Source organism: Miscanthus floridulus, chromosome 1, assembly GCF_019320115.1.
Source record: "Miscanthus floridulus cultivar M001 chromosome 1, ASM1932011v1, whole genome shotgun sequence".
Classification (NCBI taxonomy): domain Eukaryota; kingdom Viridiplantae; phylum Streptophyta; class Magnoliopsida; order Poales; family Poaceae; genus Miscanthus; species Miscanthus floridulus.
Genome location: NC_089580.1, coordinates 198,104,556 through 198,171,746, shown reverse-complemented (window position 1 = coordinate 198,171,746; position 67,191 = coordinate 198,104,556). Strand labels below are relative to the sequence as shown.

Below are 67,191 nucleotides of genomic sequence, written 5' to 3'. Positions count from 1 at the left end.
GTTAATCTATTTAGCATGATCGTTGAAGCACGAATAAAACCACGAAAGAGATAAGGCCGAACAATATCAATCTAGATTGGGCAGAAGTGTGTTACAAATATATGAAAGGTTTAAAACATACAACACTAGATAACTTAATGAATCTATTTAGATTTGCCATATCTAATATAGAGCCGATAACTATCTCGCTTTCACTAAGCATATTGAGCAAACGCCTGCCGCACGGTATTTACTCATAAACAAAGCATAAGCGAAGACTTCTTGATTGTCAAGCAAAGATCCGCCGCACGACCATTGAAAACAAACAAGACTACTTACATCATGTCTAAATCCACCGCATGATACTAAACATGATAACAAGGTTGTCGGAACTTACGGAGGTCGACGGATCGATGATTCCTCTCGAAGAACTTGACGACACGACAAAAGGACTCGAAAGTTGGCACGGGGCCGGTTGTATTGATTTGGTTGTGAACCCTTATTACAATGGTCGAGGGTCAATATTTATACCCTAGACAAAATGTGAGTCCTAAAGGACTACGATTTACAAAGGAACTTCTAAACAAACTTGGAAACTTACGATTCCTTACCCTAAACTTATAGATTCCTTTATTAATACAACTCTCATCTTTCCGATCGGTCTTGCCTGCCATCTTCTATTTTCCCGAATGGAGTTACCGCCTTCCAGAGTAACCGACCGCACAAGCATTTAGCCGACCGCTTGTGTTGTTTGCCGAACATCCTTCTTCCTGCATGTGGGTCTACCTGTCATCTTCCAGAATCGACCAAAATCCAGTGTTAACAACTTGCTACACTAAAGAGCTCCACTAGATGAACTTAAATAACAAATTAAGCTCTCAATTCTAATTACACTAAAGAGCTTGCCACAACTAGTTTGTAAGAATATAAAAGAGTGAGTAGGGTGATTATATCGCCGTGTAGAGCGATGAACCAATCACAAGATGAAGATGAAATCAATCACCGAGAGAATCCCAAATGGCAAGAGACAACTGATTTTCTCCTGAGGTTCACGTGCTTATCAACACGCTATGTCCCCGTTGTGTCGACCAACACTTGATGGTTCAGCGGCTAAGAGGTGTTGCACAAACCTCATCCACACGATTGGACACCATAAGAACCTACCCGCAAGTGAGGTAACTCAATGACACGAGCAATCCACTAGGGTTATCTTTCGGCTCTCCGCCGGGGAAGGTACAAATCCCCTCACAATCACCAGAGATGGCCATGAACAATCACCAACTCGTGCCAATCCTCCACTGCTGCACCAAGCCGTCTTGGTGGTGGCAACCACCAAGAGCAACAAGCGAAATCCGCAGCAAAACACAAATACCAAGTGCCTCTAGATGCAATCACTCAAGCAATGCACTTGGATTCTCTCCCAATCTCACAATGATGATGAATCAATGATGGAGATGAGTGGGAGGACTTTGGCTAAGCTCACAAGGTTGTTATGTCAATGCAAAAGGCCAAGAGAGTGAGCTTGAGCTGGCCATGGGGCTGAAATAGAAGCCCCCATGAAATAGAGCCGTTGGGCTCCTCACTGCACTGAACATGGGCCGATCGGACGCTCTGGTCAGATTGACCGGACGCTGGACCTCAGCGTCCGGTCGTGCGATGTACGCCACGTGTCATTGGCTTCAAACGTCGATCGCCCGATTTCAATAGTCAAGTGATGATCGGACGCGTCAGTTAGAAAGTGACCGTACGCTGGATCTCAGCATCCGATCATTTCTAGTAAGGTTCCAAACACGACATTTCATGATCGGACGCGTCCGGTCATGCCCGACCGGACACACCCAGCGTTCGGTCACTCAACATCTCTTATGTACACCCCATGTCAGCGTACGTCAACACTAACCAGACACACCCTGCCAGCGTCCGGTCACTTTTAGCGCTAGCGTCCGGTCGAAGACCAAAACACGTGCCCTCTGCTGCCACTGATTGGATGTGCTGGTCCAACTGAGACCAGCATCCAGTCACTTTTAGTGACCTCTGTCTTTTCTATAAGGAGCGCTGGTGGCACCGTCGGACTGTCTGCACTCTACGGGCAGACACTCTGCCAGTGAAGTTTCTAACCCTTGCTCAAATGTACCAACCACCAAGTGTATCACCTTGTGCACATGTGTTAGCATATTTTCACAAACATTTTCAAGGGTGTTAGCACTCCACTAGATCCTAAATGCATATGCAATGAGTTAGAGTATCTAGTGGCACTTTGATAACCGCATTTCGATACAAGTTTCACCCTTCTTAATAGTATGGCTATCGATCCTAAATGTGATCACACTCGCTAAGTGTCTTGATCACTAAAACAAAATGGCTCCTACAATTTTTACCTTTGCCTTGAGCCTTTTGTTTTTCTCTTTCTTCTTTTCCAAGTTTAAGCATTTGATCATCACCATGACATCACCATCTTCATGATTTTCGCCATTGCTTCATCACTTGGAGTAGTGCTACCTATCTCATAATCACTTTGATAAACTAGGTTAGCACTTAGTGTTTCATCAATTAACCAAAACCAAACTAGAGCTTTCAATCTCTCCCTTTTTGGTAATTGATGACAACCCTTTCACAAAGATATGAATTGAGATTTAATTGAATCTACGTTGCTTGCCCAAGCATATTTACCATATGTAAAAGAATATGGACAAGTTTCATGAACTTCAAATGGTAGTAATTGCTCCTCCTACATATGTGCTAAGAGTTTGGATTGTAGCTTGCACATATGCTTAGATAGGAAATATATGAGACAATTTCTACCATATGATGCTAAGGTATAAGAGATGGACCTTTGAAGCATAATACCAATCGAAGTACACCAATATACCATCCTTAGCACCATTAGTAACTAGACATGCACAAAAACTAGAATATCCCGTGAGATCAACATTAGAAGCAAGGGTCTAGTTTTCATAATATGAGCATGAGTCTAGTTACTTAGCCTATGCATGCTAGTTTTTCATTTTATCGTTCAAACCTATAACTAGCATACACCACACAAGCATGGATATTGAAATTTAGAACTTATGCTATGCAAGCAAATATATGAAATGCACATCTAAATGCAACATACAAGTTTATGAGCTTGCTCCCCCTACTTGTGTGCATTTTTGATTGATCCCCTTATAATATCATTTCATTTGTTTGCTCCCCCTATCTATCTTATCTTACTATCTTTGTGCATTTTTCTCCCCCTTTGTCAACAATTGCCATAAAAAGAGGGCTCAGATTTTAGATAGGTTGGGGTGAAACCATGTGAAGTGAGGATCATTTTCCCAAATTGGTTCAATCTAGATTACTTGTAAAAGTTATTTAACTCGGTTTGATCCAAGGACAAGCTTCTTCACTCCTCTAAATAAGGGTTATCTTATACCATGTTGAGTTAAACACTTATAGCTCATTTTATAGATTAAACACTAGGTTTACAAGCCCACAAACATGTCATATGCTACCACTAGATCATTTCAAACATACAAGCAATAGTGGTACCATACAAGCATCAAATTCATTTGATTTTCATGAATTAGCCTATTCAAATATGAAATATGTCTAGATGCACTAATCATGTCCTTAGCAAGAATGTATGCCATGCCAATCAACTTTTACCTTGAATTGCTCGAAGGAGAGGCATGTCATATAATTAGGGGTGTATCAACACATATTGGAGAAGTCAAGTATGTTCAATTCATTCCTTAGCTTGCAAAACCTCTTCTCATCAAGTGGCTTGGTGAAGATATCGGCAAGTTGATCTTCGGTGCCTACACTCTCAATGCAAATGTTCGCTTTTTGTTGGTGATCTCTTATAAAATGATGGCGGACATCAATATGCTTTGTTCTTGAATGTTGAACCGGGTTGTTGGTGAGCTTTATGACACTCTCATTGTCACATAGCAATGGCACTTGCTTGAATTTAATTCCAAAGTCACTCAAAGTTAAGGATGGCAACGGGTCAGGTTTGGATCGGGTGGAGTCTCCGTGCACCCAAAACCGAAACCCAAAATTGAAACCCGAATCCGCCCTGAAAATCGATTCGAGTGGAAATCCATCACCAAAACCAAACCCGCGGATACCCAAAACCCGAACGGAAACCCAAAACCTGAATGGATACCCGAAACCCACGGATATATATACACATATTCACATGTATAAACAAGAGGCAACAAATAATAAATATTTTCATGAGTCAACTTTAAATAAATTTAATAATCTAAGTAAACAAATTATTATTAGTATATTATAAAATAGGAGTTTTAATTCTAAATGATTTATTTTGGATATCCATTGGATATCCACGGGTGGAAAACCAAACCCGAAACCGAACCCGATTGGTTTCGGGGCCCCGAACCCGAAAACCGTGGGTGAAAAACCATCCCCAAACCCGAACCCGCAGAACCCAAAACCCGTGGATATCCGCCCTAAACCCGATCCATTGCCATCCTTACTCAAAGTAGCCTTCATCCAAAGTAATTGAGCACAACAACTACCGGCCGAAATGTACTCCGCTTCGGCGGTTGAAAGTGCTACACTATTTTGCTTCTTTGATGACTGAGACACAAGTGATCTTTCCAATAGTTGACATGTGCCTGATGTGCTCTTTTTCTCAACTTTGTATCCCGCATAATCAGAGTTCAAATATCCAATCAACTCAAATCTTGCTCCTTTGGAATACCACAATCCAACACTTTGTGTATGCTTCAAGTACCTCAATATTCTCTTTGTTGCTTTCAAATGACTTTCTCTTGGTGAGGCTTGGAATCTAGCACACATGCATACACTAAACATCACATTCGGCCTTGATGCAGTCACATAGAGTAGGCTTCCAATCATAGACCAATACATCTTTTGATCCACTATATTGCCACTAGCATCACTATCCAAGCTTCCACTTGTCCCCATTGATGTACTTATAGCTTTACTATCATTCATTCCAAACTTCTTGAGCATGTCCTTGATATACTTGTCTTGACTCACAAATGTGCCATTCTTCATTTGCTTAATTTGAAGACTAAGGAAGTAACTAAGCTCTCCAATCATAGACATCTTAAACTCACTTGCCATCATCTTGCCAAACTCCTCACAAAAATCTTGATTTGTTGACCCAAATATGATATCATCAATATAGATTTGTATTACAAATAAATCATTTCCAAGCTTCTTGGTGAAGAGAGTGGTGTCAACCTTTCCCATTTTAAATCCCTTAGAGAGTAGGAAATTCCTCAATCTCTCATACCATGCTCTTGGTGCTTGTTTCAATCCATACAAAGCCTTTCTCAACTTGTAAACATAGTTGTGTTTCTTTTCATCTTCAAAACCAGGAGGTTGCTCAACATACACAAGCTCATTGATGTATCCATGGAGAAATGTACTCTTCACATCCATTTGGTACAACTTGATGTTACGGGCATAAGCATAGGCTAACAAGATTCTAATTACTTCCAATCTTGCAACTGGGGCATATGTTTCTCCAAAGTCAAGACCTTCAACTTGAGTGTAACCTTGAGCCACTAATCTTGCTTTGTTCTTTATTACTATCCCATCTTGATCTTGTTTGTTCCGAAAGACTCACTTGGTTTCAATCACATTATGATCCTTAGGCCTCTCAACTAACTCCCATACTTAGTTTCTTGTAAAGTTGTTTAGCTCTTCATGCATAGCATTTACCCAATCAACATCCTTCAAAGCTTCATCTATCTTCTTAGGTTCAATGGATGACACAAATGAGAAATGCTCACAAAATAAAGCCAATCTTGATCTAGTTTGCACACCTCTTGAAATATCACCAATAATAGTGTCCAAGGGATGATCTCTTGCAACATTGGTTAGTTGAAGCACTTGCACTTGATTGCTTGCATTTGATAGATCACTTGGTTGAGATGATGAACTAGCCACTTATTGTTGATTTTGTACTTTGTCATCACTAGTTCTTGCTTAAACTTGATCATGAGAACCACTAGCTTGCACATTTGAGTTAGAGAGCACTTGATTCTTGTCATCTCCAACATCAATCACCTCTCTAGACCTTATATCACCAATGTCTATGTTCTTCATTGCATCGATCAATTGAGTGCCTCTTACATCATCTAGATTCTCATCTTCCTCTTGGGAACTATTTGTTTCATCAAACTCCACATCATGAACTTCCTCAAGAGTACCACTAGCCAAATTCTAAACTCTATAAGCCTTGCTAGTAGTGGAGTAACCAAGCAAGAAACCTTTATCACATTTCTTTTCAAATTTACTCAATCTAGTGCCTTTCTTCAATATGTAGCATTTATAACCAAAAACCCGAAAGTATACTATGTTGGGCTTTCTTCCATTCAATAGCTCATAAGGTGTCTTCTCCATCATGGGGTGACAATAAAGTCGGTTGCTATAATAGCAAGCAGTGTTGATTACTTCGGCCCAAAATGAATGACTCACATTATACTCACTCAACATTGATCTTGCCATGTCAATCAAAGTTCTATTCTTTCTTTCAACTAAGCCATTTAATTGAGAAGTTTACTTGGCTAAAAATTGATGTCTAATTCCAAATTCATCATACAACTCATCAATTCTAGTGTTCTTGAATTCACTACTATTGTCACTTCTAACTTTCTTGATGGTTGTTTCAAACTCATTGTGAATGCCATTGACAAATGATTTAAATGTTGCAAACACATCACTCTTGTCAACAAGAAAGAATACCCATGTGTATCTAGTGAAATCATTCACAATCACAAATCCATATTTGTTTCCACCAATGCTTGTGTATGTGGTTGGTCCAAACAAGTCCATGTGCATTAACTCAAATGCCTTAGATGTGCTCATCATGCTCTTCTTAGGATGTGTGTTACCAACTTGTTTTCTGGCTTGACATGCACTACATAGCTTATCATTCTTAAATGTGACATCTTTCAAGCATCTAACTAAGTCATACTTAATCAATTTGTTCCATTGTTTCATTCCAACATGACCACGCCTTCTATGCCATAACCAACCCATGCTAGACTTAGTGATCAAACATGTTGTCAATTGAGCTTCTCTAGCATTGAAATCAACTAAGTATAGATTCTCATATCTAAATCCTTTAAATATCAAGTTAGAGCCATCTACACTTATAATCTCTACATCATCCACACCAAATATGCACTTAAAACCAAGATCACATAATTGAGCTACCGACAATAGGTTAAAGTTCAAGCTCTCTGCTAGTAACACATTGGAAATGCTCAAGTCATTAGATATTGCAATCTTACCAAGCCCTTTGACCTTGCCTTTGCCATTATCACCAAATATGATACTATCAATCCCATTGCTCTTGTTTTCATTGATTGAATTGAACATTCTTAGATCATCAGTCATGTGTTGTGTGCATCTACTATCAAGCACCCAATGCCTTCCTCCGGCTTTATAATTGACCTACAAAAGAAGATCAATTCTTTTTAGGTACCCAAACTTGCTTGGGTTCTTGAAGGTTAGTTATCAAGGTCTTTGGTACCCAAATGACCTTCTTCTTTGGACCTACAATTGGTGTACCAATAAACTTAGCCTTCACACTATTGGCACCCTTAAAAAGCATGTAACAAGAATCAAATTTAGTGGAGGATACATTAGGTAGCTTGTTCTTGTTAATCTTGCAATTTTGCTCTATATGTCCAACTTGCTTGCATCTATTGTAAAACTGACCATTACCCTTCACAAAGCTAGCTTTGGGAGTGACAAAGGCCGCCTTGCCTTTCTTAGGGGTATAGCCTAATCCCTCTTTGTTGAGAGAAAACCTTTGGCTACCCAAGCACTTTAGCAAGCGGGCATCTCCACCATAGGCATTGCCTAAGGCACGAGTGAGCTCATTCACCTCTTTCTTGAGGGTCTCATTTTCCACCATTAGTGAGGCATCATAAGAGAGACCATCACTCAAAGGTAAAGTGGAAGTGGTAGTGCTACAAGAAGAGTTAGTGGGAGCAACTACAATGGGCTTATAAAAAGATTCATCAATAAGATCACAAGTTAGTCCCACATCACATGATACGATCACTTGCTTCTTCTTGGCTTCCTCCACTTTGACTTGCTCAATGAGAGAGGAGTGAGCCTTTTCAAGATTAGAGTGAGCTTTGCCAAGCTTCTCATGGGCTTCCATTAGCCTCTCATGAGTGGCATTGAGCTTATCAAGAGATTGCTCAAGAAATTTGACTTTCTTATTTAATTCTTTGCACTCCTTTCTCTTCATCTCAAAGCAAGTGTGCACTTGCTCACACATGTCCATGAGCTCCTCCTTGGAGTACTCTTCATCATCATCATCACTCCTATAAGCATCACTTTTACATTTATCATCATCACTCACATCATATTTTACCTTGGTAGGCTTTGCCATGAGGCATGTCAATAGAGTGTCGAAAATGGAGGGCTTGTTGTTGATGGCGATGCTTGCTAGTGCTTTCATGATAGATTTCTTGTCATCATCACTAGAGTCATCACTATCCAAAGAGCCATCACTATCCCAAGTGACCACATAGCCTCCACCCTTCTTCTTCTTTTGGAAGGTCATTCTCTTCTCCTTCTTCTCCTTTTCTTTCTTATTCTTCTTGTACTTCTTCTTCTTATCCTCATCATTGTCACTATTGTAGGGACAATTTGCTACCACATGATCGGGGCTCTTGCAATTGTAGCATCTTCTCACATATTTTTTGCTTTTAGTGTGATCTCTTCTCTTTCTTGCACCATAGTCCTTCTTCTTCATGAATTTTCCTATCTTGTGGACAAAGAGGGCCATAGCTTCATCATCAATATCACTAACATCATCATCATCACTTGATTCTTTCTTAGACTTGCCCTTGTTCTTGGATGATGATGAGCTAGCCTTGAATGCTATACTCTTCTTCTTCTTATCTTCTTCTTTTTTCTTGTCATCCTTGTCATCCCCCTCCCTTTCCACATGGTATGTCTCTTAGGTCATGACATCACCTAGTACTTGGTTGGGGGTAATCTCCTTTAATCCTCCTCTTATGATGAGCAATCTCAACATCTTAAATCTTGGAGGTAAGCACATCAAGAATCGATGAGAGACATCATCATCCTTGATCTTCTCTCCCAATGCCTTCAAATCATTGATAATCACTTACAGATGATGGAACATCTCTAGAATGCTCTCATCTTCCTTCATCTTGAAGCTTGTCAATTTATCCTTGAGGATATACAACTTGGCACTCTTCACTACCGGTGTGCTCTTATATGTTTCCTCCAATCTCTTCCACACCTCATTTGCTCTTTCACAATCCTTGATTTGCTCAAACACCTTGGAATCAATGGCATTGTATATGGTGTTGAGAGCCATTATATTGCATTGCTTGTTGATCTTATCTTGGTTTGTGGGATCATCAGGATCAATGATAGCATAGTCATTTTCGGTCACTTCCCATACTTGATCATTGATTGAACCAAGATATATCCTCATCTTTCTCATCCAATAATCATAGCATGTGCCATCAAAGAACGGTGGTTTGCTCCCCACATGGTTGAACACAACTTGAGCCATAATTTGACGCCGAGGTTGTTAAGCCTTTAATCAAACGGTGACCATGGCTTCAATACCACTTGAAAGGTCCTAATATGGCTAGAGGGAGGTGAATAGCCTATTTAAAATTCTATAAATCAACTAGAGCAATTTGATTAGTAAGACAAATAGCGTAATACAAACTTTCTCTAGCTCTGCGAGGGTTGCAAGCCACCTATCCAACAATTCTAGTTACAATGATTACTAGACACACAACTTGCTATGATACTACTCACTAAGAGCTCTCAAACTTGCTACACTAAAGAGCTCCACTAGATGAACTTAAATAACAAATCAAGCTCTCAATTCTAATTACACTAAAGAGCTTGCCACAACTAGTTTGCAAGAATACAAAAGAATGAGTAGGGTGATTATACCGCCGTATAGAGGGATGAACCAATCACAAGATGAAGATGAAATCAATCACCGAGAGAATCCCAAATGGCAAGAGACAACCGATTTTCTCCCGAGGTTCACATACTTGCCAACACGCTACGTCCCCATTGTGTCGACCAACACTTGGTGGTTTAGTGGCTAAGAGGTGTTGCACAAACCTCGTCCACACGATTGGACACCGCAAGAACCTACCTACAAGTGAGGTAACTCAATGACATGAGCAATCCATTAGGGTTACCTTTTGGCGCTCCACCGGGGAAGGTACAAATCCCCTTACAATCACCGAAGATGACCATAAATAATCACCAACTTGTGCCAATCCTCCACCGCTGCACCAAGCCATCTAGGTGGTGGCAACCACCAAGAGCAACAAGCAAAATCCGTAGCAAAACATGAATACCAAGTGCCTCTAGATGCAATCACTCAAGCAATGCACTTAGATTCTCTCCCAATCTCACAATGATGATGAATCAATGATGGAGATGAGTGGGAGGACTCTGGCTAAGCTCACAAGGTTGCTATGTTAATACAAATGGCCAAGAGAGTGAGCTTGAGCCGGCTATAGGGCTTAAATAGAAGCCCCCACGAAATAGAGCCATTGGGCTCCTCACTGCACTGAACACAGGCCGACCGGACGCTTCGGTCAGATTGACCAGACGCTGGACCTCAGTGTCTGGTCATGCGATGTGCGCCATGTGTCATCGGCTTCAAATGCCGATCGCCTGATTTCAACAGTCAAGTGATGACCGGACACGTCAGTTAGAAAGTGATGACCGGACGCTGGATCTCAGCGTCCAGCCGCTTCTAGTAAGGTTCCAAACACGACATTTCATGACCGGACGCGTCCGGTCTTGCCCGACCGGACTCACCCAGCGTCCGGTCACTCAACGTCTCTTCTGTACGCCCCACGTCAGTGTATGTCAACACTGACCGGATGCACCCTGCTAACGCCCGGTCACTTTTAGCGCTAGCGTCCAGTCAAAGACCGAAACACGCGCCCACTGCTGCCACTGACCAGACGCGTCGATCCAACCGAGACTAGCGTCCGGTCACTTTTAGTGACCTCCGTCTTTTCTGTAAGGAGCACCGGTGGCACCGTCGGACTATCCACACTTTATGGGTGGACACTCCACCGGTGAAGTTTCTAACCCTTGCTCAAATATGCCAACCACCAAGTGTATCACCGTGTGCACATGTGTTAGCATATTTTCACAAACATTTTCAAGGGTGTTAGCACTCCACTAGATCCTAAATGCATATGCAATGAGTTAGAGCATCTAGTGGCACTTTGATAACCGCATTTCGATACGAGTTTCACCCCTCTTAATAGTATGGCTATCGATCCTAAATATGATCACACTCGCTAAGTGTCTCGATCACTAAAACAAAATGGCTCCTACAATTTTTACCTTTGCCTTGAGCCTTTTGTTTTTCTCTTTCTTCTTTTCCAAGTTTAAGCATTTGATCATCACCATGCCATCACCATCTTCATGATCTTTGCCATTTCTTCATCACTTGGAGTAGTGCTACCTATCTCATAATCACTTTGATAAACTAGGTTAGCACTTAGGGTTTCATCAATTAACCAAAACCAAACTAGAGCTTTCAGTCTCTTGTGACTAACTTCGATGGACCCAACATAGTTTGGGTACCAAGTTGTGCTTGATGAGTGTTGTAGGTACTTGAAGGTGGTATGAAGCTTTAGGGTTCTTGAGCAAGTTAATTGAAAATATCATCTCAAGCTATCAATCTTATTCATATTGTCTATTTTCTCAAGATTGACCCAATGACAACTTGATGGATATATTTATAACTTCATACTCACCTTGTTAACTAGTACCTAACCCTTCCTAGCTAGCCACTTGACTTGTGTAGTCTCTAGTAGTTCACAAATATGTGTGTGTTTGTGAATTGTTAAGAATGGCTAGAGTATTTCAAGTTTAATGAATCTTTTGTCATATGATGCTTTTAATAGCTCTCTAGTAGAGCAAGATCTTATTCATGTTGTAGGTATGAGAAACCACCTTATGAGGCAATCAAGCAAATATCCATCGGTAATATAAGACTATAAGAAGTATAAGCTATATAGGTGGAGACTCCTCATGTCATAGTTGATCTGCAACCTACTACTGAAATACGAGCAGCAGTGCCGCTCACACAAGCAGTAGTGTCGCGCAGAGGAGCAGCACTACCGCACCCATGTAGACAGCAACAGCTGACATCAGTCCAATTCATGGACAAAACCTACAACCCATCTTTGAGCAAGAAGAAGATGAAACTCAAATGGAAAGTCAACTCAAGACCAATCTCTAGTGCCACAACCAAGAGCTCACCAAAACAATGGAAAGGAGTGGTAATCTCTAAAATCATAAGTGCATGATATTTTCAAATTTTACTCCTTTATGTCTTGTGTATCCACTTAGAAAAATAAAGCACTTGAGGATATACATTGGTTGTTGGTCATTCTAGAAGAAAAGTATGATTGAAATTGAATTGATCATCCACACCAAGCAACATACATGACTTGGGTGTTCTTTGTGGATTTCAAACTAAGAATTTCAAGAAAACCAAGAATAAAGAATCAAGCTCAAGTAGAGGCACTTATCACTCACACTTCAAGAACTCTCTGCTTGATGGAATCTTGTCTTATGGTAGATTGCCAAATTCTCATTCTTATCTTATGGCCATTTACATGTTCTAATGGTTGTAAGTATTTCTTGGCATATTTCAATTTAAATATTCTATTGTTACCATGACCTAGACGTAGAGTGAAATCCCAAGTTCTTAAGTGAATAAAGTGCTATGTGAGAAATTCAAATACTTAGAGCACTTATCAAAAGAGAATTTACTCTATAACTAGTGTTGTGAGACTAATCTTTCTCTCTAAGTGATTTGTGTAGTCTTACTAAATGAGAATGTGTTTCTCAAATGGAATGTGCTATCATAGGAATATCATCAATCCAAAACTACGTGATGTGCTCTCTCTAGTTATTTGGAATTGATTCATCTATTTTAGCCACTCACCATAATATGGCTTAAATCTACCCTTTTGGGTTTAATTGACCAACCATGCACATTTACATTTTCATTCCACTCAAAAGAATGTGCATGAGGGTTTAAGGGAGATTTAGTCCATGTTATGAGGTTTCTCTATTTTAGTAACCCATTTGTCTTCCACACATAAAAGGTTACTAAATGAGAAACTAGTGCTTGTGTTACTAATGCTCTCTTGTGTTGAGCTTATTTATAGAAAATCAAGAAGAGGTTGTGCTTGTTTAACTAAATAAATCACAAGCCCATGGTTACTCTTCACCTAAAGAAAGATGAGGTTGCTAGAGGCCAAAGAGACCAAATTCTCAGTTTGGATAAAATCAAGTTTGAGGTTGAGTTGGATAAGCTATATTGGAAGAATTCACAAGACTACAAGTATCAATAAGAGAACTAAATGGAAATAACATCTTGTGAGTATTCTCAACCAAATTCACCTCAAGATTGGACAAGAAGAAGAGAAGAATTGAGAATTATCAAATCTGCCCAGAAAATTGAAATTCTGAATTGGCTGCTTTCAAGCATGGATTTGGAAGTTCAAATACTGATGAATTGGCCTAAAACTTTGTGAACATGCTATACACATATAGTACTTGTTGTTGTACAGTTGGCATAAAGATTGGTTTAGAAGAAAGTCAGTTTTGAGTTGAATTATGTCAGCTTCAGCACTGTAGTTTCAGACCTTAGCAGTTTTGGTAGAAAATTGATTTGACTGAGCAAATGGAGTCTAAATGAGCTGAAATTTTCACAGCAGTTAGAGGATTCATGGGTGCACATCTCAGCCAAATTTTATGCATATTGGACTAGTGGTCTGAGGGATATGAATTTTTCTCCAAGGAAGACAGAATATGAAAACTCACTGTGTTGAATTGGATTGCATTGTAACAACAAGATTATGTTGGCTCTCAAGTTGGTCATGAAAAATCAGTAAAAATAATAAGCATCAGTTTGGCCTAAAGGAGTTGTAATGAAAGAGAAAGACTCACACAAGGGTCCAAAGAGTTGCAATCAAAATACAAGAAGCAGCAAGTAATTGCAACCGATTGGAACTAGAAGAAATCAACATGCTTTTAGAAACAGTAGCTGAGATCAATTGAAACAAGATGAAACTAGTTGACTTATATAGTTACAAGTAGCAGCAATGGGCTACAATTAGTTGGAACTCTTTGAAATCAATTGAAAACAACTGAAACCAGCTGAAACTAATTGGATTGCATGCAGCTTGAATGAGTTTGAGATTAGTTGGAATATAGTGTAAACTTCTCCCGTAAACTTATGTTATTGATGTGCATGAAGGTGCTTTGTGTACCCTTATATGCACAAATTGAGGGAGAGTTTAGTCTATATCTTGTGGGACTAATGGTTTCTCTCAAGTGTATGTTATGTAGTCCCACACATGAGAAAAAGGAGGATGGATGGTTCCTTTGGATTTCTAGGCGTTTCACAATTATTCTAGGAGTTCTTGGTCTTTATAAACCAAGCGCTCCTGGTTTATTATTGAATGCCCCAATCCTTTAGTGGAACTAGATTTGAATGAGTTGAAGAAAAGAATTGAAGAGTGGGTTTTCATTGCTATTTTTCCTCTCTAGAGCTCATCAAATACACATGATCTATCCCATTGATCACCAAGGATCTTGTCAACAAAGAGTGGTAACTCCTAGTTCACAAAATGCAAATTTCATGAATTTTACCCTTTGCCCTCTGTGTGAGTTGCTTTAGGTAAAGAAAGAACTAGGAACCTAATATGGATCTTGAATGATCACAAGAGCTCAATTTCACCACCTTTCATCAAGTGGTAACTATGGTCATCCAAATCATTAAAGTCTCACTTATGATGGTCATATCGATGAAAATTTGTGTGGTGATCTATCTACCTTGGTGGTGGTATGTTTCCTTGGCATAATTGCAACTGTTGCAAATTTATCATGCCTTGACCAAGATATAGGATGAACTCCTCTTGACTCTTAAATTGATTCAAGTGCACTTCACAAGTAATTTGAGTACTTGATGCACATATTAAGGGGAGCCCATTCTATGTCTTGTCTTTTGAGACTAATCTTTTCTTCTAGTGAATTTATATAGTCTTTTGGTGAGAACGAGTTTCTCATGGGTATGCTACATTGACTCAATCCAAATTGGTAAAGTTATGTCTCATATTTATTTGGATTGCAATTTTATCTCTTGTGTAGCTACTCTCCATAATATAGCTTAAATTCCCTTGTTTGAACTTAATTGACCAAAAGTGCATATGTTATTGCCTTCCACATATATATGTATGCACTATCAAAAAGGGGGAATTTAGTCTATGTTATGAGGTTTTGCATGCCTTCCACATCCAAAATGATCACTAGTTGTGAAACTCTAGCTTGTGCAATTTAATGCTATCTCTTGTCTTTATGAGCATTCCCTAGGTGACATTATGAGATACAAGAATCAATTCCAATTGGCATCAACTTGTGAAGACTCTCCTTCAAGTGGTGTCAAAACTGTGAAGATCATATTTCAATTGGTATTAGTGGATAATCTTTTAATTAGGTATATCAAAAAATATGTCTTCAGTTGGTATCTCAAAATGACAAGAAGAGCTAGCAATGGACTTTCAATTGAGATCAAGCACAAGTTTGTGAAATCTTCATGAAGGTCATGATTAAAAGAGATGGGCACAAATGAAATCTTTTTGCATTATGCCAAGCCCATCAAAGCACTAAATTCAAAATATCATGATCACAGTGGAGATTATGAGGCTTAGAACAAAGGTATTTCACTCCATGAACTCTTGTACTACCTTTGTGCATCTAGGCCCTTACATGCTAGTGTGTGCATGTGTATGCAATATTTTGAGTCACACCATGAGTTTGTTCTTATGGTGACGATTAGAGAATTATTTAGATATTTGGTTAATATCTCTTGTGGTGATGGCATGAGTCAGTCTCATGTTAAAAGTGTCATCTAAGTGAGGTATGAGCCAAATATGCTAACTTCTCAAGAATCTTGACTTAACATGTTGCATATTTTGTTGGGTAGAAAACTCAGGAGAGAAATCCTATATGTTGAACTTTTACCTACCTCTTGCCCTCACTTGTCTACCATTATTTCCTCCTTTTGGTGGAGAGATTCTTTTTGGAGATTAATGCCAAAGGGGGAGAAATATTGGGAGAGAGTGTAAGGAAAAGAGATTGATATGAGGATTTAAAGCGGTAAAAGGGAGGAATATAAGATTTTTCAATTTTTATTGTGTGGTGTGTGCAAAGATAGTTTAAATTGATGCTCTTGATAAGGACCACATATGCTAGTGTGTGATGTTCATGCCTTGAATGATGTGTTGTTTATCTTCTCTGACTGCCACTGTGCGACAGTGCCGTGCTCACTCACAGAAGTGTTGCACATGACAGCTTCAGAAACTTCTTGAGTGCATGAACTGCCATGAGCATCACATTTATCATGATGACACCTTGCACCCCATGGATGCTAAGATATAGGAGAGTTCCCACACTTTATCTTGAATATGTGCATTTGGCATTTGAGGCCAAAATTTGAATTCTTTTCAATGCACATATTTAGCGGGAGCTCGCTATATCATAGGATTCAAAATCTTATTATTTATCAATCTCTTGTAAGCTTTAATTGTGTTTTCATCAATCATCAAAAAGGGGGAGATTGTAAGTGCATCTAGCCCTTTAGTGGGTTTTGGTGAACTGAATGACAACACCATTAAAGGTCTAACAAATTTACTAAGTGTTGAACAGGAAATTAAGTTTATTGCATATACTTGTGGATTGTGGAATAAGAAGTGTATATAGGTTCAATAAGAAGACAAACTTGATGATATGCCATATAGTGTTGTAACGAAGGCCAAATTTTATATTGTTGTATTGAAAGATTATGGAAACAATCTAGTTCAAGCAAAAGACAACAATGCAAATGGAATCAATAAAATGGCTTTTATGTTGTGGAATATCATAGCATCACGTGAAAGCAAGCATATTTGGCAAATAGCAAATGAGACATGAGTTGATGATTTTGGATTTGTCTCTATAATGGCTTGCTTTGTATGAACAAGAAGAGTTGAATAGTAGACTAGCTTTGATCAAGGATTGAAGAATGGTTAAAGTCACATGCTCAAGGTGTGTTTGCTCGAATACATTAGATAAAGATGATTGCAACCTGTTGGTGTTTCGGACCAGCGGGCCCTCAACCAACTAGTAAATTTATACTGCGTGTTCCCAATCCCGGATAGTGATGCAAAGAGACACAAGGTTTATACTGGTTTGGGTGATGAGTACCCTATGTCCAGTTTGAGAGATCGATCCTGTATTCCTTACACCAAAATGCTCGTAGTAGGGGGTTACAAGCAGGGCGAGAGAGGGAGCTAGTCCCAGGTCTCTACGTGGAGCGGCGTGGATTGCTTGAGATGTTGATCTCAGGCAGCGAGGAAGCTCGAGCGTTCGTCTATGCATTTATGTGTGAGTTCGTTGCATGGGCATAGGCCTAATCATCCCTGTTTGATCCTAGAAATGGCCCTGGTCCCTCCCTTTTATAGTTAAAGGGGTGACAAGGATGATACATGTGCTAGCTACATGGCGTCGTGCGAACGGAGGCGGCATGTCTGAGCCCTATAGCATGTTACTGTGGCGGCATGGGCGATGGAGTGGTCTCATCCTTAAAGTACTAGGGCGACGCGCCGGTCACATCCGATCCTGTGCGTCATGGGAGCTCTAGTGTTACCTCGAAGCGGGCGCGGCGGTCGACGTGTGGATCACTACGTGTTGACTGCGCGAGAAGCCGAGGCTCAGTTGGTGCCGAGACTGAACCATCGTGGGAGGCTCGGTAGGCGTGAATCCTAGGGTTGTCGAGCCCCTGAAGTAGATTGCCGAGGCTTGGAGGGAGTAGTTGGTCTCATACGCTGATTCTGAGGCTATGGTGATCCGGACTTGACTCCCCATGCCGCATTGTCTATGAGGCGAGGGTTAGGTGGCACAGTGTAGTGCAGGCACTGATCGTGGGCATAGCACCAGAGCACAGTGGCCGGTAATCCTCGCCGCGCCCTGTCCAGGTCGGTATGGCGCTGATGCAACTTCTTGTCTCATCGGCCACTCTACAGTGTCGAGCCGTCGTTTGGCTGATATCGTGGGAGTAGTTGGCGCATTAATGGGATGCGACGCGCTATCAGGGAGACTAGTCAAGGCAGAAACGACGGGTTGTTGCCGAGCCAGCTTCGAGCGAGATGGAGAATTGACATCTCGTCCGAGGCTTTACGTGCGGGGCCTCAGGCGAGACAGAGAATTGATTCCCCGTCGAGGCCCCCTGTGCGAGGCCTCACACGAGGTGGAGGTTTGGTAGGCCGCCGAGTCCTCCCGTGTGAGGCCAGGAGCGAGGCGAAGAGCCGATGGGCTCGGACGAGGCCGGGGTTTAACAAATGGCTTACCCTTTGACTTTGTTTTTTATGGGGTTTAAGTGATTCTTTTGGTATACGCTCGGGGTACCCTATTTTATGGTACCCGACACAACCCCTTATAAAGTGATATTGAGAAAAAATGACATATGAAGACATTAAAGACTCAAGTGGTTAAAATGGTTATATTCTCTTGATCTTGAGTATATGTATGTCATACTATCAAGGGGGTGCAATATGAATCATAGACAAGTCTCAAGTGCTCAAACTAACCAAACCTAAGTGCTAACATGAGAGAAACACATTAGCACAACACTTGCACTTCTTGTTCTTGGGGCTTGTTCTCTGCTGAATTGGAAAGACTTCGAAACAAGTTTTTTGGAAAGTCCAAGATCACTAAAAACAGAGTTCAGAATAAAAAGTTATAGCGTTTTCTGTGAGGTGACCTGTGCTATTTCTGGGAGCTGCGACAGTGCCGCACCTGTACAGGTCATAATGGCTAGTTTTTGAATTGCAACGGCTAGCTTGTGTGGGGTGGCTATAAATACCCATCCCACGCCTCTTGGTGTTGCTGCTGATGCTCCAACTATTTCAAACCCTTTCCAAGCCATTTGTGAGCTCTCTCTAACCGCTCTCTTTGTGAGAGTGAGTGATTAGCGATTGATTAAGTGTTAGAGAGCAATTAGGAGCAAGCCAATCCTTGAGCACTTGTCGGGCTTCATTAATTTTTGTTGCGCATTTATTACTCTTGGAGGTGAAGCCTCCTAGACGGCTAGGTGTCGCTCGGCAAGCTCCCGTGCTTGTGGTGAGCCGCGGGACAGTTTGTTATTCACCCCATTGATCTAGTGGAAATCCATCATCTCAAGAGTTCACTCTCTTGTCTTGAGAACAAGGATAAGGGTTGCAAAGCCTAAGCCTTAGTGGCTTCCTCAACAACATGAACATAGGCAAGCCTTTGTGGTGAGATGAACCACGGGATAAATCTTGTGTCTTGTCTTCTTTATGTTTTGAATTGCATTATCCGTGTTCCAATAAATCTACTTGGTTGTGCATGTTTATAAGTGCAGATACTTAGGTCATGTTCGCTTCTCTTATAATCCGTACTTTTCAACTTCTTTTTTTAGCCGGAGCAATGTTTTTCTCTCACAACAAATCAGTCGGAACAGTGTTTTTGCTTATTTTTTCAGCAAAGTGAACGGGGCCCCGTTCACTTCGCTGAAAAAATAAGCAAAAACACTGTTCCGACTGATTTGTTGTGAGAGAAAAACATTGCTCCGGCTGAAAAAAGAAGTTGAAAAGTATGGATTATAAGAGAAGCGAACATGACCTAAGTATCTGCACTTATAAACATGCACAACCAAGTACATTTATTGGAACACGGATAATGCAATTCAAAACATAAAGAAGACAAGACACAAGATTTATCCCGTGGTTCATCTCGCCACAAAGGCTTGCCTATGTTCATGTTGTTGAGGAAGCCACTAAGGCTTAGGCTTTGCAACCCTTATCCTTGTTCTCAAGACAAGAGAGTGAACTCTTGAGATGATGGATTTCCACTAGATCAATGGGGTGAATAACAAACTGTCCCGCGGCTCACCACAAGCACAGGAGCTTGCCGAGCGACACCTAGCCGTCTAGGAGGCTTCACCTCCAAGAGTAACAAATGCGCAACAAAAATTAATGAAGCCCGACAAGTGCTCAAGGATTGGCTTGCTCCTAATTGCTCTCTAACACTTAATCAATCGCTAATCACTCACTCTCACAAAGAGAGCGGTTAGAGAGAGCTCACAAATGGCTTGGAAAGGGTTTGAAATAGTTGGAGCATCAGCGGCAACACCAAGAGGTGTGGGATGGGTATTTATAGCCACCCCACACAAGCTAGCCGTTGCAATTCAAAAACTAGCCATTATGACCTGTACAGGTGCGGCACTGTCGCAGCTCCCAGAAATAGCACAGGTCACCTCACAGAAAACGCTATAACTTTTTATTCTGAACTCTGTTTTTAGTGATCTTGGACTTTCCAAAAAACTTGTTTCGAAGTCTTTCCAATTCAGCAGAGAACAAGCCCCAAGAACAATAAGTGCAAGTGTTGTGCTAATGTGTTTCTCTCATGTTAGCACTTAGGTTTGGTTAGTTTGAGCACTTGAGACTTGTCTATGATTCATATTGCACCCCCTTGATAGTATGACATACATATACTCAAGATCAAGAGAATATAACCATTTTAACCACTTGAGTCTTTAATGTCTTCATATGTCATTTTTTCTCAATATCACTTTATAAGGGGTTGTGTCGGGTACCATAAAACAGGGTACCCCGAGCGTATACCAAAAGAATCACTTAAACCCCATCAAAAACAAAGTCAAAGGGTAAGCCATTTGTTAAACCCCGGCCTCGTCCGAGCCCATCGGCTCTTTGCCTCACTCCTAGCCTCACACGGGAGGACTCGGCGGCCTACCAAACCTCTACCTCGTGCGAGGCCTCGCACAGGGGGCCTCGACGGGGAATCAATTCTCCGTCTCACCCGAGGCCCCGCACATAAAGCCTCGGACGAGATGTCGATTCTCCATCTCGCTCGAAGCTGGCTTGGCAACAACCCGTCGTTTCTGCCTTGACTAGTCTCCCCGATAGCGCGTCGCGTCCCATTAATGCGCCAACTACTCCCACGATATCAGCCAAACGACGGCTCGACACTGTAGAGTGGCCGATGAGACAAGAAGTTGCATCAGCGCCATACCGACCTGGACAGGGCGCGGCGGGGATTACCGGCCACTGTGCTCTGGTGCTATGCCCACAATCAGTGCCTGCACTACACTGTGCCACCTAACCCCCGCCTCATAGACAACGTGGCATGGGGAGTCAAGTCCGGATCACCATAGCCTCAGAATCAGTGTATGAGACCAACTACTCCCTCCAAGCCTCGGCAATCTACTTCAGGGGCTCGACAACCCTAGGATTCACGCCTGCCGAGCCTCCCACGATGGTTCGGTCTCGGCACCAACTGAGCCTCGGCTTCTCGCGCAGTCAACACGTAGTGATCCACACGTCGACCGCCGCGCCCGCTTCGAGGTAACACTAGAGCTCCCATGACGCACAGGATCGGATGTGACCGGCGCGTCGCCCTAGTACTTTAAGGATGAGACCACTCCATCACCCATGCCGCCACAGTAACATGCTATAGGGCTCGGACATGCCGCCTCCGTTCGCACGACACCATGTAGCTAGCACATGTATCATCCTTGTCACCCCTTTAACTATAAAAGGGAGGGACCAGGGCCATTTCTAGGATCAAACAGGGATGATTAGGCCTATGCCCATGCAACGAACTCACGCATAAATGCATAGACGAACGCTCGAGCTTCCTCGCTGTCTGAGATCAACATCTCAAGCAATCCACGCCGCTCCACGTAGAGACCTGGGACTAGCTCCCTCTCTCGCCCTGCTTGTAACCCCCTACTACGAGCATTTTGGTGTAAGGAATACAGGATCGATCTCTCAAACTGGACGTAGGGTACTCATCACCCAAACCAGTATAAACCTTGTGTCTCTTTGCATCACCATCCGGGATTGGGAACACACAGTATAAATTTACTAGTTGGTTGAGGGCCCGCTGGTCCGAAACACCAACAGGTTGCAATCATCTTTATCTAATGTATTCGAGCAAACACACCTTGAGCATGTGACTTTAACCATTCTTCAATCCTTGATCAAAGCTAGTCTACTATTCAACTCTTCTTGTTCATACAAAGCAAGCCATTATAGAGACAAATCCAAAATCATCAACTCATGTCTCATTTGCTATTTGCCAAATATGCTTGCTTTCACGTGATGCTATGATATTCCACAACATAGAAGCCATTTTATTGATTCCATTTGCATTGTTGTCTTTTGCTTGAACTAGATTGTTTCCATAATCTTTCAATACAACAATATAAAATTTGGCCTTCGTTACAACACTATATGGCATATCATCAAGTTTGTCTTCTTATTGAACCTATATACACTTCTTATTCCACAATCCACAAGTGTATGCAATAAACTTAATTTCCTGTTCAACACTTAGTAAATTTGTTAGACCTTTAATGGTGTTGTCATTCAGTTCACCAAAACCTACTAAAGGGCTAGATGCACTTACAATCTCCCCCTTTTTGATGATTGATGAAAACACAATTAAAGCTTACAAGAGATTGATAAATAATAAGATTTTGAATCCTATGATATAGCGAGCTCCCGCTAAATATGTGCATTGAAAAGAATTCAAATTTTGGCCTCAAATGCCAAATGCACATATTCAAGATAAAGTGTGGGAACTCTCCTATATCTTAGCATCCATGGGGTGCAAGGTGTCATCATGATAAATGTGATGCTCATGGCAGTTCATGCACTCAAGAAGTTTCTAAAGCTGTCATGTGCAACACTTCTGTGAGTGAGCGCGGCACTGTCGCACAGTGGCAGTCAGAGAAGATAAACAACACATCATTCAAGGCATGAACATCACACACTAGCATATGTGGTCCTTATCAAGAGCATCAATTTAAACTATCTTTGCACACACCACACAATAAAAATTGAAAAATCTTATATTCCTCCCTTTTACCGCTTTAAATCCTCATATCAATCTCTTTTCCTTACACTCTCTCCCAATATTTCTCCCCCTTTGGCATTAATCTCCAAAAAGAATCTCTCCACCAAAAGGAGGAAATAATGGTAGACAAGTGAGGGCAAGAGGTAGGTAAAAGTTCAACATATAGGATTTCTCTCCTGAGTTTTCTACCCAACAAAATATGCAACATGTTAAGTCAAGATTCTTGAGAAGTCAGCATATTTGGCTCATACCTCACTTAGATGACACTTTTAACATGAGACTGACTCATGCCATCACCACAAGAGATATTAACCAAATATCAAAATAATTCTCTAATCGTCACCACAAGAACAAACTCATGGTGTGACTCAAAATATTGCATACACATGCACACACTAGCATGTAAGGGCCTAGATGCACAAAGGTAGTACAAGAGTTCATGGAGTGAAATACCTTTGTTCTAAGCCTCATAATCTCCACTGTGATCATGATATTTTGAATTTAGTGCTTTGATGGGCTTGGCATAATGCAAAAAGATTTCATTTGTGCCCATCTCTTTTAATCATGACCTTCATGAAGATTTCACAAACTTGTGCTTGATCTCAATTGAAAGTCCATTGCTAGCTCTTCTTGTCATTTTGAGATACCAACTGAAGACATATTTTTTGATATACCTAATTAAAAGATTATCCACTAATACCAATTGAAATATGATCTTCACAGTTTTGACACCACTTGAAGGAGAGTCTTCACAAGTTGATGCCAATTGGAATTGATTCTTGTATCTCATAATGTCACCTAGGGAATGCTCATAAAGACAAGAGATAGCATTAAATTGCACAAGCTAGAGTTTCACAACTAGTGATCATTTTGGATGTGGAAGGCATGCAAAACCTCATAACATAGACTAAATTCCCCCTTTTTGATAGTGCATACATATATATGTGGAAGGCAATAACATATGCACTTTTGGTCAATTAAGTTCAAACAAGGGAATTTAAGCTATATTATGGAGAGTAGCTACACAAGAGATAAAATTGCAATCCAAATAAATATGAGACATAACTTTACCAATTTGGATTGAGTCAATGTAGCATACCCATGAGAAACTCGTTCTCACCAAAAGACTATATAAATTCACTAGAAGAAAAGATTAGTCTCAAAAGACAAGACATAGAATGGGCTCCCCTTAATATGTGCATCAAGTACTCAAATTACTTGTGAAGTGCACTTGAATCAATTTAAGAGTCAAGAGGAGTTCATCCTATATCTTGGTCAAGGCATGATAAATTTGCAACAGTTGCAATTATGCCAAGGAAACATACCACCACCAAGGTAGATAGATCACCACACAAATTTTCATCGATATGACCATCATAAGTGAGACTTTAATGATTTGGATGACCATAGTTACCACTTGATGAAAGGTGGTGAAATTGAGCTCTTGTGATCATTCAAGATCCATATTAGGTTCCTAGTTCTTTCTTTACCTAAAGCAACTCACACAGAGGGCAAAGGGTAAAATTCATGAAATTTGCATTTTGTGAACTAGGAGTTACCACTCTTTGTTGACAAGATCCTTGGTGATCAATGGGATAGATCATGTGTATTTGATGAGCTCTAGAGAGGAAAAATAGCAATGAAAACCCACTCTTCAATTCTTTTCTTCAACTCATTCAAATCTAGTTCCACTAAAGGATTGGGGCATTCAATAATAAACCAGGAGCGCTTGGTTTATAAAGACCAAGAACTCCTAGAATAATTGTGAAACGCCTAGAAATCCAAAGGAACCATCCATCCTCCTTTTTCTCATGTGTGGGACTACATAACATACACTTGAGAGAAACCATTAGTCCCACAAGATATAGACTAAACTCTCCCTCAATTTGTGCATATAAGGGTACACAAAGCACCTTCATGCACATCAATAACATAAGTTTACGGGAGAAGTTTACACTATATTCCAACTAATCTCAAACTCATTCAAGCTGCATGCAATCCAATTAGTTTCAGCTGGTTTCAGTTGTTTTCAATTGATTTCAAAGAGTTCCAACTAATTGTAGCCCATTGCTGCTACTTGTAACTATATAAGTCAACTAGTTTCATCTTGTTTCAATTGATCTCAGCTACTGTTTCTAAAAGCATGTTGATTTCTTCTAGTTCCAATCGGTTGCAATTACTTGCTGCTTCTTGTATTTTGATTGCAACTCTTTGGACCCTTGTGTGAGTCTTTCTCTTTCATTACAACTCCTTTAGGCCAAACTGATGCTTATTATTTTTACTGATTTTTCATGACCAACTTGAGAGCCAACATAATCTTGTTGTTACAATGCAATCCAATTCAACACAGTGAGTTTTCATATTCTGTCTTCCTTGGAGAAAAATTCATATCCCTCAGACCACTAGTCCAATATGCATAAAATTTGGCTGAGATGTGCACCCATGAATCCTCTAACTGCTGTGAAAATTTCAGCTCATTTAGACTCCATTTGCTCAGTCAAATCAATTTTCTACCAAAACTGCTAAGGTCTGAAACTGCAGTGCTGAAGCTGACATAATTCAACTCAAAACTGACTTTCTTCTAAACCAATCTTTATGCCAACTGTACAACAACAAGTACTATATGTGTATAGCATGTTCACAAAGTTTTAGGCCAATTCATCAGTATTTGAACTTCCAAATCCATGCTTGAAGGCAGCCAATTCAGAATTTCAATTTTCTGGGCAGATTTGATAATTCTCAATTCTTCTCTTCTTCTTGTCCAATCTTGAGGTGAATTTGGTTGAGAATACTCACAAGATGTTATTTCCATTTAGTTCTCTTATTGATACTTGTAGTCTTGTGAATTCTTCTAATATAGCTTATCCAACTCAACCTCAAACTTGATTTTATCCAAACTGAGAATTTGGTCTCTTTGGCCTCTAGCAACCTCATCTTTCTTTAGGTGAAGAGTAACCATGGGCTTGTGATTTATTTAGTTAAACAAGCACAACCTCTTCTTGATTTTCTATAAATAAGCTCAACACAAGAGAGCATTAGTAACACAAGCACTAGTTTCTCATTTAGTAACCTTTTATGTGTGGAAGACAAATGGGTTACTAAAATAGAGAAACCTCATAACATGGACTAAATCTCCCTTAAACCCTCATGCACATTCTTTTGAGTGGAATGAAAATGTAAATGTGCATGGTTGGTCAATTAAACCCAAAAGGGTAGATTTAAGCCATATTATGGTGAGTGGCTAAAATAGATGAATCAATTCCAAATAACTAGAGAGAGCACATCACGTAGTTTTGGATTGATGATATTCCTATGATAGCACATTCCATTTGAGAAACACATTCTCATTTAGTAAGACTACACAAATCACTTAGAGAGAAAGATTAGTCTCACAACACTAGTTATAGAGTAAATTCTCTTTTGATAAGTGCTCTAAGTATTTGAATTTCTCACATAGCACTTTATTCACTTAAGAACTTGGGATTTCACTCTACGTCTAGGTCATGGTAACAATAGAATATTTAAATTGAAATATGCCAAGAAATACTTACAACCATTAGAACATGTAAATGGCCATAAGATAAGAATGAGAATTTGGCAATCTACCATAAGACAAGATTCCATCAAGCAGAGAGTTCTTGAAGTGTGAGTGATAAGTGCCTCTACTTGAGCTTGATTCTTTATTCTTGGTTTTCTTGAAATTCTTAGTTTGAAATCCACAAAGAACACCCAAGTCATGTATGTTGCTTGGTGTGGATGATCAATTCAATTTCAATCATACTTTTCTTCCAGAATGACCAACAACCAATGTATATCCTCAAGTGCTTTATTTTTCTAAGTGGCTACACAAGACATAAAGGAGTAAAATTTGAAAATATCATGCACTTATGATTTTAGAGATTACCACTCCTTTCCATTGTTTTGGTGAGCTCTTGGTTGTGGCACTAGAGATTGGTCTTGAGTTGACTTTCCATTTGAGTTTCATCTTCTTCTTGCTCAAAGATGGGTTGTAGGTTTTGTCCATGAATTGGACTGATGTCAGCTGTTGCTGTCTACATGGGTGCGGTAGTGCTGCTCCTCTACGCGACACTACTGCTTGTGTGAGCGGCACTGCTGCTCGTATTTCAGTAGTAGGTTACAGATCAACTATGACATGAGGAGTCTCCACCTATATAGCTTATACTTCTTATAGTCTTATATTACCGATGGATATTTGCTTAATTGCCTCATAAGGTGGTTTCTCATACCTACAACATGAATAAGATCTTGCTCTACTAGAGAGCTATTAAAAGCATCATATGACAAAAGATTCATTAAACTTGAAATACTCTAGCCATTCTTAACAATTCACAAACACACACATATTTGTGAACTACTAGAGACTACACAAGTCAAGTGGCTAGCTAGAAAGGGTTAGGTACTAGTTAACAAGGTGAGTATGAAGTTATAAATATATCCATCAAGTTGTCATTGGGTCAATCTTGAGAAAATAGACAATATGAATAAGATTGATAGCTTGAGATGATATTTTCAATTAACTTGCTCAAACACCCTAAAGCTTCATACCACCTTCAAGTACCTACAACACTCATCAAGCACAACTTGGTACCCAAACTATGTTGGGTCCATCGAAGTTAGTCACAAGAGACTGAAAGCTCTAGTTTGGTTTTGGTTAATTGATGAAACCCTAAGTGCTAACCTAGTTTATCAAAGTGATTATGAGATAGGTAGCACTACTCCAAGTGATGAAGAAATGGCAAAGATCATGAAGATGGTGATGGCATGGTGATGATCAAATGCTTAAACTTGGAAAAGAAGAAAGAGAAAAACAAAAGGCTCAAGGCAAAGGTAAAAATTGTAGGAGCCATTTTGTTTTAGTGATCGAGACACTTAGCGAGTGTGATCATATTTAGGATCGATAGCCATACTATTAAGAGGGGTGAAACTCGTATCGAAATGCGGTTATCAAAGTGCCACTAGATGCTCTAACTCATTGCATATGCATTTAGGATCTAGTGGAGTGCTAACACCCTTGAAAATGTTTATGAAAATATGCTAACACATGTGCATAAGGTGATACACTTGGTGGTTGGCATATTTGAGCAAGGGTTAGAAACTTCACCGGTGGAGTGTCCACCCGTAAAGTGTGGACAGTCCAACGGTGCCACCGGTGCTCCTTGCAGAAAAGATGGAGGTCACTAAAAGTGACCGGACGCTAGTCTCGGTTGGATCGACGCATCCGGTCAGTGGCAGCAGTGGGCGCGTGTTTCGGTCTTTGACTGGACGCTAGCGCTAAAAGTGACCGGGCGTTAGCAGGGTGCGTCCGGTCAGTGTTGACATACGCTGACGTGGGGCGTACAGAAGAGACGTTGAGTGACCAGACGCTGGGTGAGTCCGGTCGGGCATGACCGGACGCGTCCGGTCGTGAAATGTCGCGTTTGGAACCTTACTAGAAGCGACTGGACGCTGAGATCCAGCGTCCGGTCATCACTTTCTAACTGACGTGTCCGGTCATCACTTGACTGTTGAAATCGGGCGATCGGCGTTTGAAGCCGATGACACATGGTGCACATCGCATGACCGGACACTGAGGTCCAGCGTCCGATCAATCTGACCGGAGCGTCTGGTCGGCCTGTGTTCAGTGCAGTGAGGAGCCCAATGGCTCTATTTCGTGGAGGCTTCTATTTAAGCCCTATAGCTGGCTCAAGCTCACTCTCTTGGCCATTTGCATTGACATAGCAACCTTGTGAGCTTAGCCAGAGTCCTCCCACTCATCTCCATCATTGATTTATCATCATTGTGAGATTGGGAGAGAATCTAAGTGCATTGCTTGAGTGATTGCATCTAGAGACACTTGGTATTCGTGTTTTGCTACGGATTTTGCTTGTTGCTCTTGGTGGTTGCCACCACCTAGATGGCTTGGTGCAGCGGTGGAGGATTGGCACGAGTTGGTGATTATTTATGGCCATCTTCGGTGATTGTAAGGGGATTTGTACCTTCTCCGGTGGAGCGCCAAAAGGTAACCCTAATGGATTGCTCGTGTCATTGAGTTACCTCACTTGTAGGTAGGTTCTTGCGGTGTCCAATCGTGTGGATGAGGTTTGTGCAATACCTCTTAGCCACTGAACCACCAAGTGTTGGTCGACACAATGGGGACGTAGCGTGTTGGCAAGTACGTGAACCTCGGAAGAAAATCGGTTGTCTCTTGCCATTTGGGATTCTCTCGGTGATTGATTTCATCTTCATCTTGTGATTGGTTCATCCCTCTATACGTCGGTATAATCACCCTACTCATTCTTTTGTATTCTTGCAAACTACTTATGGCAAGCTCTTTAGTGTAATTAGAATTGAGAGCTTGATTTGTTATTTAAGTTCATCTAGTAAAGCTCTTTAGTGTATCAAGTTTGAGAGCTCTTAGTGAGTAGTATCATAGCAAGTTGTGTGTCTAGTAATCATTGTAACTAGAATTGTTGGATATGTGGCTTGCAACCCTCGCAGAGCTAGAGAAAGTTTGTATTACGCTATTTGTCTTACTAATCAAATTGCTCTAGTTGATTTATAGAATTTTAAATAGGCTATTTACCTCCCTCTAGCCATATTAGGACCTTTCAAGTGGTATCGAAGCCATGGTCACCGTTTGATTAAAGGCTTAACAATCTTGGCGTCAAATTATGGCTCAAGTTGTGTTCAACCATGTGGGGAGCAAACTACCGTTCTTTGATGGCACATGCTATGATTATTGGATGAGAAAGATGAGGATATATCTTGGTTCAATCAATGATCAAATATGGAAAGTGACCGAAAATAACTATGCTATCATTGATCCTGATGATCCCACCAACCAAGATAAGATCAACAAGCAATGCAATATAATGGCTCTCAATACCATATACAATGCCATTGATTCCAAGGTGTTTGAGCAAATCAAGGATTGTGAAAGAGCAAATGAGGTGTAAAAGAGATTGGAGGAAACATATAAGGGCACACCGGTAGTGAAGAGTGCCAAGTTGTATATCCTCAAGGATAAATTGACAAGCTTCAAGATGAAGGAAGATGAGAACATTCTAGAGATGTTCCATCATTTACAAGTGATTATCAATGATTTGAAGGCATTGGGAGAGAAGATCAAGGATGATGATGTCTCTCATCGGTTCTTGATGTGCTTACCTCCAAGATTTAAGATGTTGAGATTGCTCATCATAAGAGGAGGATTAAAGGAGATTACCCCCAACTAGGGATGAAAACGGTCGAAAACGGTCAGAAAATCTCTCAACCGTTTTCTACTTCTACATTTGAATACGAAAACGAAAACGAAAGCGGTAAAGCCGAACACGAAAACGAACACGAACTTACGGAATATCAAAAATTTCGAAAACGAACTAATTCGAGTGAAATTATATCGAACACGGTCGGTATACGAAAAATTAATACGGAATATTGACCCGTAGGACCAAGTGCATAACAATTAATAAGTACATAATAATTAACAAGTCCTACAACTTTCTTAAAAAAGTATCTCCATTCGACACGATGTAAGAAAGATATGATTTTTTTAAGGCAACAAGCGCTTGTACGCGATTAATATATCGCTGACTTTGTTTAATTTTTTTGAACATCTTCAAGACATCAAATGAAAAAAACTAAGAACTAAAAAGTTGTAGATCTCGTCGAGAGCTACAATTTTCATATAAAAATCATCTTTATTCGAGATTGTATGAAAAAGATATGATTTTTCTAAGGTTGGACTTGTAGTGGGCCAAATTTGGTTCAAACCGAATTTCGAAACCGAATTTCGAATTCGGGATATTCCGAATTAAAAGTAGAAAAGTAGAAAACGGTCGAAAAAATATCTAAACCGTTTTCGTTCCGATTTCGAATTTAATATTCCGAATTTTAAACCAAATTCGAATTTGTCCGAAAATACGAATTCGATCAGATTAAATATAGAAAACAATACGGTTCGGGATATTTCCACCTGGCTGCGCCGCCGCCCGAGCCTCCTCCCGCGACCGCCGACGCCTGCCGCCGGCCGGGTCCCTCCGGCCTTAATTTACTGCTTCGCCAGTGAGCCGGGCTCGGGCCTCGGGGTTCCCAGCCGCCTCTCGTCGTGCCCCCAGCCCGGCAACTCCCCATCGGCTGTCTGCCTTTCTCTACCTCGATCTAGGGTTTGGGCACCCTCCGCTTGCTCACGGCGCCGACCCCTCACCCTGCGCCTCCATCCCCCAAAGCGGAATCTAGGGCCCGCGTCGTCGTCTCTCTTCGGGCGCCATGGCGGCGACGGGGCACGAGGAGGATGACATCGACCACTACGAGGTGCTCTGCCTCCCGTCGGGGGAGGAAGGCGTGGCGCTGACCATCGAGCAGATCGAGAAGGCGTACCGGACGCAGTCGCGGCTGCGCCACCCCGACAAACGCCCCGACGACCCCAACGCCACCGCCGACTTCCAGCTCCTCTCGAGCTCCTACAAGCTCCTCCGCGACGAGTCCCTCCGCCGCCAGTTCGACGCGCGCCTCCGCGGACGCCGCGAGGCCGCCGCCCGCGTCGCTGCCGCGGGCGTCAAGCGCCGGAAGGCCGTCTCCGACCTCGAGGAGCGCGAGCGCGCCGCCGCCGCGGGCCATCCCGCCGACCCCGAGGAGCTCGCCAAGCGCGAGGCCAAGCGGATGGCTGCCGACATTGAGCGTGAGCTCGCAGCGTTCCGCGCCGCCAAGCAGGCTTCTGCATCAGGTGCCGCATCGACTTCGGTAAGTATCTCGAACGATTTCTCCTTCGTATTTTCCGTGCTCTGGAAAACTGTTCAGTTAGTTTGTTGAATGAATTGGTCAGGATGCATAGCGTCTTGCCATGCTAGATTAGAGGGGAAATTGGTTGTAGTTGTACTTGTACCTATCTGGTCCATGCTAAGATGTGCAAGAGGCTGGGAATTGGATAGAATGCAGTCTTGCCATGCTATTGTTTTTCCATTTCATTGGATTAGAAATTAATATGTTCTGGATCCTGGGTGTCGGGAAAATTCCTGAATTGTGACTCATTTACATTATGGTTCACCTGAAGCATCGCATTTCTTCAAGGCTATTGGTGAGTAGTTTGATCAGAGGGGAAATTGGTTGTAGCTGTACCTATCTAGTCCGTGCTAAGGCTAAGCAAGAGGTGGTCCAACAGAGTCATTGATATTTATTGGTTAACAATTTCCACAATTTGGTTATGTGTTCAGGTGCATGGAGATAAGAAGGGTGGAACCCCACAGGACGGGGTGAAAACAGACAAGGGCAAGATCTTGAAGGTTTCATGGGATGGGAGTGCTGATTCGTACAATGCGGCAAAGTTGGAGGAGCTCTTCCAGAAATTTGGCAAAGTTGAAGACATTGTTATCAAGACAAGGAAATCAAGGAGTAAGGGGTCAGCAATTGTAGTAATGGGCTCCAAAGAAGCTGCAGTAAGTCCTGTTTCTCTACCCTTTATCATTTGAGTGCATTCCATATTTGACTAAGAATAGTTTGACTTATGTCAGTTACCGGAGCTATGTCTTTTTTGTGTTAGTGTTACTTTGATTTGAATCTTACATGGTTGGTAGGGGCAAATATGCATCTCATACTATCCCAGGAAAGTGACATGCAAAAACTTATAATAAGATAGGATTGTTGGAAAATATTCCCAGTTTAATGCACAAGGCTACATAACTATGTATTACTTGTAATCTTGCATAAGTTAATAATTATGCATCTTTATGCTGATAGCATGGAGAATTCCATGACAAGTTTGGAGTGGTTATCCAGAGAGCAAACCAAATTCTAAAAAGTTACCAGGCAACTAGGTTCTTCTTGTTGTACTACATTATTTCTTTCCATGGTTGTGCATATGCTCTTGTTTTTATTTATCCGATCATAGTAGGGTCCTCCCCTCTGTTAAATATTTGGGATCATTACTGAATGACATTTCCTGTCTTTGAATTATATTACTTGCATTGTGCAATGACCAATACTTGTTTCTCTTCTTTACAGTTATTAGCAATACAGAACCATTTCTCTCTGTTTCCATTAAATGTTGCTCCTGTTCAAGAATCGGGTGGATTATCAGCGAGGTCAACACAAACACATGAATCAAGGACAAGCAATATTGATGGAACTGGATTTAATGATTTGGAAGCGTCAGTGTTCCGAAAACTTCAAGAGGTAATTAGCTATATGACTTATGACTGGTAGCGTGCCTCCATTTGTGGACAATAAAGGATCCATTTTAGAATTCACTAGCTTTGTATTTGCTTTATATGATAGACAATAACGTAAAATGTTTCAAATACATGGAACTAATAGATGCTTTTCCATTTTGCAGGCCCAGGAAAGGAAACAATGTGGTTAATTGCTTTTTTCTGATGCATGATTCGGTACTATGTATATGACATGTCACACAGCAGAAAACATCTGAGGATCGAGATGGTTCACTGAGTTATAGAAATCTGAACTACACATTCGTTTAGTTCGAGTCTCGTCGCTGATAATGTTCTCTGAATCATAGCAACGGCAGATCATTTTTTCGGTCGCTGTACAAACTGTACCATGTATGTATGAATAGTTTGTAACCACAAATTCATGCATGTCCTGCCAAGACATGGTGCAACACATCTTTTGCTGAAAATTGGCCCCCTCACGGTGCTCCTAGGATTTTTTTGTGATGCCTCTGTTGACTCAAAATTCTGCTGCAAGCAACCAAACTAGAATTTGGAGTTTTCATTCTCTCAACACCTAGGATTTTTCGTGATGCCTTCTGTTGACTCTAAAAATTCTGCTGCAAGTAACCAAACTGGAATTTGGAGTTTTCATTCTTTCAACCTTTTAGAAGTATTTCCAATGCTTCTTTTTTCTAGGTAGCAATTGCTCAGGTCTTGGAACCCTTTAATAAGAGGCTGAAGTTCACATCCTCCTTTCTGTGCAAAGTTGGCTTCCTTGATCTCCAGGATGCAACACTGTTAACACCGTGTACTACTGTACTATTGTGTCCTATCATGTTACAGTATCTGTTAACTGATAACCAGCGCCTGTTTAGGCTTGTTCGGCTGATAAACCACTGTTGGCTGATTTGGTATGAGAGAAAAATATTATTTATTAACTAAAAAAATACGGCTTATAAGCCATAAGCCCCAGCGAAAAGGGCAAAGGTACTGGCTTCACCGTGTTTGCTGTATCACCGTGCACTCTGTGTTCTATCATGCTGAACTCATTGCGTTCTATCATGTTACAGTGTAGCTGTAGGACATACTCTCACGCCAGCAAGCCAAATCTTTTCATGCGTAGACCCCGAAGCACTCAGGCAAGGAAACCAAATAAAACACCCCGAAGCACTCAGGCAAAGAAACCAAACACACAGCTTTGCTCGGAATCCTCGCTCGTCAAGGCAGCACAATACAACGAGGAAACCAAACGCCCCTGAAACAGGACATCAAGCAAGAGGAAACCAAACGCCCCTGAAACAGGACATCAGGCAAGAAGCTAGAGGGTCAAGTGAGGTGCAGCTGAATCAGTCTTTTCTTTTTGTCAGACACTTGCTTATTCTTCAACTTGTAATATCAAGCATATGCTACGAAATTTTGACTGGGATAACGCGGTCCCTCTCTCTATATATATATATGCCATGTTCGTTTAGCTGATAAGCCATGACTGAAAGTACTGTTGACTGATTTACTGTGAAATATTATTCATTAGCTAAAAAAGTACGTCTTATAAGTCAAGTGAACAGGGCGATAACCTGTTTGTGATGCAGTTATGTTTATTTTTTTGAAAAAAAAAACGCACGAAATGGTTCGTTCATATTAGGTGCTTGGCGCCTCTACACTCGGTCAGATTTGTGATATTCATGGCATAGTGTCATGCTGCAGTTTGTTTACTCCTAGTTGAATGTCTGCGATGTCTCGTACGTACGGAGTAGTTGTTATTTGGATGTATATATATTGCACATGAATACGGCACGGCAGCTGCTGCAGACGCGTTTGCCATTTGAAATGCAACCTTTGTCCCGTGGGCAGCGGCCGATCCGGGGCTGAACTGTTGCTCAATCTTGAGTCTCAATCTTATATACTGCACATGAATACGGCGCGGCAGCTGCTGCAGACGCGTTTGCCATTTGAAATGCAACCTTTGGCCCGTGGGTAGCGGCGGATCCGAAAAATATTTTAGGGGACTGAACAATACTGCTACCCAATTTTAAGTTTCAATTCCCTATATTATAGAACTTTGTCTAAACCTCCCCGAGGGCTTCAAAGGTTCCACTGCTCCGGTGGATCCGCCCCTGCCCGTGGGCAGTGCAGGCTGCAGAGCAAATGGAATCCCTCCCGGCGACACGTTCCTTCCCTCCTCTCCCTCCCCTGATTGGATAAACCGCGAGAGCAAAAACCCGACGCAGAAAAAAATCCCCATCTCGCTTCCCTCCGCCCCACCCCACGCGCCCCACCATGGCCACGCCGCTGCTCCTCCCCTCCCGCGCAGCCCATGCAGCCTCCGCCACCACCTGCGCCTCCCAGCACCTCACCGCTGCCACCTCCAAGGAGCCTCCGCCCCGCGCGCGGCCCAAGCACGGCGAGGGAGGGGCTCCCCGCCCCATCCCCGTCCCCAGCTCCGGCTCCCGTCCCAAGTCCCTCGTCCTCTCCCACGTCGCGGCGGGCCGCATGGACGAGGCCGCGGACGCCTTCGCGGGCGTCAGCAGCCCCGGCGCGTTCCTCCACAACGTCATGATCCGCGGGTTCGCGGACGCGGGCCTCCCGCTCGACGCGCTCGCGGCGTACCGCGCCATGCTCGCCGCCGGCGCTCGCCCGGACCGCTTCACCTTCCCCGTCGTCGTCAAGTGCTGCGCGCGCGCCGGCGCGCTGGGCGAGGGCCGCGCCGCGCACGCGGCTGTGATCAAGCTCGGCCTCGGCGCCGACGTGTACACCGCCAACTCGCTCGTCGCGCTCTACGCCAAGCTGGGACTGGTCGGGGACGCCGAGCGGGTGTTCGACGGAATGCCGGCGCGGGACATCGTCTCGTGGAACACGATGGTGGACGGGTACGTGTCCAACGGGATGGGGGCGCTGGCGCTGGCGTGCTTCCGGGAGATGAAGGACGAGCTGCGGGTGGGGCATGACAGCGTCGGGGTAATCGCCGCCCTCGTGGCCTGCTGCCTGGAGTCGGCCCTGGCGCAGGGGCGGGAGATACATGGCTATGCCGTCAGACACGGGCTCGAGCAGGATGTCAAGGTGGGAACTTCTCTTGTTGACATGTACTGCAAATGTGGCAATGTTTTCTTTGCTGAGAATGTCTTTGCAAAGATGCTGCTGAGGACCGTGGTGACATGGAATTGTATGATAGGTGGTTATGCGCTGAATGAGCGGCCTGTGGATGCGATTGATTGCTTCATGCAAATGAGAGCGGACGGGTTCCAGGTGGAAGTGGTCACTGCTATCAACTTGCTTACTGCATGTGCTCAAACTGAAAGCTCACTATATGGAAGGAGTGTTCATGCTTATGTGGTTCGGAGACATTTTCTTCCTCACGTAGTGCTTGAGACTGCTCTTCTGGAGATGTATGGCAAGGTTGGCAAAGTGGAATCATCTGAAAAGATATTTGGTCAGATAACAGACAAAACTCTGGTATCATGGAATAATATGATTGCTGCCTACATGTACATGGAAATGTACCAGGAAGCCATCGCATTGTTCCTGGAGCTACTGAATCAACCTCTTTATCCTGATTATTTCACCATGACAGCAGTAGTACCGGCATTCGTCTTGCTAGGTTCATTAAGACAGTGCAGGCAAATGCATAGCTACATTATCAAGTTAGGCTATGGAGACAGCACTCTCATTATGAATGCAGTTATGCATATGTATGCAAGGTGTGGCGATACTGTGGCCTCAAGGGAAATCTTTGACAAAATGCCCTGCAAGGATGTTATCTCCTGGAATACAATCATCATAGGATATGCAATTCACGGACAGGGAAAGACTGCATTGGAAATGTTCGATGAGATGAAGTGTAATGGTATGGAACCAAATGAGAGTACCTTTGTCTCTGTGTTGACTGCTTGCAGTATTTCTGGCCTGGAGGCTGAGGGCTGGAAGGAGTTCAATTCAATGCATCAGGAGTATGGTATGATTCCACAGATTGAGCACTACGGATGCATGACTGACCTTCTGGGCCGGGCAGGTGACCTCAGAGAGGTGCTGCGGTTTATTGAAAACATGCCAATAGCTCCAACATCCAGAATTTGGGGTTCCTTGCTGACAGCGAGCAGAAATAAGAATGATATTGATATAGCAGAATACGCAGCAGAGAGGATATTCCAACTGGAACACAACAACACAGGCTGTTATGTTGTTCTGTCTTCCATGTATGCTGATGCCGGGAGATGGGAGGATGTGGAGAGGATAAGATCTCTGATGAAGGAGAAGGGGCTCCGAAGGACAGAGGCAAGAAGCCTTGTCGAGCTTAATGATAAAGAGTGCAGTTTTGTCAATGGGGACATGTCTCACCCTCAGAGCGAGAAAATTCATGAATTCTCTGATATCCTATCAAGAAATATCGGAGAAGATTTAGATAGCTCAAGTAATCTCCGCGATTCAGATCCTTTTGCTTCAAGCACAACAGTACTTCCAAATAAGCATAGTGTAAGGCTGGCTGTTGCCTTTGGTCTGATATCATCTGAGGCTGGGACCCCTGTTCTTGTCAAGAAGAATGTGCGTGTATGCAACCACTGCCATCATGCACTGAAGTTGATATCAAAATATTCGGGGCGGAAGATTGTAGTTGGTGACACAAAGATATACCACATATTTTCTGATGGCTCTTGTTGCTGTGGTGACTACTGGTGAACAAGTTAAGATTGATGATGGAATGCCTGAACTGGATGAGATTCTGCTAGAGCAGGACACTTGGATGCGGAGTGTTCTGATAGCACCCGGGCTTTCACAAAACTGACACAAGGCAGGCTACTACAGCATGTATTCAGTTGAGGACACATACTGGAGAGACCCATTCCCAGGTACTCTAGCAGACGCTCCAGGAAGGAACTTCTGTTTCATGTTTTCAGACAATTTGGGGGGAAATCTAACCCATAACTGATTACACACATTGGACAAGGACCAAGCCACTTTTTGTAGCAATTGAAAGTAGGATGATGTACAAAGTTGTTTTTTCCCTTTATATACAAAGTAAAAATGCTGAGCTGATTGTATTCATTCTACGGCACTCGACACATCATTCACGGATCAAATGCTAGAAACATGCATAGTAGTATTGCTTGAGATAGCCTGATCCTTTAAACCATTTTCATAACAGGCATTGAGAATTAGAGATCGTCGCTTACAACAAGATTAAGCAAATGCTGCTACCACAGGACGCGTAGGTTTGAAATATCCAGCTCCAAATCTACGCCCCGCCACGGCGCTTGGCCTCCTCGGCCTCGATCGCGCGGCGTGAGGCGTCGGCGAGGCGGTCGAGCGCCTGCTGCACGGCGTCGCGGCCGCCGATGAGGAGGCGCGCCACCACCTCCGGGTCACGCTCCCCGCGGGCCCCCTCGAACTCGCGCCTGGCGTTGGCGCGGAGCACCTCCCGCCACGGCACGCCGCGGTCGTCGGGCCACGCGAAGAGCCGCGCCGCCCGGAGGATGTCCCGGTACAGGGACAGCGCCTCCCGCCGGGAGCTCGTCAGCCGCCGCCGCGCCTCCGCCGACTCCTCGTCCGGGCCCGCCGCGGGCTTCTTCACGAGGTGCCGGTCCAGCAGCTCCTCGATGGTGTCTGGCCCCTCGTGGATGCACCGCGCGCCCGCCCCCGCCCCCGCCCCCGCGGGGGCCCGCAGGAGTAGCGCGGTGGCGCGGCCGCCCCGTCCAGCTACGGCCATAATGCTCTGTTTGGGTCGGAGCTCGAATCCAATCTGGGGCGGGCTAGGGCGGTTGCGCGGCGGAAGGGTGTGTGGGCTTGGCTGTCGCTGACGTCATCTAGCGTAAGCAACAAAGCGCACATCCAAGTATAGAAGTAGGAAAAAAGGAAATCGACCGCGAAACGAATACCGGCTCCGACTCCACGTCGAATTGCCGGCTATATAACCGCGGATGGCCGCCGCGGCAGCTACCCATCTGCAGCCTCCTCTTCCATCCGAGAACATGGACGGCGGCGCCATGTCCCTTGCTGCGGCGGCCGCGAACTGCCGGTGCAGCCGCGTGGTGTACGTGGGCAACATCGCGTTCCATGCGTCCGAGAAGGAGGTCCGCGACGCGTGCGAGCTGATCGGCCCCGTCCGCTCCCTGCGCCTCGCCGCCGGCCCGGGCACGGGGAAGCTCAGGGGCTACGCCTTCGTAGAGTACCCCGACGACGAGACGGCGCGCAGCGCGTGCCGCAACCTGCACGGCCACGCGCTGCGCGGCCGCGAGCTCCGCGTCGGCCTCGCGGGCCGGGCAGGCCGCCGCGGCTCCGGCGCCGGCGCGCGGGGAGAGCACGAGCCCGTCGGCCTGGAGGACGCCGTCCACGCCGCGTCGCTCGTCGCCGGGACGCCATCGCCGGACTCCTAACGCGGTTCCTGGCGGCGCGGTCAGCGCGGGAGCTGCGGGAGATTGTGAGCCTGCTGGAGGGACACGGCCCCGACGCCCTGAGGCTGCTCCAGGAGCAGGTCCCGGGGCTGGCCGCCACCGTGGAGCTGGCGCGTCACCTGATCGACATGGCGGCCGCGGACGCCGCCGCGGAGGCGGCCAGGAAGGCCGGCGTGGAGGGGTCCGGCTCCGACGACGGCGATCACGGCGCCAAGCTCAGGAAGGTGAATCTGGAAGAAGGCGGCGGCTTCAAGGGCGGTTTCTGCAGCTGGGGTCATGTGCTTCTGATCTGCTCCTGTCTGGAGCTGGAATTGTTTCCCGGTTCTTCGTCCTGTAGATCAGTCGATTAGGAGAAAACAGATGTAATGCCATGCTTTTGCTGCTCTAGCAGAGTTTATTAATGATATTGTTTGTATGATTGCCCCTTTTTTTACTGAATAACGAAGAAATCTTTGCTTGTATAACACTTGCTTCGTTCTGATCGTCCAACAGAGCCTGCTGCATGCAGCAGCAGGTTTGTGCAAAACTCCCAATGCGTGTGTAATGATAGCCGTGCTTATAAAGAAAGCGAATAATGAGTTTTACATCATCCAACACAAGCTAGCAAAACGAACCATCTAGCACTAGAGCTAACAGGAGCAACAGGCCCAAGGCCCAACCCTCAGCAGCCGAAGTAGAACTGCATGAAGTCTTGAGAGTTTGCATCCCCTTGCGGTGAAATCGTCCATCCGGTGCGCCACTGTTATTGAGAGTTGAGAGATTGTCCAACTTGGCACCATCAGAAGCTTTTAAGATAACTCTCGCCACTTCGGAAGAAATATTGTACGGAGTACTATCCAAAGAGGCACACCTATTTGTAGCCTGTTCTGCGTAACTAGCCCAATAAAAACTCCGTTATACAGAAGCATCCTGTATTTCCAGATTTTTTCTTTCCTTTTACTAACCATTCCCCTAAAATTTTCCATCCTACTCCGTATTACATTGATCTCACATTCTTTATTTGGCGCTTTTGCCTCGCTTCAGGTTCTCTACGTACTGTTTCTAATTGGACGCTTCCAATTGATTACTTTCCTTGCATAACTGATTGAATTTTCCTTTTCTATATCTCTTATTTTGTACTAGTTTCGCTGCATGTCAGCTTCTTATCTCTATCTTTTCTTGCATGAATGCCCATAAATATCTCAGATTAGTTCATCCTCTTGATTAATTCTGAATAGTTTCCTTGCATGGGTCATAAGATTTCATACGCTGCTAGCCTTAGCAACAAGAGTTCCGCGTCGATCTCGTAGTGTATTTTCCTAATTTCTCTAGCTTCCAGATAACTGTGCCTTTGTCATTGTTCATCTGAACCTGCTTAAGCATATCTAGCAGTATGTCCCATTCATTTACTTCTTCCTTCCAAAAAGTCCTTCTGAACTCAACGTTCCACTCAGCAGTGCAATGCAGTGATTCCTCTAGTTTGCTCATGTGATGATCATATGCGCATGGTTATGCGCGAGTTGTCTTTGATTGGGTGTTCTTTTCTTTCCAACTGGGGTGAGAGGTGTTGCCACAATGCCACCTGACAATTTCACTAAACCCATGACAAACCACACACAGCTTGATCGCAAATTCGCAACTTAGGCCCCTTTGCAACAGAGGAAAAGTGGAGAAATTTCTGAGGCCACTTTGCAACAAAGTGGAGGAATTTCCGAGGATTTGAATTCCTATTGAAATCTTTTCCTATGATGAGAGTTTTTGGAACAAAGGAGTGGATCTTACTTTTTTTTAAAGATTTTACGAATTTCTTTGAAATTATTCTCTCTGTCCCAAAATAGAAATCGTTATGGGATACGTGCATGCCAAACTTTCTCAACTTTAATTAGATTTGTAGAAAATACGTGCAACATTTATATCTCCAAATAAATTTATTATGAAAGTATATTTAACTATATATCTAATGATACTAATTATATATTATAAATATTAATATTTTTTTTATATATAACTGGTCAAAGTTAAAAAAAGGGAGTACAATACAATCTAAGAGCATGTCCAAGTGTACCCAATATTTTCTTCCTAAAAACATGAAGTTTTACATCTCCAAAAAAATTATTGGAAGGAATAAAGAAGGCCATCTCCAAGTTTCTAATAATCCACTCCCAAAATATAGAAGATAATTTTACATCAGGAATCCTATATTATTTCTAAATTATCTTAACCACTTTTATATATTCTCTCTCTTGTACATTTGCATTAGGAAACATTTCCTATTCTTTATTCTTTCCATGCTCTTCCACCTATAGATTGGCTGACAAACATACGCGGGAGAGAGAAGATACGCACGACTCGGAAGCGTGTAACTTTACGCGGAACAAGGTGACTTTTTCTAAGTTCTAAAAGATTAGAAGGATGAATTATGAGTTGTTGGAAAGAAGTTTTTTCTCATCTTGCTAAAAAAACCAAGATTAATAAAGGATTTAGAGAACTTTTGAAGATGCTCTAATGTTTCCTTTTCATTTGTGTACCATCCAAATGCTTCATCATTAGTAAATTAACCGCATTCTAGATGCCCCAAAAGATTTCAATCGCATGTCAATCCAAACATGTTTTTTTTATTTTATGTTTTGAGAATCGTTACGAAGAGTTCTTAAGAGTTGTATATGTATCATTCTCCGTTGGCTAGCTGAGCCAGGTGCGCTCGCTGCCGGCGTGGGTTCGAATCCTGGATTCGAACCACGTCTCTCACCGGAATTTATTCTCAAAAAAATTCTACAGCCTCTATCGCGTGGAACTACAAAGGGATTGCGACGCGCCCGTCGCCTACGGAGCCGTGGATGGTTCCGGTGATCTCAAGAAGGACGCGGTCTTCATATCTGCGTGTAGTTGTAGATCTGATTGTGTACGCGTGGTGTGTAGTGTGTGTGGTGTGTGTGGGTGTGTGTTCGTACATGAACAGATTCTACAGCTGTACCCAGAGTAGAGGCTAAAAAAAAGATGGGAAAATTAGTTGTGTAGCATCTAAAGATCGCGATCTCCGTAAAATACCACCGAAAGTTTGACGCTCCGTAAAATACCACTAAAAGATTGAACGATGAACTGAGAGTAACATTATATTAAAATGAAGTCATGGGAATGACGGAAGCCTCCGTCGCGCTCGTACGTAAAGTTGTCGCGGATGCTCGCCGCGAACAGAAATGGCTCCTGCGGCACCCGCCACCACGCGCAATGCCAGCAGGTTGTGCTTGCGCACGTCCTTGCCAGGCAAGACTATAGGAGCACGCGCCAGGACATGGGCTCGTAGAACCGCTGCACCAGCGCTAGCAGGTTCCAGCGGCCAGAAGCACGTGTCCTTGCTGAGTTGAAGAAGCACACCTCCAGCAGCAGGTTCCGACGGCTAAAAGCAGCGCATCGCCTTTGCCACCATCGGACCGTGGCCCTATCGGCGGCTTGGACGAGACCGACGAGGCGCTGAGGATGACACAGCTGCCGAGGGTGGAGCCGAAGTCGGCCTTCCAATTTAGGAGCACGCCATCGTCGGTGCCAGCTCGATGTGGAGGCGCCGCATCTGAGCGGAGTACCTTGGAGCGCGAGTGGTGGACTGGTGGAAGACATCCGCGACGGGCGCGGGCAATGGCTCGGAGCGCCAGGAGACGTCCGCAACGGCGGGGGACAGGATCTAGCCGAGCGCGTGGCGATGCCGGCGACCAGGACGCGCGCGATGTGCACGAACGCGCCGCGCCCGCAGCTAGCGTCTGGTGCGGCGGGTAGCCCGGTACAGTGGAGGGGGAGGAGGGCGGCGGGTCGTCGAGATGACGCAGTCGACGCGGACGAAGACGGAGTCGATGAGCAGCACGAGCGCGTGGAAGCGGCGCGAGACGAGGGTGCAGCTGTTGAACGCCGATGCGGTTGAGGACGTCCCGCTGTAGGGGCCTTCCTCCTCCATCCCATGCAGGTTACAGGCGCACAAATCGGGATCGGGGAGAGGCGTCGGTGCGGGGCAGGACCGACGGGGCGAGAGACGGGACAGCAAGGACGTGCACAAGCACGGGCGCTGCGGCACATGGTGCTGCAGGAGCTGTTACTGTTCATGGCGAGCGTCCACGAGAACAACGCGTATGGACGTGACGGAGCTACTTTCAATTCCGTCACTTTTGTCGCTTTATTTTAACGGAATGCTATTTTCAGTTCACGGTTCAATCATCTGGTTGTATTTTACAGGGACGTAAACTTTTGATGGTATTTTACAAAAATCGTGACCTTTCCATGCTACACCACCAATTTTCAAAAAATAAAAGATTATTGGCACCAAGGAACAAGTTGAAAAACAACGCATGACACGAATTATAGGAAGCTACTACGTAATTTACAGGAAAGGATTACGTTCAAAAAAAATTTACAGGAAAGGCATCATAGCAGGACAGCCGACATGACACGCAACGAGATTAGAAACGAGACGCAGAAATTCTACGGAGGATCACTTTCCATACGCGGCGGCAGGCGGCGTGGAGCTGGCGGCGACGGCCTTGATCTTGAAGCGGTACCTGGGGCGGCGCGGGATGACCTGGCTGGGCCCCATCCCGAACTGGCCGGTGCCCTGCATGACCGGCGGCCCGTCGTCGTAGACGTAGCCGAGGAGGCGGCCGCAGGCGTCGCAGCTGATGCGCGTGCGCTTCCGCTGGATGCCCCAGTAGTTGAGGGTCTCGAAGAAGGGGCGGATGCGGTCCTCAGGGGCGAACCGCAGGCGCGACTCGTCCACCCACGAGAAGGACAGCGTGCCCTTGTTCCCGGCCTCGAAGTAGAAGTCCGCTGGGTACAGGTGCGCCGCCGACAGGTTCAGGTCCGCGCCGCACGCCGCGCACGCATACGACGAGGAGGCGGCAGGCGCCGGCGCCGGCGCCATCGCCATCGCCATCGATGGAGAGGGTGGGATCTGGGTGGGCTGCTCGCTTCTTCCTGTGGTTTGGCGAGGGGAAGGGGATGGTTTCTTTGGGAGGAAGAGGAGGAGGACCGGGGACGGCAGCCGCTGGAGTATTTCTGGCGTCGCCGCGTTGGACCGGACCGGCCGGCGCGAGCTTTGGCCTCCCTCTGGAGAAGTTTCTGATGGTGGTGCTCGGTCAAAGGTCAAAGGTCAAAGGTCAAAGTTTATGTTGGGCCATCGGGTCGGCCTTTTCTGGAAATACGGGAGTCCGCCCGCCTCGTTGCTGTCCCAAGGGGGCCCTTGTTATTTATGTGTAACGAAAACGAGGCCTATTGGGCCTCCATTTGCTCCCCACCGAGCTCCGAGTTCCCCGTGCCGCATGGAATGAAACTGACCGTGGAGCCCGTCAAAGCTTTGCATGGAACACGGAAGAAGCCGTTGAGCAGGGAGAGTTTGTGGCCCAAGAAGTTGGCATCCATGGAATGAAGGACTCGGAGCCGAGAATATTCTCACTTCCTCCTCAGTATACATACATTGGCTGCGGACTCCAGTCTCCACTATTTTTTTATTTTAAGAGAAGACAACAATACCACCATAGAGTTGGGCAGCCGGATTAGAGCAGCAGCGATCGATCGCGGCCGGCGCGGCAATATAATGGCGGGTGGGCCGGGGCAGAACATGCAGGTGCTCTCGGCGCTGGACGGCGCCAAGACGCAGTGGTACCACTTCACGGCGATCGTCGTGGCGGGCATGGGCTTCTTCAACGACGCGTACGACCTCTTCTGCATCTCCCTCGTCACCAAGCTCATCGGCCGCGTCTACTACACCGTCGACGGCTCGCCCAGGCCGGGCAGCCTGCCGCCGCACGTGTCCTCCGCCGTCAACGGCGTGGCGTTCGTGGGCATGCTGTCGGGGCAGCTCTTCTTCGGCTGGCTCGGCGACCGGGTGGGCCGGAAGAGCGTGTACGGGATGACGCTCCTGACGATGATCGTCTGCTCCGTCGCGTCGGGTCTCTCGTTCGGGCACTCGCCGACCTGCGTCATGGCCACGCTCTGCTTCTTCCGCTTCTGGCTCGGGTTCGGCATCGGCGGCGACTACCCGCTGTCGGCGACCATCGTGTCGGAGTACGCCAACAAGCGGACGCGGGGCGCGTTCGTCGCCGCCGTCTTCGCCATGCAGGGGTTCGGCATCCTGGCCGCCGGCGCCGTCGCCATCGGTGTCACCGCGCTGTTCCGGAGCCGGTTCCCGGCGCCGGCGTACAACATCTACCCCGCGGCGTCCACGCCGGCGGAGGCGGACCTGGTGTGGCGCATCATCCTCATGTTCGGCGCCGTGCCCGCGGCACTCACCTTCTACTCGCGGATGAAGATGCCCAAGACGGCGCAATACACGGCGCTGGTGGCCCGCAACGCCGAGCGCGCCGCGGCGGACATGTCCAGGGTGCTCCAGGTCGACATCGACAGTAAGGAGGGGGCCGAAGAAGAAGCGACGACGACGGGGCCGCTGCCGTTCGGGCTCTTCTCCCGCGAGTTCTTTCGTCGGCACGGGAAACACCTGCTGGGCACGACGTCGACGTGGCTATGTTATTATGATCTCCACCAGTTGGCCCAACGGCTAATTGGACTTTTTGTCCTAATCGGGGCCATAAAAGGACGGTGGGAGCAGGGACACAAGATAAGAGGTTCACTGTAGCCGCCCACGCCCCACAAATTTTCTTATCCCTAAGCCGATCTAGAGGGCGCGCTGTAAGACTTGGGAAGCGCTATCGCCTTCGTCGTCGCCACTGGACCGAGCCTGCACGGCTTCCCCGACTCCGACCCCAGTGGTCACGTCGCTACGGCGCCATGGCCGCGACTGCGCTTGGCGCCCAAAGTCTTCTATCTAAGCTAAGTATTTGCCCACTGATCTACGCCTAGAGGTCCACCGCTGTCTATCAATGGTATCAAGAGCAAGATTAACTAGGCGTAGATCTAACTCTTGTAGTAGATTAGAACAAGAAAGTAGAAGGAGGAGATTCGATTTGTAGAAATAGATCGAAACCCTAACCCGAAACCCTACCCTAACCCTAGAAGGATGGACGGAGAGGGGAGGGACCTACCCGGTTTTCTCATCGCCGTCGTGCGGGCAGAACGGGACGAGCCGCCGCTCGATGCTGGGTCGCCGGCGCACGGGCTCAGGGCACCGACGCGAGGCCACTCGATGCTGGCGCGCACACCCACTGGAGACCGCGTGCTCCGGCAAGGGGGACCACGGCGGCGCCGCACTTCCTCTTCTCCTGTCATCCTTTATTCCTTCGTCTCTTCTGTTGTCTGGTGCGTTGCGGCGTAGAGAGAGAGAAAGGGGAAGAGGAAATGGAGTTAGGGTTCAAGAGAGAGCCTAGCCGTCGGATCAAGTTGGACGGCTCAGAGTGAATCAGGCTGAAAGAGGCCCAGGCGTGATTGGAGATTCCCGGCCTCGGCCCAAGTTGCGGCCTGGCACGCGCGCCGCCGCTAGGCAGCCGCTGGGCCGAGATGGGCCGCGGACTGTTTCACCAGGCTAGGCCGAATGAACAGTAAACATTGAGTTTTTGTTTTATTATTTTCAGAAGCAAATTTTGATGATTCTGTCTAGTTTAAATCTTTGTCAAAATTTGAACCAACGGTATAATTTTTCAGAGAGTAGATGGGTACACAAAAATGCTTCTGAAAAGTAGATAAAGAATTTTTCCATGTTCCTGCTACAAAGTTTAATATTTATTATCTCCTAATTAAATTCGAACCAATGGAAGAATTTAATTTGAAGAGCAGTTATATTTATTCAATAAATTATGATTATATTTATCCTCTAATTAAATTGGAAACAACGGGAAAATTTAAATTAGAGGAGTAGTCTGATTTATTTATGTTAAATTATGGTATTGTTATTTTCTGACCAACGTTAATGATAACAATATTATAATGAGTTTAAGGTTGAAGTTTAAATCTCTGATAAATTTTACACCAACATGGTCAATTTTCAGAGAGTAAAAGAGCAAGAAATACTCCTGAACTAAAAGAATGTATTTTATTATCAAGTTTCCGCTGCAATGATGTTGATTATTTTCTAATTAAATTCGAACCAACGGGAGAATTTAATTTTGAAGAGTAGTTATATGTATTTCAAGTTAATTTATGAGTTTTATGCATTAATTTTATTTTCTGCACAACGGTGATGTAGAATTGATGCAGAAGCATTTTGTAAGTTTTAGTTTTTAACCAAGATCACTCAGCTGCATGCCAACGGGCTGCAATGCTGGGGTATGTGAATGAAAAGGTTTGAGTTAAGCCAGTTCAGGATAGTTTTTTTATTAGTTTACTAATTTTCTGATTAAATTAGAATCAACAGAAAGATTTAATTAGAAAATGAAGTATAAGGGAATGTTTTAATCAAAAGACAAGAAAAATATGCAAGTGTTACTTGCAAAAGTACTGCTAATGAAAGACATCGTTGAGTTCTTGAAGTGAAATAAAGAAAGCATACTCCTAAACAGATCAAAAAATAACTTTGTTTACATGACATAATTATATGAATGAAGTAAATTATAAGTGTCTCCTCGTTCACAGGTTTTTTGAATAGTTCTCGAAATTATGACAGTAAAGTTCATGTCATATTTCGAGGGGGAAAATATTAAGATTAATTAAGAAAAATACTCTTCGTTAAGAGTGAGATAAAGATCAATTAGGAAAGATACTCTTCATTAAGAGTGAGATAAAAATTAATTAAGATAAATGCGACCGTTGGAGGAGTACAATGGTCACAACAATGATACCCCTAAGCAAAAAAACAGCTAAATTCTTGGATTTTTTAAAGTTCCGAGAGAAAGATAGCGTAGTCACCATCAAAGATATTAATACGGTGCTTAAAGCGCCATATAACATTTTAACATATTGGACCTAAATAACAAAATGAAAGATACACTATCTTTATAAAAGATGGGACGATCTGGGGGAGCACGGTATGTAGAGACCTATGACTTGAAGAGAAGCGGGACTGCGTGCCCACTTCAGTGATTCAAAACAACGAATTTCTCGATACCTGTTGATGTTGTATGACTTATACAAGACCTATTGTTGACTCTTTGAAGAAGATAAATAATATAAACAAGGATCTTGTGATACAGAAGCCTATAGAATCAATTGCCTCTTGGCAATGAAGAGCAACAACAGCCCCACATAAAAGTGCCAGTAGCTGAAGCCCCAGAAAGTCTCAGAATTAGTAAACCAATTTTTTGATGACTATGAAGTCTATGTTAATAAAGAAATTCAAATGGAGGATGGTCCTACCTCATTTGAAGAAATCATGACAAGCATTTATTCGTTTGAATGGCAAGAAGCTATCGAAGTTGAAATGAGTTCAATGAATACCAATGATGTTTGTGACTTAAAAGAAATTTCTAATGGAGCCAAAGTAGTAGGTTGTTGTCGACAGAATATGCTCGGCAGTCCACCGAGGGGTATCCCGCGATGGTAGATTTGTCGGTGGGGATGCGCGTAATCAGGAACCAGATGGTGACACAAGGCGCGGAGACGGCGATTTAGACAGGTTCGGGCCGTCTGATCGGCGTAATATCCTACGTCCTGTGTCTTTGGTGTATTATATTGAATACATGATGTCGAGTAGAGGACCCCCGCCTCTCCTTATATACTCTGGAGGGGCAGGGTTACAAGTAAAGTATCCTATTTGGTACTATACAATGTCTTGCGGTGCATGCCGAGCAGCGCCGTGCATGCCTTGATCTTGTGGGCCGGGCCACCTCCGATGATGCGGCCCATGTCTTGGGGGCCATACCCCCACAGTTAGTCTCCGAGCCTGACAGTAGGTGACGCAGTCATGTGGTGCCAGGATCATAAAGTAGAAGACCAACCGAGCAGGCAGCCAGTCCCCAAGCGTAGCCTCGAGATGAGAACAAGCACATTCACCGCAAGGTGAAGTGTGCCCACTTAGTCCCCGAGCCTGCTGGAAGATAAAGAATGAATCTTGTAGCAAGATCAAAGAAGTCTGAAAGCTTGCTGACATCGTCTGACATGCGCGTATCAAAACCCCAGACATGTTGCCCAAGATCAGCACCCTAATCCGAACAGCATGGAGCAGCTTGATAGCACACCGACGAGACGTAGCAAGATCCGAGCAGCAAGGGAGTCCCCGGCGTCGCTGGCGATGCCCGAGCACCGAGGAGCGAGGAGTCCCCGGCATCGCTGGCGATGTCCAAGCACCTAGGAGCGAGGAGTCCCCGGCGTCGCTGGCGATGACCGAGCACCGAGGAGCGAGGAGTCTCCGGTGTCGTTGGCGATGTCCGAGCACCGAGGAGCGAGGAGTCCCCGGTGTCGCTGGCGATGACCGAGCACCGAGGAGCGAGGAGTTCCCAGCGTCACTGGCGATGACTGAGCACTAAGGAGCGAGGATTTCCCGGCGTTGCTAGTGATGACCGAGCACCGAGGAGCGAGGAGTCTCCGGCGTCGCTGGCGATGATCGAGCATCGAGGAGTCCCCGGCGTAGGCGGCGATGACCGAGCACCAAGGAGCGAGGAGTCCCCAGCGTCGCTGGCAATGACTGAGCACCGAGGAGTCCCCGGCATAGGCGGCAATGACCGAGCACTGAGGAACGAGGAGTCCCCGGTGTAGACGGCGATGGCCGAGCGCCGAGGAGCGAGGAGTCCCCGGCGTAGACGGCGATGACCGAGTTTCGAGGAGCGAGGAGTCCCTGGCGTAGGCGGCGATGACCGAGCGCCGAGGAGCGAGGAGCGAGGAGTCCCCGGCATAGGCGGCGATGACCGAGCACCAAGGAGCGAGGAGTCCTCGGCGTCGCTGGCGATGACCGAGCACCAAGGAGCGAGGAGTCCCCGACGTCGCTGGCGATGACCGAGCACCGAGGAGCGAGGAGTCTTCAGCGTCGTTGGCGATGATCGAGCACCGAGGAGTCCCCAGCATAGGCGGCGATGACCGAGCACCGAGGAGTGAGGAGCGAGGTGTCCCCGGCGTAGACGACGATGACCGAGCGCCGAGGAGCGAGGAGTCCCCGGCGTAGGCGGCGATGACCGAGCACCGAGGAGCGAGGAGTCCCCGGTGTCGCTGGCGATGACCGAGCACCGAGGAGTCCCCGACGTCGCTGGCAATGACCGAGGAGCGAGGAGTCTTCGGCATCGTTGGCGATGATCGAGCACCGAGGAGTCCCCAGCATAGGTGGCGATGACCGAGCACCGAGGAGCGAGGAGCGAGGAGTCCTCAGCGTAGACGATGATGACCGAGCGCCGAGGAGCGAGGAGCGAGGAGTCCCCGGCGTAGGCGGCGATGACCGAGCATCGAGGAGCGAGGAGCGAGGAGTCCCCGGCGTAGGCGGCGATGACCGAGCACCGAGGAGCGAGGAGTTCCCAGCGTCGTTGGCGATGACCGAGCACCAAGGAGTCTCCGACGTAGGCGGCGATGACCGAGCGCCGAGGAGCGAGGAGTCCCCGGCGTCGCTGGCGATGACTGAGCACCGAGGAGCGAGGAGTCTCCGGCGTCGTTGGCGATGGTCAAACACCGAGGAGTCCCCAGCGTAGGCGGCGAGGTTCGAGCACCGACGTAGCTGACGACGTCCGTGCGGTGAAGTGTGCCCACTTAGTCCCCGAGCATGAAGAATCCGAGCGCTGAGGAGTAACCGGCGTAGCTAGCGATGAAGCACGAGCAGCAAACAGTTTGGTCAACTAGTCGGCGACGAAGTGAACATTGAGTAGAAACGATCGGTGAACAGTCCGATCAACTAGTCGGCGACGGAGTCCATGAACCAAGCGGTCCGACCAGTTGATCGGTGGAGAAGTTCGAGCACCAGGTGGTCTGATCACCTGGACGATGATCCTGCAATACAAACATGTAGAACGGGTAGTACATGATGCACAAATAAATAAACTCCAGAGAAAAATCAGCAATGGTGATGAAACAGCGTATGCAGTTCGGTGATCAGTTGGCGTGAAAATATAGTTATGTTTAATATAAACCACCCGAACAGTTAGTGTGTAGCTGAGTCTCTAGCCCTAGCTAGCCCATAGTCTATAACATCGAGCGCGGAGCCCGTGCACGTGTAGGAGGAATAGGCATGACCAAGGAGCCGTTGCCGACCACCCATAACACAGAGCGCGGAGCCCGTAGCACATGTAGGGAGGAGCCGGAGACAGAGCCATCTCTAGAGGCGTCCGAGCATCAACGCGACTGTTCGGGGGTTCGAAAAATCATTCGGAGAGCAAACATGGATAAAACAGTTCGGAGAAATATTATGACGATATACGGAGATTGGAGAATATTTAAAAGAATATTAAAGAGTGACTTAGCTTTAGAAAGAATGTCTGGTCGACGACGTATGACGTTATCTGGTCGGCATTGACGGCGAGCACCTGGTGGGCGGTGAGTTGTTGGTGAGGACGACCTCGGAGGTGGTTCCGAGATCGGATCTGCTGTCGTAGGGGCTGGTGTAGCAGCGATGAATCGTCGTCGTGGACCGGCATGGATCTTCATGAGATTGACGACGAGAACGCGTTGTTGATTTGAGGTCCATCTGGCTCGCCATGGATCAAGCGCACACCCCTACCTGGCGCGCCAACTGTCGACAGAATATGCTCGGCAGTCCACCAAGGGGTATCCCACGATGGTAGATTTGTCGGTGGGGATGCGCCACCGAGGGGTATCCCACAATGGTAGATTTGTCGGTGGGGATGCGCGTAATCAGGAACCAGATGGTGACACAAGGCGCAGAGACAGCGATTTAGACAGGTTCGGGCCGTCTGTGTATTGTATTGAATACACGATGTCGAGTAGAGGATCCCTGCCTCTCCTTATATACTCTAGAGGGGCAGGGTTACAAGTAAAATATCATATTTGGTACTATACAATGTATTGCGGTGTATGCCGAGCAGCGCCGTGCACGCATTGATCTTGTGGGCCGGACCACCTCCGATGGTGCGGCCCATGTCTTGGGGGCCATACCCCCACAGTTGTGAAAGGGTCTACAAGATAAAATGTGACTTCAAAGGGAATGTGGAAAGATATACAGCATGACTTGTAGCAAAAGACTTTACGCAAAGAAAATGAATAGATTATAATGAGAGTTTTCTCTCCAGTCTCATGCAAGGATTCTTTTAGAATCATAATGGTGTTATTGATACATTACGATTTAGAGTTACATAAGATGGATGTAAAGACGACATTCCTCAACGGGGAATTATATGAAAACGTTTACATGGCACAACCCAAATGTTTTATCGTAGAAGAAAAAGAATGTATGGGATGCTGCCGGTAGAAATTTATTTATGGGTTAAAACAAGTCTTTAGACAGTAGTATTTGAAGTTGATGAAACGATAAAAAAGTTTGGGTTTTAAAGAAAATGAGAAGGACAATAGCGTTTATACAGAGTTCAAGAATGGAAAATTCATTTTCCACATTCTGTGAATAGATGACATTCTACTCACTAGTAGTGATGTTAATCTGTCATTGGAGAAGGAGAAGTTTTGTCCTTAAGTTTCAATGTGAATGATCTTGGTGAAGCCTCATTGGTTCTAATAATCGAATTTCACCGAGATACAAGAAAATAGAGCATTAGGACTATCGCAAAGGCATACTTAGAAAAGATTGTAAAGAAATAAAGTATGCATGCGAGTAAACATACGCCTGCTCCTATAGTCAAGGGTAATAGATTTAGAAATTTTAAGTGTTCTAAGAACCGATACGATATCGATCAAATGAACATGGTTCCATATGCTTCAGCCGTTGGAAGCTTGATGGGTGTACAAATACAAGTAAGAATTTACCCTGACGCAGTTTACGTATCCAGAATAGTTTGACAGAAGTCCAGTTCAGATATAGATGACTGTAATAGAGTTGAGAATGTCTTGCAATTTTGCAAAGTATCATAGGCCTCATACTGAGTAAGAAAGAAGCACTCTCAAATAGATGAGGGTACAAATGTTATGTCTGATGGACCCCCGTCGCGCAGCGCCATAAAAGAACGGTGAGGGCTAGGACACAAGATAGGAGGTTCACCGTAGCCGCCGGCGCCCCACTGGTTTTCCTATCCCTAAGCCGATCTAGAGAGCGCGCCGTAAGACTTAAGAAGCGCCATCGCCTTCGTCGCCGTCACTGGACCTCGCCTACATGACTTCCCCGACTCGTCGCTGCGGCGCCATAGCCACGACGACGCTGGACGACCAAGTCTCCTATCCAACCTAAGTATTTACCTCTAAAGGGCCACCGCCGTCTATCAGGCTCCTCCTGGACATCGCGTACTACTCGCAGAACCTGTTCCAGAAGGACATCTTCAGCGCAGTGGGGTGGATCCCGGCGGCGGAGACGATGAGCGCGCTGGACGAGCTGTTCCACATCGCGCGCGCGCAGACGCTGATCGCGCTGTGCGGCACGGTGCCCGGGTGGCGTTCATCGACGTGGTGGGGCGGTTCGCGATCCAGGCGGTGGGCTTCCTCATGATGGCGGCCTTCATGCTGGGCTGGCCGTGCCGTACCGCCAGTGGACGCGCCCCGGCAACCAGACGGGGTTCGTGGTGATGTACGCGCTCACCTTCTTCTTCGCAAACTTCGGGCCCAACGCCACGATCTTCATCGTGCCCGCGGAGATCTACCCGGCGCGGCTCCGCGCGACGTGCCACGGCATCTCGGCGGCGTCGGGCAAGGTGGGCGCCATCATCGGCTCCTTCGGGTTCCTGTACCTGGCGCAGAGCCAGGACCCGGCCAAGACGGCGCACGGGTACCCGCCGGGCATCGGCGTGCGCAACTCGCTGCTGCTGCTCGCCTGGGGCAGCTTCCTGGGGTTCATGCTCACGTTGCTGGTGCCGGAGCCCAAGGGCAAGTCACTCGAGGATATGTCGCGCGAGACCGAGCCGTAAGAGGAGGGCCGCCCATTCGCCATCTCCGCTGGCAGCTGGATGCATTCGCGCGCGCGCGCAGGATTAGGATTTAGGACTAAATTGCTAGCTAGATCGGGCCTTTTTGTTGTTGGCTGGCGCGTGCAGCGTGCTTGGTGCCTTTGGTGGCATTCCAATTGGTTAGGATGAGTCATAGAGCTAGTAGTTCAGTAGCCGTATCCTATGTTTGGAATAAAACTGTGTGTTTTGTCCTAATCCATTGTATCATGTCGTTTTTATGAAAAGCTTGCTAGTGCCATGTCATATATCCTTGTGCTGTTTCTCTTAATTGTTGTATGTGGTGCCTATAATAAAATAATAACAATGCACGCAAAGATAGCTAGAATATAAAAAAACGAACTATATCATAACTACCGCACCAATACCGCAGCACGGTTTCTAATTATTGGATTCCGTGCCAAAGTAACACGGGCACGTTTGCTAGTAACACATGCAAGACGTAGAACCCCGACTACGACTGGACTTAGAGGTCATGCAGCGTAAAAGAAGGCCAACATTTTAACCACAAAAATCCAAGTATTAGAACAAGTTAAAACAATTTAATACAGAATTGGCAGAAAATATGCACAAGTAGTATCCCAGAAAACTTGAGACAAACTGAACATCACTACGATTTTATTTGTGCTGCAAGTGGTCACATGGAAGTTGCAAACCGCTACAATGATGGTCAGAATCTCAACAGAAACCAAGCCAGGCAGGATGCAGAGGCATCTTGAGAATACATGACCAGTCACAAATATAAAGAGACAGCACAATTCAAGTAGGGTCGACCTAACGGTGTTCAAACATAGTTTGGAAAGCATAAAATCTAGTAAACAAGACACCATCACCAGTCCAAGCCTCTGAAAAATGTGTCCCCGAGGCCCATCACACTGAAAGGTCTTTGGTAAATCAGATGAGAAGCTTCTCAATAGAGTCCTGCAATTCATTAAATTTGATTAATCTACAGAGATATGCATACAACAACATGATAAGAAAGACTATTAAACAGCATATAAATATTACAGAATCATAATATGCATATATATAAATACCAAAATATCAAGTATTAACAACTACTACAAGACAGAATATTAAGTACCTTGAGACCCTGTATCTGTTGTTTCAGCTGGCTACCCTCATTGCTGGTCACTGAGCAAGCAATGACCGGCCTAGTCACGCCACAAGCACGGCCAAGAGCTTGTTTCGATGGAACAAATACATATGGCACATTCTGCAAATAGCATAGGGCAAATTTATTAGCCAATGGTGAATGTTGCCTTATTCATTAAGAAGCCTGCTAACAGAAGAGATGTATACATGTAGTTCATGTCATCAACCAAGCAGGATAAAGGGAGCGCAAAGAAGCATGTAGAACTAACTAAAAGTACCAGAGGCAAGGGACTCAGAATTGGAAAAGAACACAATTACGGCGAGCTATTCCTCTCAGCCAGTTTTTGTATCATTGATTTTTGGGTTATATTGTGACACCTTGTGTTTCTGATGACATTCAAATAGCTTCTCCGATTATTTGGGTTCATATCGTTATTTACCTAAACTACTGTAGGATGTGGATGCTGGTAACTCAAGATCCTATGGTGTTCCAGTTGGCTATGCTTTAAATAATACAAATTTCAACGCCGAGGAGGAAAAGGGCAATTGATTTGAAGCGCAACTTAAGATCAAAGAACAGGTCCATTATCAGTTCTCATAGTACCTTGTAGGCTTTAACGACGACTTAGATTCATGCTTTACATTGGATGCTATTGCTATGTGCCCATATTTAGGTGAACCAGATCCTTTTCTATATGTATATTAACCTCTGTGGTATGGATATCTATTTTCCTTGAAACGTCCATCTGTGTGTTTTGCCTGTTGTTGGTTCAGCTTATAGTTGATTTACATGTAACAAACAGTCACGGCCACCAAATTTTTTACCACTCCTTAAACTAAAACTTTCTAGGAATGCACGAGCAAATATTTTTATAGAATAGTAAAATAGCAAATTGGTAGTAAATAAACATACTCAATATGAATATGCCTAGATCCGGGGTCTTTCTAACCTGTCATGATATTCTGGATAAAAAATGGAAAGTATCTTAACAACATGTTCTTTTCTTGAGTAGCCTGATTGTTTTTTTTTTGTATAGCTACTGATTTGTGCTAGCTGGAAAAGCACCGTAGCTGCAGGCAGCAGGTTGGAACCTGAGTTCTACTAATGTATTCCTACAAGCATGGAATCGGCTAGCAGCAGCAGAAAGATGAAGGATTAGGAATCGATACTGTGTATAGGATGAACTATTTTAGGTTCCATTGTCAGCGGCTACTAACTCTTGTGCAATGTCAAATTTATTTTTCTGAAAGTAAATTTGAGCTGATAAAACGACATATAGTTACAACAACAACAACATAGCCTTTCAGTCCCAAGCAAGTTGGGGTAGGCTAGAGTTGAAACCCACCAAGAGCCCCAAGTCACTAAAACGACATATAGTTGCTTAAGAAATAACTAATGTGGATTTTTTTTCCCTGCAGATGATATTCATTTTGTGCAAGTGTAAAGTTCCTCGGTGACATATTCTACTCGAACAAGCCAATATAATGAATATGGTGCCATGCGCTTCAGTTCCGTTTTTAACATAAGTGGCCTACCCTTGGCCCTGGTTGAGGTTATGAGCATACCATGATTAGATTGCCAAATAGACTTATTAATTTATATATGTTCTGTTTCAAGAGATATTTTTTTTAATTCTATCATTATATATGAATTTTTTTATATAAAGCACTAGTGTACGCGAAACAAAAAACAAAAGGGGAAAGGGCAAATAATCAGTACCTTATCCTCAGCTAGCAAGGGGAGGTGGAGCAGGATCTCGAGCGGCTCCGTGTCCGCCGCCATCACTACGAACTCCGATATCCCCCTGTTCAGGGTCTTGGTCGCTGCACGCAAACACAAAAGACACAAATTGAATAAGAAAGCCCCAGAATTAACAGAGTAGAGACCAGGAGACGTCCACAAGGGATTGGTACGGTACCTTCGTTAGCTCCCTTCTTGAGCTGCTTGTAGTTGGCGGCCTGCTGGATGATATCGAGGATACCCATCGTCAGCTGCGCATCAGCCAGCGGGTACGCCTTCGGGTTCACCGCGGACTCCATAGCAGGGGCGGCGGATCTAGTAAAGGGACCGATAATTTTTGCAGAAAGTTAGAAGCTAGTAGGCATCAAAAAGCCAGATAGCTTGAGGTTAAGAGTTTGAGAATTCGGTTTTGCACAGCGGACAGGAAAGAGAAGGGGGGTTGGGTATACTACCTGGGGCGCTCTTCGCCGGCGATGATATCAGCTAAGGACGGCGGCGGCGGCGGTAGCCCAACAGGTTATTCCCGTGTGTGGGAGGCGGGGGCTTCGGTTAGGGTTACTACTTCACAGCATATATATCCGCTCAGTGTTTGCTGGGCCTCGAGTTGCAAAAAGAACTACTACCGCCCCGCGTTAAGAGACCTCAGTCAGGCCCATTGGGTGGTAGCCCATTCTGTGACAGCATAGGTAGGCTTCGTATTGACTACCTCCGGAGGAGAAAAATGTCAAAAACATTCATACAGATACAGACAGACATACGAAAAGGAGGGACTATGTTCATGCATAAAGGACCACACTTATTAATTCCAGCCTTACGAACACCTCGGTTTACCATATGTCATTTTTTTTTTTGCTTCACAAAATCGGTTATTGAAAACTTGAACAAAGAAGACTTTTTTTTTCTCACAAGGAGGCAGCGGAAGAAGAAAATACCATTTGATCAAATGGACCAACACCTACAAGAGTAAGACAGAAAGGCGGTCTGGGTATTAAGGATATAAGAAAATTAAATATTAGAATTTTGTGAAAATGGCGGTGGAGACTTAAATAAAAGGAAAAAAGGAATTTGGCAGGATATTGTAAAGCAAAAGTACCTTGTGAATCAGTCTATCTGTACTATGAATTGTAGACGGAATGGCTCCCCTGTCTGTGTTAACTTGCTTAAGATTAAGAATATCTACTTATAAGCAAAGAAAGTATTGATCATAAACTGTTGCAATACACGCTTTTGGAGAGATCCTTGTATGTATGATGCAAAATCTACACTGTCATTTTTTTTTGTTTATGTGAACAACAAGAAATATCGGATGAGGCCATATTATGAGATAAGAATTTGAACTTCCTACTTTCTTTTAGAAGATGGCTATATTATGAGCTAAGACGGCAATGAGAGTATGTTATGTTGGAGGTTAATGACTTTGCTCTGTATGAGGATGAGGATTTGATTAGCTAGAATTTGGATAAAAATGTCAAGTTTTCAGTAAAATCTCTTTATAATGCCTTAACATCGAATGGTGTAGGTCTAAACCACAACATGATTTGGAAACGAAAAGTTCCTCCAAAGGTAAAGATCTTTACGTGGTTCCTTCAAAATAATGCAATTCTTAAAAAAAAGGAAACATGGCCGAAAAAACTGAATTAGGTGTCCAAAGTGTTATTTTTGTGATAAGAAGAAACAATCTCACTTGTTTTTCTTTTGCCCTATTGCCTAGGTGGTTTGGTTCCTTCTTTTTAAGACCATAGATGTTGCTAATATCGTGAAGGTTGAAAGACATGAAAGCTGAGCCACAAGCGCACGCTTTGAGTCGTGCGCGTGATATGTCGAGTGCCGTGATAAAACGTGTATGGCCTAGGCAGGATGTGGTATGGCACTAGCACATGTTTTTTTTTATGGATGGGAAAGTCTCTCGGATACTCCTAGCGTGCATCTGGTCAAGGGGCTCACTGGGATGGTAGTCCCTAAAACCATGATTTTGGGTTTGAAATGGTAGAATATGAAACCGTCCCTAGGAGGCATAGTCCTTAAAGATTCGGGGCGAGTTCATCCCTCCAAAACAAGGGGATAGACTCGTCCCTTATCAGTGCCCCCTCTCCGTCCGTCTATAGCTTCAAGCGGCCATGTGTCAGCACGAGCAGAGCTTTGGGCACCGCGCTGGATCTATGGCCGAGCTGGGGGCAACACTGATGTTTCAACAATGGCATGGTGTGGAGGTGCTCTGGCTATGACATAGGCAAGCTTTTTGCTTCAGCAAGTGGCATGGTGGGGGAGGCGCTACGGCAAGCAATGCAAGCGGACTGACGGGGTTAGATCGGATGGGTGGCCGACATAGACGTGCGGGTCCTCGAGAAGAACTAAGGAGAAGAGATGTGCGGTGAGGCTAGGCATTGGGGTCCATTTATGATAGGTGGTCCGTGGCAACTGTAGATCACGATGTTAAAAACTCCATCCATCTCTTTTGACTCAAGGTGCTCAACCAAAGAGGAAACGGGGATGGTTCGGTCCTCTTAAACCAAACACTTGTTGGAACAATCTCGTTGAAAAAACATGAATTAAGCATTTTTAAGTGCTATATTGTTTTTTTATGGAAATAGAGGGGAGAAGTACCCCCCAGCTTTCATTGAAAGGGAGCAGCAAAAAAAGCTTTGCAGCTCAAAATGGTATGGCATGAAACATGAAACATCTAAATAGCTTTGCAACTCAAAATGGTATGGCATGAAACATGAAACATCTTAAACATGCTCGAGAGTGCGGCTTAATAAACACCGCATTTTGGTGTTAATTAATTTAAGTATTTTATAAATCCTAATGGTTTAGTATGGAAAAAAATACGGTGTTTTTGCCGGGGACCTTTCCATCGCACGTGCTCGAGTCGAGAGTGCGGCTTGGCCTTGTTTCAATGGGCTCAAACGGATTAGGTTAGGGGTTAGATCCCTCAGCCCACACGGTGGTGGTGTGGACTGTGGAGTGGAGATGAACGAGTGCAAGCGATGCATGCCATGCCAATGTCTCGAGTCGATACAGCGACCCGAAAGGGCGGAACATGCATACCTCCAGTTGTAAGCATCTGATAAAAAAACGACATCCGATCAGTTGTAAGGGCACTCCCAATGTAGAAATCACTATAGTTTCTATGGACATTAATTGTACTGCCACCTAAGCGTTTTGCTGATGTGGCAATGTAGTTATTGAAGACAGGGAGCAAAAATAATAAAAACCAGATCTAAGTTAGAAACCATGTCTACACGAGAACCAAGACCCGAAGGGATGTGATTGGTAGAGAATAAAGAGAGAATGTATGTGATTGGATAAAAAATTATTCCGAAGAAACTATCCATTGGAACTATGGCTTCTATATGTAGTGTCTATGAAAATTAATAGGTATAGAAACTATGTGTAGTTTCTAGCATTGGGACTGCCAGAAGCGAGCGATGCATGCAATATCATATCAAACGAAAGCTGGCACGGAGATGATTGGGCACCAGCTAGTTGATGTCACTAATTGCCAGTACTTAATTGGAAGCGCGCAAAATACTCCATCCGTCCAAAAAACATAATTTTACCTTTGAACTTGGACATGAACTATTGGAGGAGCAAACGAGGCTCGACAGCGGCGGTAGGGCAAGAACCAGGAGCCAAGAGGGGAGGACGAGGACGAGGTACCGAAAGAAAAAGGCAAGGCAGTGGCAGCCAGGGAGGCGAGAATAGATCTAGTGTTCGTTTGGGCTTGTTTGGCTTATTAGCCATGGCTGAAAGTACTGTTGGTTGATTTGGTGTGAGAGAAAAATACTGCGAACAGGCTTGAGTGGACCGTCTGGATCGTGGGAGGGAGAGGGGCTGCCGAATTTTTTACTTTTTATCCCTTTTTTGAAAGTTTTTCACAAATACGCTCCTGGAGGAAGTATTTCAGAATCTGGACCCTTAGCTCGGCGCCATCGATGCTGGCGCCGAGCTCTTGGGCTCGAGACCAACGTAGAGGTGACATGGCAGGGAGCTTGGCGCCAGTCACCCTAGCATCGAGCTCGGCGCCGTAGATCTTGGCGCCAGGGTGACTGACGCCGAGCCTTTTATTACGTATGGGCCCCGCCCCTCTCTTCCTCTCCCTCTAGAGCAAAGCAGAGCAGAGCCCAGCCGCCGCCGCCGCCTGCGCACGCACCTTCACTGGCCGCCCTCGCCAGCACTTGCCTCGCCACGCCCATGCACAGACGCCCGCGCCGACCGAGGGAGAGGTCCGAGAGTCGAGCAAAGGGGCGGTACAACGTCCGACGGCGAGGTCCGAGAGTCAAAGATGCTTGTGGTTGTCCTTCAAGATTTTAAATGCACTTGTGGTTAACCAAAGCAGTACCACTTTCTTTGTTCTCATTTGGTGGCAGCAGCTAGGCATCGCAACTATAATATTGAGAGCAGGATACCTCATGAGTTTAGTGTCAACACGATTGTGCACACATGGAGCCCCTGTTTCGTGCCTTTCCAGGACCCGAGGGAGTGGCCTCCATATGATGGGCCGAAGTACATTGCGGATCCAGCTTACCGTTGGAACAAGCGTGGAACAAGGAAGAGGACGAAGCATATGATGGTTATGGATCAGATACCCGGAAGAACAAGGCATGGGAGAGAAACCCCATTTGTTAGTGACCCCGAGCAGTATGAGTGCGGCAAGTGTGGTAGACTTGGCCATAATTCACAAAGTTGCCATTGGCAGATTAGTGAGGTGCGATTATTGGTTGATTATATTATTTATTATTTGTCGTATTCATTTAATTAATTATGCATATAATTGTGTCAATTACTTATACATTTCTAAGTTCATGTTTAATTGCATATTGAATTTCTAATTCAATGACTTTTTTGTAGGATGGCGCAATTTCACCTGCTCGATCCGACGTATGAGAAGACCCACCGAGGACGTCTCATAGCGCAAGGGCAGGTAACAATCTATATGTTTTGTTCAAATTTTGGTGAGCGTACATGTGTTTGTGAAGTAACATGAGACTATTTTTTAATCCATGCAGGACCTTTCGCTCCTTAGTCCTAGAACCCACAGTGGGTTCTTAGACATGCGGTACGATGATAGGTACACTCCTTTCCTATAGAGAGCTGCCCTAGATGTCATCTCTTTTCAGGTTCAACGTGGGTTGCCCAAGTTCAACTCAGCGGCCATAACTGCATTGGTTGACAGGTATTATATTCAATCATTGTCTCCATTCAAGACCATTTGTTCATATGCTTATCTTTTTAACATGTAATCTTGATTTGTCTAAAATGTAGGTGGTGACTGGAAACTCACAGCTTCCACCTACCTTTCGGGGTGATGACAGTCATGCTCCAAGACTGTGAGAAGATGCTAGGCCTAGGGATTCATGGCAACCCAGTCATCGGGCAGTGTAGGTCAGAAGGCTAGAGAGCATGAGTGGAGGCCTTCCTTGGGTGTGAGCTTGGCGAGCAAGGGGCTCGCACTTCTAGAGTTCTCATCTCCTAGCTTCGGCAAGAGTTCGCACAGTGCCCTAAGGAGGCAGATGAGGAGACAGTTGGATACTACTACAGGGCATGGATCCTACACCTGTTTGGCTCCGTTCTCTTCCCCGATGCCATGGGTGACACTGCATCCTGGATGTGGGTCCACTGCCTCACTGACTGGGACCAGGCAGATCACTACAGCTGGGGCTCTATAGTCTTGGGTTTTCTATACCGACAGTTGTGCGAGGGGTGTCGTCGGACTTCGTCTAACGCGTCACTTGGTGGATGCGTGTACCTATTACAGCTGTGGATGTGGGCTCATCTTCCAGTTGGCCGTCTAGAGGTTCTGGCTCATCTTGAGTGGTTCCAAGGTCAGCCTCCAAGTCGGCAGCCGACGTGGGCGTACCTTTGGGACCAGGTTAGGGTTCCGTACATGAGGTTAGAGTGGTCGTACATTGAGTTCATGAACGAGCTAGACACGCTGACAGCGTCTAGTGTAAGTAAAATTTATTTCCCATGCTGGTTTGAAATGGATTAGTATACCATCTAACATCTTGTTTGGATATGTTGCAGGTGGAGTGGGAGTCGTACGATGGAGAGGGGGCACTTCCTTTTCAGTTGAGCAACGTTTATGGGTTCGACGATGACTTCTATAGGATGAGGTGCCCTCTAATCTGCTTCTATGCTATCGAGTTCTACCTGCCAGATAGAGTTGCACGCTAATTTGGAGTAAGACAGCTTTGTCCTATGACTCCATTCTTGACTAGTGTTGACTTACACAAGTAAGCGTTTTGCTATTTCCAATGTCTTGTGATGGTCCATTTCTATTAATATGGTGACATGTACATGGATTCAAGTAATGATGACATACATGCAGGTTGGATCATCAGAAGAACAGAAGGATTTATGACTGGGAGAAGCACCACCAGTCCTACATTGAGCAATGGGAGGAGATGCATGTCAACGTGGATGAGAACAACAAGCCGCACACGAACCATGAGTACAGGTGGTACCAAGCTTGGTACCAGCGTGCGACACATTGCAGGCTGAGGGTACAGTGGATAGAAGATGACTACGTCGACATTGAGTCCTCCGACAATGAAGACACGGCGTACGACCAATCTACTCATGCAGGAAGGCAGGTGGAGGCAGGACTAATCTTGGACAGAGTGGTAAGTCAATTGCCTTATTTTTCTACGTTAAGTTGCATACCAATACATTAGGCGTTCTTGGACCGACATTAGGAGTTATCTATTTTAGTTAGTGCCACCTTCGAGCCGTATCACCCTTATAATACATTAGATTCTTGTATAAAAGAAAACAAAACCTATTGCTATCTGTTCAGAAGTATTATTACTAAGAACTTTGTTGCAGGGTAATACACTCAAATTCTCTGTTGAAGAGATTGAGCGCATTCGGTCGAGAGTCAGGGATGACTTCATGCTTAGCTTCATGGACGTAAGATTCAAAAGATTCTTTCAAACATATTATTAATATATTAGATTCTTTCAGTTAACATAATTTTGTACAACAGAGGCTGTCATGTCAGCTACGTCGTACGGCTGCTCGTTGTGGTTGCAGGACAGACACGACGCAAGATGTGTTCGTTCCTTCTGCATGCAGAGGAGGCTTGGGTCCCTCTAGCCAAGCAACTATAGGGAATAGGGATGAGGATGAGGATGAGGATGAGGATGATGACGACGACATGGACCAAAGGCATGAGGAGCTTGGCCCCTCTCAGCTCTATGACACTCCCTCGACTCAGCCTACACTGCCTCCAGGCACTAGGCGACGCTATCCGTGTGACCCTTACACTCCAGGTACGAGCACTCTCGGTCACAAGGGTAAGGGCAAGAGTAGGAGGTAGTGAGGGTTGTGGTAGATGTTAGTATTCTCTATTATGGATTTTGTATTTACTTTTCTATAACTATTTTGGATTGTATGGACATTGTGGACTATTTGGACTATGCAGGACATGTTATGTTGGTTGTGATATTCGTTGTGGTTGCATTTTGCTCCTTGGATGATTAAATGTTTGGAATATATAATGATGTCTCTGTTTGTAACTGTGGATGCTCCTGAAACAAGGAAAGCTCTTGTGATTTTTTCCGTGTATCATTAATCATACTATACTGTTAAAAAATCTCAAATCTACTACATAGATTAAATATAAATTTATTAGAACGTGTATAGTCCAATCATATCGTATAGACTTGTGTCAGGACTCCTGACTTGGGTCGGGACTTCCGACCGTCGAAAGTTCTGACTCACATCGGGACTTCCGACGACCACAATCACTGCGTAGGCTAAGTGACTAGGCGTTAGGACTTCCAGCATGAGTCATGACTTCCGACTATTAGGAGTTCCGGCTGACATCAAGACTTCTGACACCAACAGTCACTGAAAAATATTCTACGTGCTCGTGGAGTGCTAGAGTGTTTCTCTTTTGATTTTATTTTTATGCTTGAGCACTATATCTTCCTCAGACCAACTAAGTTTGCATCCCTCTTTATAGTGCGGCGGATCCTAAACTCAAAAACAAAAATGAAACCATTGGAGAGCGCATAATGAGTAATAGCTACGACATATCTCATTAAGATCACATTAGTCCCTAATTTTGATGTCATCAATACACCAAAACCCACATAGGGGGCAAATGCACTTTCAAATCCTTAGTCTGAAACATACTGAGTAAGCAACTCATCATCCGAGTACCAGTCCTCTACCACAACCCTATTGTTGTAGCTAGGATCACCTACGTTGCTCTAACCTACCTGTCGCCTGTAGTAAGCGGCCTCCGCTTCATCTGTGGCCGCTACGGCCTGAGTGAAGAATGTGTCATCATCCTCCTCTACCTGCAACCTCACCTCTGCTAGAGCGATGAGCTCGCTCAGTCTGCCAGTGTCGTTCTCAGTCTCCTTCGCCTGCAAGCCTGACTCTGCTAGAGCGATGAGCTTGCTCAGTCTACCAGTATCATCCTCAACCTCCTACGCCTGCAAGCCCGCCTCTGCTAGAGCAATGAGCTCACTCAGTCTGCCAATGTCGTTGAAAGGTCCTAATATGGCTAGAGGGGGTGAATAGCCTATTTAAATTCTACAAATCAACTAGAGCAATTTGATTAGTATGACAAATGGCAAAATACAAACTTACTCTAGCTCTATATGGGTTGCAAGCCACCTATCTAACAATTCTAGTAGCAAAGATCACTTGTCACACAACTTGCAATCCTACTAGCTAGAAGAACTAGAATAACAATGCAAGCTCTCAATTCTAATTACACTAAAGAGCTTGCTACAACTAGTTTGCAAGAATGTAAGTGAGTGAGTAGGATGATTATACCGCCATATAGAGGAATGAACCAATCACAAGATGAAGATTACGCCAATCACCAGAAGAATACAAATGACAAGAGACAACCGATTTTCTCCCGAGGTTCACATGCTTGCCAACACGCTAGTCCCCATTGTGTCAACCAATACTTGGTAGTTCAGCAGCTGAGAGGTGTTTCACAAACCTCCTCCACATGATTGGACACCACAAGAACCTACTCACAAGTGAGGTAACTCAATGACACAAGCAATTTACTAGAGTTACCTTTCGGCACTCCGCCAGGGAAGGTACAACTCCCCTCACAATCACCGGAGATGGCCACGAACAATCACCAACTCGTACTGATCCTCCACCGCTGCAACAAACCATCTAGGTGGTGGCAACCACCAAGAGTAACAAGTGAAATCCACAGCGCAACACGAATACCAAGTGCCTCTAGATGCAATTACTCAAGCAATGCACTTAGATTCTCTCCCAATCTCACAAAAATGATGGATCAAGGATGGAGATGAGTGGGAGTGCTTTGGCTAAGCTCACAAGGTTGTTATGTCAATGAAAATGTGCAAGAGAGTGAGCTTGAGCTGGTCATGGGGCTTAAATAGAAGCCTCTACAAAATAGAGCTGTTGTACCCCTTCACTAGGCACTGATTGGGGTGACTGGACGCTCCGGTCCTACTAACCGGACGCAGGGCTCAGCGTCCAGTCGCTCGATGATAGCCACGTGTCATCCTACATTCAACAGGAGTCGTCTAATCTCAACGGTCATGACATGACTGGACGTTCTACCATAAGTGACCGGACGCTGAACCCCCAGTGTCTAGTTATTTACAGTAAGGTTCCAAAACCAGTTTTCTTCGACCAGACATATCCGGTGGTACTTGACTGGACACAGGCAGCGTCCGGTAAGTTACCCTGACTTCTATGTAGCTACATCAGCTCTAACTGGATGCATCCTTCTAGCATCCAGTCAGTCAGAGGCCTAGCATCCGGTCACATGACCGATGTCAGGTTATCACTGCCATGCCTGACCGGACACGCTAGTCTCCCTGAGACCAGTGTCCGGTCAGTTGTAAAACAGCAAGACTGACCTTCTATCATCTCTATCTCCTTCACCCTTGCTCAAATGTGCCAACCACCAAGTGTATCACCCTATGTACATGTGTTAGCATATTTTCACAAATATTTCCAAGGGTGTTAGCACTCCACTGGATCCAAAATGCATGTGCAAT

At 45.0% G+C, this 67,191-nt stretch overlaps 6 protein-coding genes and 2 pseudogenes across 6 annotated transcripts; 5 read left to right on the top strand and 3 right to left on the bottom strand.

The window, feature by feature from the left end:
- The first annotated feature begins 30,965 nt into the window (after nt 1–30,965).
- On the top strand, nt 30,966–33,636 carry LOC136508551 (uncharacterized). The gene is made up of 4 exons (XM_066503251.1): nt 30,966–31,716; nt 32,187–32,408; nt 32,974–33,144; nt 33,305–33,636. The coding sequence occupies exons 1-4, from the start codon at nt 31,243–31,245 to the stop codon at nt 33,329–33,331; spliced, it is 894 nt and encodes a 297-aa protein (XP_066359348.1). The 5' UTR covers nt 30,966–31,242; the 3' UTR covers nt 33,332–33,636.
- A 1,613-nt stretch (nt 33,637–35,249) lies between these two features.
- On the top strand, nt 35,250–38,058 carry LOC136449710 (pentatricopeptide repeat-containing protein At4g35130, chloroplastic-like). Its single transcript, XM_066449870.1, has one exon. The coding sequence runs from the start codon at nt 35,418–35,420 to the stop codon at nt 37,809–37,811; it is 2,394 nt and encodes a 797-aa protein (XP_066305967.1). The 5' UTR covers nt 35,250–35,417; the 3' UTR covers nt 37,812–38,058.
- A 141-nt stretch (nt 38,059–38,199) lies between these two features.
- Nucleotides 38,200–39,007, bottom strand: LOC136449728 (uncharacterized). Its single transcript, XM_066449892.1, has one exon. The coding sequence runs from the start codon at nt 38,836–38,838 to the stop codon at nt 38,368–38,370; it is 471 nt and encodes a 156-aa protein (XP_066305989.1). The 5' UTR covers nt 38,839–39,007; the 3' UTR covers nt 38,200–38,367.
- Nucleotides 39,008–39,036: 29 nt separating this feature from the next.
- On the top strand, nt 39,037–39,942 carry LOC136449721 (cleavage stimulating factor 64-like; annotated as a pseudogene).
- A 3,748-nt stretch (nt 39,943–43,690) lies between these two features.
- LOC136449693 (uncharacterized) lies at nt 43,691–44,606 on the bottom strand. Its single transcript, XM_066449852.1, has one exon. The coding sequence runs from the start codon at nt 44,415–44,417 to the stop codon at nt 43,980–43,982; it is 438 nt and encodes a 145-aa protein (XP_066305949.1). The 5' UTR covers nt 44,418–44,606; the 3' UTR covers nt 43,691–43,979.
- Nucleotides 44,607–45,011: 405 nt separating this feature from the next.
- On the top strand, nt 45,012–46,601 carry LOC136449678 (probable inorganic phosphate transporter 1-7). The gene has a single exon (XM_066449838.1). It carries the CDS (start codon nt 45,078–45,080, stop codon nt 46,113–46,115), a length of 1,038 nt encoding a protein of 345 aa, XP_066305935.1. The 5' UTR covers nt 45,012–45,077; the 3' UTR covers nt 46,116–46,601.
- Nucleotides 46,602–53,458: 6,857 nt separating this feature from the next.
- Nucleotides 53,459–54,784, top strand: LOC136449684 (probable inorganic phosphate transporter 1-7; annotated as a pseudogene).
- A 148-nt stretch (nt 54,785–54,932) lies between these two features.
- On the bottom strand, nt 54,933–57,770 carry LOC136449702 (uncharacterized). Its single transcript, XM_066449861.1, has 5 exons — nt 57,631–57,770; nt 57,357–57,493; nt 57,158–57,261; nt 55,427–55,558; nt 54,933–55,263 (listed from the first exon to the last, which is right to left on the bottom strand). The coding sequence occupies exons 2-5, from the start codon at nt 57,475–57,477 to the stop codon at nt 55,237–55,239; spliced, it is 384 nt and encodes a 127-aa protein (XP_066305958.1). The 5' UTR covers nt 57,478–57,493; nt 57,631–57,770; the 3' UTR covers nt 54,933–55,236.
- Nucleotides 57,771–67,191: the final 9,421 nt, after the last annotated feature.

Bases quoted from the DNA above. Each gene is read 5' to 3' on its own strand.
- LOC136449678 (XM_066449838.1), top strand. From the start codon at position 45,078: ATGGCGGGTGGGCCGGGGCAGAACATGCAGGTGCTCTCGGCGCTGGAC.
- LOC136449728 (XM_066449892.1), bottom strand. From the start codon at position 38,838: ATGGCCGTAGCTGGACGGGGCGGCCGCGCCACCGCGCTACTCCTGCGG.
- LOC136508551 (XM_066503251.1), top strand. From the start codon at position 31,243: ATGGCGGCGACGGGGCACGAGGAGGATGACATCGACCACTACGAGGTG. The intron at 31,717-32,186 runs GTAAGTATCTCG...TTATGTGTTCAG, and splicing joins CAGGTGCCGCATCGACTTCG to GTGCATGGAGATAAGAAGGG. The intron at 33,145-33,304 runs GTAATTAGCTAT...TCCATTTTGCAG, and splicing joins TGTTCCGAAAACTTCAAGAG to GCCCAGGAAAGGAAACAATG.
- LOC136449710 (XM_066449870.1), top strand. From the start codon at position 35,418: ATGGCCACGCCGCTGCTCCTCCCCTCCCGCGCAGCCCATGCAGCCTCC.
- LOC136449702 (XM_066449861.1), bottom strand. From the start codon at position 57,477: ATGGAGTCCGCGGTGAACCCGAAGGCGTACCCGCTGGCTGATGCGCAG. The intron at 55,559-57,157 runs GTACTGATTATT...TGCTATTTGCAG, and splicing joins CCTTGCTAGCTGAGGATAAG to AATGTGCCATATGTATTTGT. The intron at 55,264-55,426 runs GTACTTAATATT...AATGAATTGCAG, and splicing joins AACAGATACAGGGTCTCAAG to GACTCTATTGAGAAGCTTCT.
- LOC136449693 (XM_066449852.1), bottom strand. From the start codon at position 44,417: ATGGCGATGGCGATGGCGCCGGCGCCGGCGCCTGCCGCCTCCTCGTCG.